The sequence below is a fragment of the Miscanthus floridulus genome, chromosome 3 (genome assembly GCF_019320115.1).
Source record: "Miscanthus floridulus cultivar M001 chromosome 3, ASM1932011v1, whole genome shotgun sequence".
Classification (NCBI taxonomy): Eukaryota; Viridiplantae; Streptophyta; class Magnoliopsida; order Poales; family Poaceae; genus Miscanthus; species Miscanthus floridulus.
In genome coordinates, this window is record NC_089582.1 from 4,040,204 (window position 1) to 4,111,674 (window position 71,471).

The following is a 71,471-nucleotide window of genomic DNA, read 5'->3' on the forward strand; positions in this document are numbered from 1 at the left end:
GCATAAACCAAATTTCAACATAAGCGATGTAAACCTTTCGGTTCCACAGTATACACAGGCACAGCAGGACTTGGGCACCACTGAAGACACGGGTACTAGCTGTACATATTGCCTGCCCAGCTGAAACATCTCAGTAAATTCCTACCGCTGTTGCACACTGCAGGGTCATGCATGCACGCAAATACTAGGCCTCGTTTAGATGCTGAGAAAATTTCAACCCGATGAATAGTACCACTTTCATCTTATTTGACAAATATTGTCTAATCGTGGACCAACTAGGCTCAAAAGATTTATCTCGTGATTTCCAACTAAACTGTGTAATTAGTTATTTTTTTACCTACATTTAATACTCCATGCAAGCGGCTAAAAATTGATGTGATGGAGAGAGTGAAAAAACTTGGAATTTTGGTGGCATCTAAACACGGCCCTAGTCTGTTGCTCTTGCTCCACATGTGTTCCCAACTCATCTCAAATTTCGAACACACTCTGCTAGCCTAGACACCGAGACACAACAGGTGCAGCCAAGAGCCATGCACGGGTTGCTTCCTTGAGGCAGGCGGCCTGCATTGCAGACTGCACTGCCCCAATGGAGTCGTGCAGAAGATACCAATGGAGTGGAGTCACCCCTGCATCTGCATGCCTGCCAGTGCCGGCCGATTCATTCATGGCGTCTTCACCAAACCTGTAGTAGGGCCTTGTTTAATTTCCTTCAAAATTCCAAGTTTTTTCACTCTCTCTCCATCACATCAATTTTTAGCCGCTTGCATGGAGTATTAAATGTAGGTAAAAAAAATAACTAATTACACAGTTTAGTTGGAAATCATGAGATGAATCTTTTGAGCCTAGTTGGTCCACGATTGGACAATATTTATCAAATAAAACGAAAATGGTACTATTCATCAGGTTGAAAAAACTTTCAATCTAAACGTGGCCTAGCTCCTGGACGCAACGGAGTGAATGCGCGTGTGCAGTGCAGACAGAGTCGGCGACAGACTTTTTGAATGCCATCGAATTCTGGACGCCAGGGAAGGGAGCGAGGGAGCCTCTGCATCGCTTGCACTGCACAGTTGCATTGCACCACAGGAGATTCATCAGAACGGCCAGCGCATTTCAAAGTGGCTGCCTGGCTGAACGACACGGTATTGGTAATAGCAGCAGCAGCACTATGTACAGTGCATGCATAGTATGCATACGTACGGATGCAGAGTATTTGCGCCCTTCCAATCTGCTGAGGCCGGCGCGCCAAGCATGGTGACACACCGACGTGATTCACAGGCCATTGACTAATGAGAGCTTGATAAGCTGCCTTCGCTCTAAGAATAACTTGAGCGAACTCCTTGAAGATTGCCCTTCATCTCTGCACAGAGGGCTGAATATCTCTGAAGATCTAGATCATTGCGAACAGATCATTGTGATTAAGATTTCCATGAAGAAAGGCAAATGAAGCTGGGCTTTGAAATCTTGAAGAGTGGCGAAGGGATCATCCGACTGAGTAATGCAAAAGGGCAAGCTAGAAACAAATGTAGCACTGATTCTTCAGGTGGGGATTTGCATAGCACGCAACTGTAATCAGTATTATAGGACAACAGTGTGCAAACTTTGCCACCATAGCTGCATGCACCTGCTGGCTGCTGGTGCTTGCAACGGTGGGCAGATCGTCTATGGCCATGAGCCACTCATTGTTAACGCTACTGAAGACCCAACGCCTGAAGGTGAACCTGAATCGGGAATGACTGTAGCTGGTCCGGCACGGAAGGAGTCTGGTGCGCCAGGGATGAAATGGAGCGTCCGCGTCAGGCGTCCGAGTGCTCTGATCAGTGGGCGTGATTCGTAGGCTTAGACAAGCTACGCCTGTGCGAATCGCGCATCGGCAACGCCGATGTATTAAAGAGAGTAAGGGGAGAAAGAGGGTAACAAGAATTTACCAAAACAGAACCCGAACTAATCAGACCTCTGTTCTCTCCCACCTTGCGCGCTCGTTCATCCTGCTTCTTACTGCTTCCCCAAGCCTATTCCTACCTCTGCCGATCTGTGTCGCTAAAACTCACACATTTCAATTCAAGCCTGTTCATCAACATTAATGTTTTCCTCTCACAACGAATCAGCGAACGATACTTTTCAACCTGGCTTGAAGACATTCATATATATACATATATACTACGTAGGAGTACCTCAGAAAAAACCGCAACTAGTGATGGCGCACAAGTTACATCTGTTGGGAGTTTTTACAGCTGAGCTGAGTTCACATCACTCACACAAACTCACTAGCCCAGCAGTAGAAATCACAGGAGGTTGATTCCTGTACCAAGAAATCAAGACAGGTTTTTTCACATCGACCCCAAAGCATTACAACAACAGAAGCACAACCAACAAAACTAACCTCAGTTACAAATTGCCACTAGTGAACCTACACTCTGCTGCTCTCTCTTCCCCAGCATCTCCTAACTGAAACTGAAGTCTCCTACTACTGAAACTTGCAAGAAATTGTTGCAGCATTGTGAGCTGCAAGCCGCAACCACCATCATGCATGGACTGTTATTCTAAGCAATCGCTGGACGATCATCAGTGGCGCCCCGACCGCGACGACGAGCTCCCGGGCTGCAGCTCAGCGTACGGCCTGACGAAGGTCCGCCTCCACCAGACCTCGAACGCCCTCTGCAGGTTGGGGCACCCATCTCCGGCCTTGAGGAACCGACCGAGCCACGCGAGCAGCACGGCCTGCTGGTCCTCCAGCGGCAGCGTCAGGATGGCCTGCCCGATGCCGTCCTCCACCACGGCGCGGTCGAACCACCGGCACCCGTGCTGCAGCCACCTGTAGTCGTCCATCAGCGGCTGCAGCCACACGTCAAGCAGCCTCCGTCGCGTCTCCTTGGACGGCAGCGCCTCGCCTTTCCCGATCGCCACCAGCAGCCTCGCCGTCACGCAGCTCACGAGGTGGCGGTGCATCACCGGTATCTTGGGGTGCAGCTCGGCCAGCTCCGCCTGGCTGGCCCAGATGACCGTCAGTTCATCTGCTGCGTTCCTGTCTGATAGGATCTCGGCTAGCCAGAGGAGGTTATCACCTTCCAGAGCGATCTTTCTGAACGTCTGTTCCTTGCTGCCTGAAGATTCTTCACCCACGAGCTCTTCTGGATCAGAAGCTTGGCGAGACAATGCCAGCAGGGAATCCAGGCAGTTCTGGAAATAGCTGTACAAGGTCATGATACAGGAGGAGTCTGCTGAAGAACCATTGGTGCAGACGTTGCTGTTCTCCTTGAAAAGCTTCAGGACCAGAGATTTCATCTCGCGGCGGCCTCTGTCCTCGCTGCTCTTCAGCACCAGGTCAATGATATGCGCAAGAGTGTCGTTTGGCGGATTTGTTAGGACGTCAGATGTCACTCTCCTTAGCAAGGGGTTAGCTCTGTGATCCTCATCGTGCAGCTGTCGGATGGACGACACAACGTTTTCTTCCTCATCGCCGACCCAAGGAACCGCTTCCAGGTAATCTAAGCATGACATGATGCATGCACGGAAGCCTAGTGATTCTGCGACCTACAGACAGAACAAAATGTTAAAATGCATACACACTAAAATAGAAAAGGATATGCATGTTAAGAAGTAAAATTTACCTTACAAAATCCAGTTGATCATTCCTAACTCATTCGAAAAAAATCTTAAATAGCCATTTTCAGACAATCATGCTCTAGCCTGAACCTTAATTGCTTCTGCTGGGTTTCAACTCTAGCGTACCCCAACTTGTTTGGGACTTAAAGGCTTTGTTGTTGTTGTTGTTGTAGACAATCATGCTCTAGATCAGATTCAGAGAACTTGTTTCACACCTATTAATTCAATATAGAAAATGCATGGAACACTACCTAAATCGAGACTGATCAGCCTACCTAAATTGTGACTGACCAACTGTCCATTGACAGAATTTCAAGATGATTTATGATAAGTTGTAGATTACAAATTGTTTGTCACGCTCTATTGCGATGATGTATCATAAGAATATGAATAAATATAATCAGTGGTCCTAAAATGCGATAGCATGAAATAGACATAGAAACTGCATTAAAAAAGATATAGAAACATATTCATCTGGATCTAATCAGAATCACAATTTTTCAAGGCTATAGTTCCACTAAACAATGTGTGAATCAGTAAAGTTTCAGTTAGCATACAAGGAATTAAAATTTGTGGTTTGGAATCACTAAAAGTCCCTAAAGTTTGAAATTTTTAAGCAAGAACATCTCGGGGAATAGACACCTTTTAGCTTATGCACCTAGATGCTATATAATATCAATAAAATGTTCAATGTACCTAGGGTTAAAAATAAGATGATGTATGACCATATGACCAAGTGGCAAACCAAACCATCGGAGTAGTGTCTAATTTACCAAAGCATTGACTGGCGGTAAACATTTTTTAAGCAAAAGAAAGCAATGATAGTTTTTTTCTTATAAAATGGCAATATTTTTTTCCAGTGTCAGGGCTCTGGTGGTGGTGTTTTTAAAAAAAAAAAAAAGAAATAGAATCTGCCGTACAAATTAAGCTGCAGTTTAAACATCCCTAGTTAGATCTTAGAGGAGTTGGTAATACATCAGTTTAATCTTAGTAATTGTTTTGAACCACCACAGTTCATGCATGCTCAATTGTTCAACATTGTGAATAATATAGATTATGCATAAGGACAAATTTATTGTCGGGGACCAATACTAGGGTACCCGAAGAGGAGGAGCTAATGGTCATCAACATTGATTCATCCGAGCAGTCAAGAGCGCGACTATAGCTCCAACCGACCCCAGGCGCGCAGGCTCCGCCTCGCCCGACCTCTGAGGAAGGGCTACGCCTCACCCGACCTCTGTGGGAGGGCTCCGCCTCGCCCGACCCCGAGGCCGTGGGCTCTGCCTCGCCCGACCAATAGGGCGGGCTCCGCCTCGTCCGATCTCGAGGCCGCGATCTCCGCCTTGTCCGACCTCGAGGCCGCGATCTCCGCCTCGCCCGACCCCGAGGCCACGATCTCCGCCTCGCCCGACCCTCTGGGGGCAGGCTCCGCCTCGCCCGATGCCGTGGGTGCGGGCTCCGTCTTGCCCGACCCCTTGGGTTCGCACTCCGTCTCGCTCAACAGAGACCCATACCACCGCCAACGACTCCAGGTCTAGGCGTATGGGCGTGGGTCAAGACTCTGACATCAGGGAAGAGACTGGCACCCCTCGATGTAACTCGTGGCCATGACGGGCCATACCAGAGGGTTCACATCAAGAACAGCGTCGGACGTGCCGGTGCTGTTCCGCCTAACCCTCGTACGATCGATGACAGGCGCGTCAGTTCACCACGACGTCCGCCGGGACGGGATGGAACGCCATGACCGGCAGACGACGCCTGCGCGTGGCGCCAGTGATGGACAGGGCCACGACGTGGAGCTGTCCCTGTTGACATCTACAGGGGTCGGCGTGACCCGCATGAAGGAGAAGAAGGATCCGGCGATCCTAGAAGCTTTCCTCTTTCTCGTTCTTCTTCTCTTCCGTTGTAACCCGTGCTTTCCCTTGGCCTATAAAAGGGAAAGCAGGGCGTCTCATGAACGGGGCCCGATCCGATTAAAATCGATCAATCGAGATCGACACAAGAAGCACGACACAAGCACTCGGCTAAGAAGCAATCGAGCTCTCAACACCCGTTCACTCCTTTCACCAGAGACTTGAGATCATTTCCCTCTCTCGCCCGTTTGTACCCCCTACTACAAACTTTCAGTGCTAGTAACACGAGCAGCAGCGACGAACTGGACGTATGGACTTTCTGTCCGAACCAGTATAAACCCCATGTCCTCTAAGCACACCATCCGAGCCAGACGCGTAATATTAGAAATTTACTCGTCGGTGGTAACTCGAAACACCGATATTTATATAGCATACGAAGTAATGAAGACATTGGCAAAAAGAAAAAATCAAACACAAAATTGGCAAATTAGGAAACTGTGGCAGGAGAAACCTTCAAGATTCGCAGAACTCGTGGAACAGTTTGCTTGATAAGCCTCTGCTTGACATCCTTGCAGTACATCAACCCAACAGTCTCGACATAAATCTCCACATCCTCACAATCTGACACCTCAATGCATGCCACCAGAGACTGCCTCGAGATTCTATCGGCAAAAAAGGTACTATTTTCAGCAAGGATGTTCTTGTGAACAATCATCTTCACAGCTACCCCTTCCTTGCCATGCAGCACAACCTTCAGATCACTCGTGCCAAGCTGCCCAAATCCGACCAACATCTTATGTTGCTTTGGTCGTTTCTCGGGTGCCGGTGCAGGTACTACCTTCGGTGGATCAGGGGCAGCAACAGCATCTGCTGGAGGGCATACTTGCTCATCTGAATTGGTTCTAGACCTAGTAGGAGTGGACTGTGCTCTCTTCTCTGAAGAAATGGTTGGTGCCCTCTGAACCGAGGACGCCTTTGATGGTGCAGGGGATGCTCCCCCTCTAGGTCTGCCCTGCTGGTTTGGGCTCTTTGCTGTCTTCTGAAGCGCGGCCTGTGATGGACAGCACCAGAATCCTTCCGGGGTGACGGCAATGGGCACATTTCTGATCCTTGGTGGCTGGCCATCCAGCCTACCAATCTTGAACTCTGCCATGACTATCTTATGAACAAGCCTGTATCTTCCTTCAGAGATTGCTAACTGAAACGGTTATTTGGTCTTCAGAGGTTTAGTTGTGATTTGTGAGTGGTGCTAATGTGCACACCTGAAGCAAAAGAATGAATTAGGAATTTAGGATGTACTGTATATAGCCAAGAATGCGAATTAAGGAACAAGAAAGCATTGCAGCGTTCAGGTTGTCTAGATTTCCTAGCGTTCAATAATTGGAGCCTGCAACCTTTGACCAAACAAAAATAGTTCGGATCTCTATCCTATCCATAGCAAGTTAGCAAATTCGAATCAGAAGCACTGAAAACAGTATAAAACAATTAGTAGAACCACAAGAGCAGGAACCAATAACATACTGAAACCTCACTATTGAATGGACAAAAATGTCCAATATTCAATCAAATTTGCACAAAACCGAACCAAAAGCTACTCTAAATTACAATCCCACATTCCCCACCCCCTCTCTTTCAAATAAAGGCACCAAATCAAAATCAAGAACTACTAGAACATCACAAAATTATACCACATAAAAACAAGAATGCCCATTAAGAAACAAGAAAGCAGCATTGCAGTTGCAGCATTCAGGTCCTCTAGATTTCCTACTGCTCAACAATTGGAGCCTGCAACCTTTGAACAAACAAGACTAGTCTGGATCTCTATTTAAACCCTAGCAAGCTAGCAAATTCGAAGCAGGGGGCACTGAAAACAGTAGGAGTATAAAACAATCAGTACAGCCACGGGAGCATGAACCAACTGAACCTCACTCTTGAACGGACACAAATGCCCAATATCATGCCACCAAATTGGGTACATTCCCCACCCCCTCTCTTCCAAATTAAGACACTAAAGTAAAAAATTCCGGCTCCGCTCACCAATATCAGCAGACAATTAGCAAATTCGAACATCACTAGCACATAGGTAAAGGCAAAGAGAACAGGCGGACAAGAAGCATTCTTTTTTCGGACGAAGATGACCAAGAATTACCTCTCTCGCATCACATTCCGGCTCGGCTCGTCAATCAATCAAGGAAAAGGAGAGGCCGAGGGGAGGAGGCTTCACTCACAATCAAAGCCGCACCACTCCTTCGTCTCTCCCTCCTTGGAGAGCTGGCGGGGGCAAGCGAGGAGGAGGAGCGGTGAAGAGAAAGCAGAGAGCGCAGCAGACTAGCAGAGGCGAGGGCAGGTAAGCAGTGAAGCTAGGCGCGGCGGGCATGAACGCATCCATCCCATCTCCACCACCACCTGCACCTCCTTTTCCCCATCAGCAATCAGTGGTGCTCCCCCTTTAGCCCGGTAGCACACCGCGGCCGCCATCATGCCGCCTCCTGCCCTGCTCTTCGTCCTCCTCAAGATCTCATCTTCTTTTGAGCTTCTTTTTTTTTCCTTCTACCCTCCTCCCCCTTTCGCACTCGCACACAGACCCACAAAGAGTGAGCGAGTGACTAGCTAGCTTCCACACACACCCCCGTTTCCCGTTGCGTGCTGCGGCAGCCGGCAGGGGCAGGGGCAGGCAGCGGCTACTGGTGGCCGTGTTGCATCGCCATCGTAGCAGCACTGCAGCAGAAGCAGGGGCCAGAGGACTGTAGAAGCAAGCAGCAGAGTACCGGGGCGTGTCGCTTCCGGCGTCTTTGCTCCGCGCTTGTTCGGCTGGGGAGCCCACTATTTACATGAATCAGCCAGTAATTTCTCCTACATAAACAAATCAGTAATCATACGAACCACCAATGGAGATGCCTTTATCTCGGATTCGCCTGCGACAAGCTCTCGTCCGGGCACGCCGCTGCGACTCCGATTCACTCGAGTCGAGTGTCAGTCAGTCCTCGCATGGAGAACCAAAGATTTTTACTGCAGCTTTCTCCACCCGAGGGCCCTAGTTTACCGTGCCGAAGCGCCGGGCCCACACGTCAGAGTCCATGTTTTCCGTGGTGTGCGTGCAGCGTGGCAGCCTGGCAGGGTTTTGGTTTCTCGAATCTGGGGGCGCTGCGCTTGCTTTGACTGCTGCCTGCCGGAACCTACAAATTTTAATCCGTAATGCTTTTTTATTTCAAAAGACAAGTAGTAGTATTTCGTGACGATTCTCGTATTAGATTTTTGTACCTTTCTAATGCTTCCTCGATATATAACTAAATCACACCTTTTTTAAAAAAGGGTAAAGTTTAATTTACACCCTCCAACTTTCACCAAAGTCCAGATTTCAACCTCGAACTTTAAAACCGGATATCTTTGACCTTCCAACTCTTAGAAACCGTTCAACTTTCGACCTTTTGAGCGTTTTGCGGGTGAACAGTAACTTTTGGTATTTTTGGGAGGCGTCGAAATTTTATATTATTTTTTCAAGCATCTTAACGTCCTCAAATGAAAAAACTAAAAACCATAAAGTTGTAGATCTCATCGAAGTCTACAATTTACATATAAAAATTATCTTCATCCGACATCGTTCACGCGACAAAATATGGTGCCGAAATTTTATATTGTTTTTTCGAGCATCTTAACGTCCTCAAATGAAAAAACTCAAAACTACAAAGTTGTAGATCTCATCGATGTCTACAATTTACATATAAAAATTATCTTCATCCAATATCGTATTGAAGGGTTTTCTATTTTTTAAAATTTGAGTCTTATCACGCGACAAAACATTTTTGTTGTTAAAATTTCTTGGGATTCGAAGCAAGTGAAGGATGTGAAAAAGCGTGCACTGGACTCGTTTGCCGTCTTTCCGTGCCACCGCTCCGTTTCGAGGTGGTGTCTAGTTTTTTGCCACGTCACACGACCAGGGCAACGTGTGCTATTTAGGGCCTATTTGAATAATAGCTGGCAGTTAAAATCAGTGCTACTGAGTTCAAATAGAATCACTAGTAGATCAACTAGAGGTGCTAACTAATTAGTTCTACTAAGGCTCTATTTAGATTGAAGCCGCTAAAATTTAGGTAGCTAAACTAGTTGTTAAACTTTAGCCACTCCTGTTTAGTTGGGTGGACTAAAAGAGTCCTTTAATCCCTTTTAGTCAGGGTGTTTAGATTCAAAGTGACTAAAAGGTGAGGCAGTCTGGGCTTTAGTCACATTTAGCAACCCCTTGATGACTAATTGACTAATGACCTTGTAGTCTCATTTAGTCATAATATTTAGGTAAAAATTGACCAAATGGGACTAAAATTAGTCATCTAAACTTTAGCAGGCCAATCTAAACATCCCCTAACAAGTTTAAAGTTACTAATAGACGCTAATTACGTACCAATCACTTATCAGCAACATATAAGTAGCGGATTTAAACGGCCTCAGCTAATAGTTAGTAGGCTAGCACTAGTGGATCCAACGGGCCCTTACTACTCCTGAGTGAATGTGTTTGGTTGGTTAGATGAACATGGATAGGAGATGGCGGTCCATATATGTTTTTGACGCGTTTGGCTTAGGGACATGTTGGACAGGGATAACCATGTTGGAAGAATATTCCTTAATACGCTCGTTGAGCTAAGTTGAGCAAAAACTGACGGATGAGCTCCTCCAAATTTGTTTACTGGTGCTTTTTTTTTTTTTGCACAAGTTTACCGGTGCTTACTGACATGGATAGAAGCATTAATTGCTTTTTCTTTCTTTTAACAAACATTGAAATGATTTATCTTGCAAGCAGTTTATTTATTGTGATACGTTTGTATCTTATCCCAAAAACTATGGACCGTTATTTCCCATCTAAACTTATCCTCAAACCAAATGCACTCTAAGAGCAGATTTATCCTTAAAATTGAGTTCTTTGGTTTCAAACTTGAATCCCTAGAATTGAGCTCTTTTGGTTCCAAAATCGAGGTGAAATGGTAAGCTTAACCTAGTATGCTAACATTTTAGTCCGTAGCTTCGTTCCACAAAGAAAGATATACTAACATTGTTTTACCACTATATTGTCTCTTTGAGAGATATTTAAGGCTTGTTGAATCTATTAATATTTAATACTAATAGTTAACAACTAAAACTAGTATACATACTAGTGGATTCAAACAAACATGCTAACAGACCAACTAACTATTAGCTAGAAAACTGCCTATTAGTTTCATTAGCATGTTTTAAGGCTGCTAATAGATACCAATAGGTGCCAACTATGTATTAGTAGACGGATCATATACGGTCCCTGCTAATAATTAACTAGCCAACTATTAGTGTTAGCGGATCAAATATGCCCTTAGATTATTTCGCTTCATCACTGATGTGTCTTAAAAAATACTTCCTCTATCCACGAGAGAATGCGATTCCTACTTTTTAATCAGTCAAACGATTTGAAGTTTGACCATAGTTATATAAAAAAAATACTAGTACACCAAAGTTGACGTGTTTATATCGTATATGATATCGTTTTGTTAGATTCTACCATATGGTATCGTTTTTGACATTACGTTTCAATGATAGCATATCATTTTCGTTTTTATTAACAGAGAAATGTGCAATTGACAGTGAAGGAGCTTTCTTCAGATCGTTTCTACTTCTACCCCTACTTTTTGTGGAAAGAGGGAGCTCCTCCAATGGGCCTAGTTCATTTGAACTACTTTTCAGTCTAGTCAGGATATTTCAACTTATTCTTTCTCACAGAACACTATTAAATCAGTCACGCCTATATATCAGCCGAACACGACACTTCCTCTACCGACGGACGGAGCACTTTTTCAGTCTCGGCCGGGCCGAAGGACGCACAAATAAAGTTGATGGATTTTATTCTCCCATCTTGCATTTCTTTCTCTTTTTGAATGAAAAGTTGGTCGTTGAAATGGAATAATGGATGGACTTGGTGACGATGCCACGCCACCTTTTGTTTGATTATTTGACCGAGAGGGCCATCCCTGCTCCGGCGAGTAGGTGACGAATGCTGCTGGTGTCTGGTGTGTTGAGACTGAGAGATGCTCGAGCTGGAGCACATGGTAAAGCTGCTGGCAGGCACGACCCAACAACAGTGTTAATAAAGATAATAAGTTATTATGTGGTTCTCTATGCATCAAATCCATTGTCGTCTAGTCCGGTTAGGATACCTGGCTTTCACCCAGGCGACCCGGGTTCAAATCCCGGCAATGGAAGTAGTCGTCTCTTTTTTTTTTCCCCTTTTTTGTTCCGTGTGCTGCTTGTTTTTCTTTTTCCTTTTTGTTCGGTGTCCTGCTTTTTTTTTTCTTTTTTCCTTTTTGTTATGTGTGCGTCATTTCTTGCCCTTTAGTTGACACGTTTACAATTGAACTGTTCTGCAGAGGGCACAACGATTTGCATCTCTCCGCGAGAGCAACTGCCTTCAGTCCCGTTCAGGCGAGTCGAGCATTAGCCAAACAGTGACTGAAATAGGCATCACTTATTAAACTGTACGTCAGAAAGAGCACGAGAACCCAACAGCAGTAGATTCAAGATGCAACTTAATTGTTCATTTCTGTTTGACACTACCCTACCACTCCACTCATTGGTTTTTGTTTGCAATTTGAAAACATAAATGAGGCAATGCGCTTCAGTGTCAACTCGAGAAGAAAAATGTAGCTCAAGCAGTGTTTCAGCATATTGAGTAGAACTTGATCAAACTTCTGCATTCTGATTAAAACTTCATTAAATCTAGCTATCGGAGTCTCGGGCTGCAATTTGCCAAGGCCCAGTTTAGATCCGAAAAATTTGGCAAAATGAGCACGATAGCGTTTTCGTTGTTATTTGGCAATTAGTGTCCAATCATAGTCTAATTAGGCTTAAAAGATTCGTCTCGTGAATTTCGTCTAAACTGTGTAATTAGTTTTATTTTTTATTTATATTTAATACTTCATGTATGCGTCCAAAGATTTGATGTGACGAAAAATCTTAAAAAAATTAGCATTTTGGGTGGTAACTAAACAGGCCCCAACTCTTGAGGCCAACATGAACTATTTAGCAGAGATCCTTGGGGAATTCAACGCTGTATTTTGAAGGGCACACGTCAGCCACAACAAACACATTCGAGTCGTAGTCATACCATGCACCTCAAAGGACTTTGGGACACTGCTGCTTGTCAGCTGTCAACATCTTCTTCTTCTTTTTTTTTTTTTTTGGAACAAAGTGACGTCTGCTGTCAACATCACAAAGCCTGAATCAGTTTTCTTCGTATATTTCCAAAGAAGACTTTTTTTAAAAAACTATTTCCAAAGAAGACTTGAGGCTGCGTGCCCCTTCAGTTCCTAACTTGACAATGCCACGACACAAAGCTTGTATGTATTTACAAACCGCATGATCGGAAAGTCTGAAAACTGCTACCCTACTTGACAATACTCTAGCTTTAAGACACCATAGACTCAACATAAGCCCCTTGCGTACTTTTTCCAAAATGATGGGTAAAACAGGCAAATATACGAAGACAGGAGCTTTATGATTTTCCAAAAGATGGCCATGAACATTCCAAGTAGTTACTGTATCAGTCGCACTACAGTGGCGCCACGCCATGTACCAACGGAAAAAGCTCGAGCGTACACTGCACTACTAGCAATTAGAGTCCCGAGAGCTCAAACAACACAATGACAAGAAACACAGCAGATGCACAGCACAACTAGACCGGTAGAGCCCAGATAAAAACAGGCTCTTCATCATTCTTCAAGGAGCCGGGTGATATGAATTTTGTGACAAGAATGCAACTATTAAAGTAAAAGTATAGAGCATGCCTATTGGGCTGTCACCGTCCAGGTACACATTCGCTCAAGGCTTCTGTCGAGGCCAACTAGCCCACCTATTCAATTTACAAAATCTAAGCACTAGCACCCAAACAGTAATCATAACCCAATGTGGTTTTTTGGAAGGAAAAAACGTGGTAGGTCCAGGAGGGCGTCTGAATTGGCCTGCCACGCGAACCCCAGCCCCACGGTTTCAAGTCATGCACAGTGGCGCCTCAAGTGAAGGAGCAATGTCCCAAATGACCCAGCTGCACGCAAACCTCTTATCATCTTGTTAGCGATTCGATATCACCTCCAACTTCTGCAACCTTCGTGTCCATAGAAGACTTCGCGCTGCTCGCGACGCTCTTAACATCGAGGTCAAGAGCAAGGGACTTCACGAGGCCCTTGAGCATCTAGAGTAAATTAGGTTAAGGGCAACACATGCCAAAGCATGAAAAATTAGAAGAAATGATGGAAGCAAGAAAATTGACACGCATGAAATGCTGCAATAATGGAATGTTGAAAAAGGATACAAGAGAACCAATTGCAACAAGTGCCCGGTATTTTGAGTCAAAATCTTGAGTGTCATCTTCAACGATCTGTAAGTTCAAGAAATGTAAGAGATGGGATTTCTCTGGAAATTGCAATGGCTGGATACAGTAGGCTGGAAAACTCACTTCAAGGGTGGCAGAAAGAATTTGTGCCTGACTTTGTTCATCCTTTGATTCAATTGAAAGAACAGCATAGCTGCACAGCAAATGTAAGGGACTTCAGCAATCTCGAACGCTCTTTTCATTTTCTAACGCTGTAGAAGCAAAATTGCAATGCATAAATAGGTAGAATTCAACTTGAGACTCACTTCAACAGAAGCGTGGCATATGCCAAGTGTGCATTCTTGCTAAACGAAGACTTGCAGTTAGACAAGGAATCAATGATCTGAAATTAGGAAATAAAATTGTCACTCCAGAAAAGCAAGACTAGAGAACATGCTAATATTTTTATGCACAACAGAAAAGGAACTCAAAAGAAAATGAATTATTTAACTTGACAACTGACCTCAGCGCAGTGGATCCTCAACCACTGGTGCAAGCATGAGTTGTCAAACAAGTTTGTCACAGCTTTAAGAACTGTAAGCAAATTTGCTGGCTGTGCAGGCGGCGCAACAGCTTTACGAAAGGTTTCCAAAAGTATATCTGACAAACATGAGGAACAAAGCTTTGTTCAGTACCAACAGATATTGTTTGATTTTCAGTAAGAGCTAATTCGAGTGATTAAGAGAGTGTGTAGACAAATAAACAATTTATGCTTGAAGAGTTGCAGATAATTCAGATGTGAAAGGCTGGGGATTAGCAAAGGGTATCCAAAATCCTACCATTTCCAGTTTCGATGGTCTTGAGAAGTAAAGCAGCTCCATCAGGATGCAACACAAACATTCTCAGAAAATCAATAACTGCAAGGTCGAAAGACACCTTTCAGATCGACTGAAAACCATGGCTGTACAAAATGAAGCTTATAAATGGCAGCCAAGAAATTTAACAAATATAGCTTTTCTTTATGTGGTTTATTTGACCAAGAGCTTAAGGAGTTACAAGTTCTTTCCCCGACTAGTGGGTATTACTTGTTCAAAATAACATGATGAAAATTACAAAATGAGAGAGATCCAAATTTCAGCATTTAATTCCACTTAGCCACTTACCACTGAAAAAGAAGGTAGCATAAGCATATGATAATCGAAATGACACAGTTGCAACTATAATCAAGGACTTTCGCTGTAAACTACCCAACAAGATTGAACCACAGGTTCTAACACTCACCAGCCAAGAGTTTCTAACAAATTAATGGACAGTCCTTTTCTTCTTTTTACAAAGACAATTCAACAGGCTAATCGAACTATCATGCTTACTATTCTTATGGTCCAAAGAGGATATATACCTGGAAACATCATTTGTGGAGGCCAAGCCTTCAATATCTTTACCAACAATGCCATATCAGCATCTGCAAGCTTACTTGTGTGATAAAATGATGTCTCTTTCAACACTTTCACTATGGCAGGTAATCTTGACATCTCCGCCTCACACAGAGATAATTGTTTCTGTTCCTGAATATAGATAAGTTAAAATTAAACCATGTGGAGGTATCTCTGATGAATTTCTTTTCTTTTGGAAAGGATTATGATTCTAGACTGTCAGTTAACATTAGTCGAGGTATCGCCTACTAGACTGTCAGTTAGCATTAGTCGAGGTCCACCAAAGTCCAACAACAGCCATATTTAAACGCTTTGATCTAGATCTTAGATGAACTATTGTAAATAATGTGTAACTAAAGGTGTTCGAAACACACAAGCTTAGTTTAGTCCACAACATACCAAAAGCACAAGGAACAAGTCAGTAAGTAATTTAGAAGGTTACTTCAGGTTAATAGATACTCCCTCCGTCCATTAGTCTCCTTCGTTTAAGCAAAAAAAAAAAACTTCATCTGAGGTGGTCCTGGTTATACGGTTGCCTCACAAGCGCGCGCGACTCCTCGGATGGATTGCGTGAAATTACTACGTCGCCTTCCCGTTTCCTTCTCCGTCTCGCATGCGCGGGATCACGGTACGGTGTTAAACGGAGATTTAGCGGAGCATGCGAGATCACAGTACGGTGTTAAACGGAGATTTAGCGGAGGACGTGGGCCATCGGTGCTCCTTGGTTGCATGCGGCCATGCACATTAATTGGAGTAAATCGCTGTGATCCAAAGGACGTGGGCCGTTGGTGCTCCTTGGTCTCTAGGCCCAAGGCTTAGACGAGGGAGACTAATGGACGGAGGGAGTATATGCTATTCATGCTTCACACTAGCATTCTATGTTAATCAGCTTGACCCTACTTAATGCATGTTTGAGACTTCTAACAAACTTTAATCCATTCCCTTCACTTGAATAATTTACTCATGTGCCATCCCCATCGCCTCCACATCTCCAGTGGAAGACCATGTCCTCTCTCTTTAAACATACTTCTACACATTATATTTTTCAGTGCACGTCACATGTGCAGCTCTAAAGACAAATCAATTAGTGTGCAAGGAACAAAGGTTACTCATCCCACTACTGAAAACTCATTAACATAAGACCTCATGATGTAAACAAAGCTACTTTTTCTAGGTTTCCAGAAGAAATATTGATATGTTAATTTTTGGACGAAACAAAAAGCGCCAGGAAATAAGCTTTCAGATTACCGAGTCAGATGAAAGTCTTGCATTAAACTCTGTAACTTTCTTTAGGATTCCATCGAACTGAGCTGTCTCAAATGACAGCATTCCACTCTGCAAATCAAATAAGCAGACTCCAGGTTAAGTTGTAAAAAGTTTGTAAGACAAATCACATTATTTTAATGGCAACTTGCTTTTGGTTTAAAAAAATAAAAAATGCGTTAATCATCAGCTACTGCAACAAAAGATCGGGCAGATGATTGGATCACAATTTTGACCTATACTGCCTTTATTATTTTGTACAAGGCTTTGTTTGACTTGGCAAGAAAATTTGACCATTAGTTCTTGCATACATATATTATACTACCATATCAATATTGTTAAAAGTTTTATGAATCTACCAGAATACCTTCTTGTAACTAAAAAACACGTACGGTGTCAGTAGTTAGCCTAGTGTTCTTGTTTTTCATGTTACCTGCTATAAGATATTTACTATTCTCTGTAATGTGTTTCCTTGGCAACCAAGTTGATCATGGTGCCTTGGCAACCAAGTAGGAATCATAGCATCTGCTTTATGCAGTTAGAATATGCTAAGAAGTAGGTACACCACTTGCCTATATATGCAGTGGTTAGCATCTTTGTATCCCTAAGTCATTTTTGCAATACAATCCAAGCGGCCTGTTGGCCAAGCTGCCCTCTGGCAGCCAACAATTGGTATCTAGAGCCGGTTGAGAGATAGGGAAGAGCATGGCCACCTCCGCAGAGAGAGCAGCAGCAGCAGCCGCCGCCGCCGAGCACCGGGCGCAGCGTCTGGCCGCGGCAGAGGCCGCAGCCGCGCAGGCGCAGCAGGCCGCGGAGGCCGCAGCAGCAGCAGCTCGGAACGCAGCCGCCACGGCCGCGGCTCTGCGTCGAGAGTTGGTGGAGGAGGATCCGCCGCGTGATCGCCGCCCGTTTCCGCGGAGGAGTCCGGAGCGCGAGCGCAGGCAGACGCGGTCGCCCGATCGGGATCAGGATCGCCGCCGCGGACGGGCCAGGGGCCGCTCGCCGGTGATCCAGACCGTGTACAAGGACTCTGGCGCAAGTTCCACCTGGCCGATGCTCAACAAGACAAATTACCATGAGTGGGCCTCGATCATGAAGCTGAAGCTCCAGGCGCGGCAACTCTGGGATGCGATCGAGTACCAGGACCTGCCATACCATGAGGACAGGCGCACGGTGGAGGCGATCATCGCCGCCGTGCCACAGGAGATGCAGATGCCGCTGTCCGAGAAGGGATCGGCCAAGGAGGCCTGGGACTCCATCGCCGCCGCGCGAATCGGAGTCGATCGAGTGCGCCGCGCCACGCTCCAGCGACTCCGCAGCGACTGGGAGAAGCTCGCCTTTCGTCCAGGAGAGCAGATCGAGGACTTCACCCTTCGCTTGATGGCCCTGAAGCAGCAGCTTCTTCTCCACGGCGACAACGACATCGATGAAGAGCGCGCGGTGGAGAGACTCCTGCGCGCCGTGCCGCCAAAGTACGCTCAGCTCCGGATCGCCATCGAGACGCTTCTGGACTTCCAGGACCTCACCATCGAGGAGGTGTCTGGACGCTTGAAGACGGTGGACGACATGGAGGCGTTGGACGCGGAACCGGCCGCCATCGGTGGACTGCTGCTGACAAGGGAGCAGTGGCGTGCCAAGGAGAAGGAGGAGGCTGCCGTTTCCGCGTCGGGCAAGGAACCACGACGTCGTCCACGCGGCGGCAAGAAGCAGCGCGGGAAGGGAAATCGCGGTGGCGACGATCGCGGGGTAAACGACGACACCTGCCTCAACTGTGGTGATCGCGGCCACTGGGCGCGCGACTGCCGCCAGCCGCGCCGTGGTGGTGGTGACCGCGGTGGTGGCGGTGGCAACCAACGCGGAGGAGGCTACCGTGTTGGAGGTGATCGAGGAGGAAGGCGCGGTGGAGGGCGTGGCGGAGCTGCTCACGTCGCAGAAGCAGAGGACGATGATGGTGCTCTGTTTTTCGCCCACGGCTTCCTCAAGCTTGACGAGAAGGACGAAGCCGTCTGCTCCAAGGCCACGGTCTCCCTCGACATCAACGAGCCGCGCGCGCGAGTCTTCCTCAACACCAGCGCCAACGAGGAGGCGCTCGACGGATGGTACCTCGACAGCGGGGCCACGCATCACATGACCGGCCGCCGGGAGCTCTTCGCCGAGCTCGACACCACGGCGCGCGGCACGGTGCGGTTCGGCGACTCGTCTCGAGTGGAAATCAAGGGGACCGGCTCCATCGTCTTCCAGGCCAAAAACGGAGATCAGCGCGTCCTCCACGGCGTCTTCTACATCCCAGCGCTCCGGAACTCGATCATGAGTTTGGGGCAGCTCGACGAAGGAGGCTCCAGGGTGGAGATTGATCATGGAGTGCTCCGCATCTGGGACCGGCGTAGTCGTCTTCTCGCCAAGGTACATCGCGGGCCCAGCCGGTTGTACGTCCTGCACTTGGAGGCCGCGCGGCCGGTATGTCTTGCCGCCACGAAAGAGGACGAGTCATGGAGGTGGCATGAGCGCTACGGGCATCTCAGCTTCAAGGCACTGCACCAGCTCGGCAAGAAGGAGATGGTGAGGGGGATGCCGGTGATCAAGCATGCGGAGCAAGTCTGCGACACCTGCGTCACTACCAAGCTCCGCCGCAAGCCATTTCCGCAGCAGGCGCAGTACCGCGCGCAGGCGCCCTTGGACCTCGTCCACGGCGACCTATGTGGGCCGGTGACGCCGGCGACGCCAGGAGGGCGCCGCTACTTCTTGCTGATGGTGGACGACGCCACCCGCTTCATGTGGGCGGTGCTTCTGCCGACCAAGGATGCTGCTGCGGATGCCGTGAAGCGGGTGAAGGCCGAAGCAGAGAAGGAGACCGGCCGTGAGCTCAAGGTACTGCGGACCGACAATGGAGGAGAGTTCACCGTCGGCGAGCTAGCGCAGTACTTCGCCGCCGAAGGAGTCAAGCGGCACTACTCTGCACCACACTCACCGCAGCAAAACGGTGTTGTGGAACGGCGCAATCAGACGGTCGTGGCGACCGCGCGCGCGCTTCTGAAGCAGAGGTCCATGCCGGCCAAATTCTGGGGGGAGGCGGTAATGACGGCGGTGCATCTGCTCAACCGCGCGCCAACAAGAAGCTTGCAAGGCAAGACCCCCCATGAAGCCTGGCATGGACGAGCGCCGGCGGTGAGCTACCTGCGTACATTCGGCTGCGTCGCCTACACAAGGGAGCTCGGACACCTGCGCAAGCTCGACGACCGCGGCAAGGCTGGGGTCTTCATCGGCTACGCCGAGGGCGCCAAGGCCTATCGGGTCCTCGATCCGGTGACGGGACGCGTGAAGGTGAGCCGCGACGTGGTGTTTGATGAAGGGCGCGGCTGGGATTGGTCCAATTCGGCCGCCGGGACGTCTGCTTCCGCCTCCAGTGACTTCGACATCGAGTTCTGGGGAGTCGACACAGACGGAGCCCCGCCGCACACGCCGTCACCAGCTCCAGGGGAGCATGATCCACAAGCTTCCTCTACTTCACCAGCTTCCTCTGCTTCACCAGCAGCAGAAACAGAGCAGGCGGACCCAGTTGAGTTCGCGTCACCGCTCGAGGACGACGACGATCGCCTTGATGCCTCCTACGGTGGCGAGCAGCTGCGGTACCGTACCATGCCCAACATCATCGGGGACGCACCCACACCGCTGCCGGCTTCACGTCTCTTCGCCGAGCTTCATCTCACGCACGCCGGCGAGCCAGCCAACTTCACGGAGGCTGAAGGCGATCCTGCCTGGCAGGCCGCCATGGAGCAGGAGATCAAGGCAGTTGAGCAGAACTGCACTTGGGAACTTGTGGAGCTTCCTCCCGGTCATCGGCCCATCACTCTGAAGTGGGTCTACAAGCTCAAGAAGGACGAGCGGGGCGCGGTGACCAAGTACAAGGCGCGTTTGGTGGCGCGGGGCTTCGTCCAGCAGGAAGGGATCGACTTCGACGACGCGTTTGCTCCCGTGGCGCGCATGGAATCCGTCCGAGTTCTCCTCGCGCTGGCAGCCCAAGAAGGATGGCGCGTCCACCACATGGACGTCAAATCTGCTTTCCTCAACGGCGACCTCAAGGAGGAGGTGTATGTGAAGCAGCCGTCTGGCTTCACCGTCGCCGGGAAGGAGAAGATGGTGTACCGTCTGCGCAAGGCTCTGTATGGCCTGCGGCAGGCTCCTCGAGCTTGGAACGCCAAGCTGGATGCCACCCTCAAGGAGATGGGTTTCCAGCAAAGCGACCATGAAGCTGCGATGTACAGGCGAGGAACAGGGGAGGAGCTGCTGCTGATCGGTGTCTATGTTGATGATTTGATCATCACCGGTGCCAGCACTCAAGCCATAGAAGGTTTCAAGGCTCAGATGAAGAAGGTCTTCGACATGAGCGACCTCGGCCTTCTGTCTTTCTACCTGGGAGTCGAAGTACATCAAGATTCAGCTGGGATCACTCTGAGGCAGACCCATTATGCCAAGAGGATCCTTGAGCTAGGAGGCATGGATGCCTGCAACCCTGCCCATACACCAATGGAGGAACGGCTGAGGTTGAGCAGGCAGAGCACGGCTGAAGAAGTTGATCCTACCCAATACAGAAGATTGGTGGGCAGCCTGCGATACTTGGTCCACACAAGACCTGACTTAGCCTTCTCAGTTGGCTTTGTCAGTCGGTTCATGGAAAGACCAACAGCAGAGCACCAAGCTGCCATCAAGCGCATCCTGAGATATGTGGCTGGTACTCTGGAATTCGGACTTCACTACACTAAAGCTCCAGGGAGAGCAAGGTTTGTTGGATACTGCGACAGTGACTTGGCTGGGGACATTGACACCAGCAAAAGCACTAGTGGCACTCTGTTCTTCCTGGGAAGCAATCTTGTATGCTGGCAGTCTGTGAAGCAGAAGGTGGTAGCTCTATCTAGTTGTGAAGCTGAGTACATTGCCACTACCACAGCTGCAAAACAAGCTATTTGGCTATCCAGGTTGCTAGCAGACCTCCTTGGAAGGAATGTGGAAGTGGTTGAACTGAAGGTTGACAGTAAGTCTGCACTTGCTCTAGCCAAGAATCCAGTCTTTCATGAGCGCAGTAAACACATCAGAATCAAGTACCATTTCATTAGAAACTGCTTGGAAGATGGAAGTATCAAGGCTGATCACATATCCACCACTAATCAGCTGGCTGACATTCTAACCAAGTCTCTTGGAAGATCAAAATTTGAAGAGATGAGGGGAAGAATTGGGCTCAAGCATATCACTTCCAAGGACCACAAGGCTAAAGGGGAGAATTGTCAGTAGTTAGCCTAGTGTTCTTGTTTTTCATGTTACCTGCTATAAGATATTTACTATTCTCTGTAATGTGTTTCCTTGGCAACCAAGTTGATCATGGTGCCTTGGCAACCAAGTAGGAATCATAGCATCTGCTTTATGCAGTTAGAATATGCTAAGAAGTAGGTACACCACTTGCCTATATATGCAGTGGTTAGCATCTTTGTATCCCTAAGTCATTTTTGCAATACAATCCAAGCGGCCTGTTGGCCAAGCTGCCCTCTGGCAGCCAACATACGGTTACTGCAACACATGTTATTAACTTTTGAAGTGTGCGGACACCTTATTAACAACAACAAAAGGCAAGGGAGGAAATAAGTGTCCACCACTATCAAGGGATGCAAAGCGGACATTGTCACTAAACTCTTACACTTGCAAGTAAGCTTCACCAATACGACTCAGTTTCCCAGATCAAGTGAAATTTAACTGAGTTTCAAGTCCAAGTATCAGTGTTATTTACAAAATAAATATATGTAACAATCATGAAGATCAGTAGTACCTTTGGTATGTGCTTGAAAGTTGGTTTCGGAGCATTACCTGCAAAATAAGTATGTATTACGTCATGATTCAGGATATACCCCAAAAAAGGATTCCAATTTAATATACAAAGAAAATGGGGGGGGGGGGGGGGGGGGACCAGCTTGATTTCCAAAATTTAGGCATGGATAGTGAATACAAACCATTCGATGAAGATGGTTGCCCAGGTACATATGCGTTGGCTGATATACAGAATAAGTTTGGTTGTCAGCAGTAGCAACCGACAGGCAAATATGTAACAGTAGCAAAAAAAAATCAACATGCTTACCCCCAGTATAGGGATCCCGAAAAGATGGATCTGGAACAAAGTTGTTCTGGCCAGAATTCTGCAGTATAAATTCTACGACCTGTTGGCGATATGTCAAAGGCAGATTTTCTTTCAGGAGCCACTTGTCCGCGACTGTGTAGGGGTCATCTACAATGAAAACAAACACGGATGTAACAGGTGCATAAGATAACCTTGACAATAAAAACTCTCACGTCCATGAATATAAAAGACAAAGAATCATGACGTATGGACACTTAAATGTATCACATAAAACCAAAGCATATGAACCATTCTACTAGTTGGTTTACTCTAGTCTAGAACCAAAAGCAGAGAAAATCACAGAAAATAGAAATACAAGTGATATACCTGAACGGTTATAGGGTAGTTTTCGTATAGGTTCTCCATCTCCAATATCAACATTAAAAACTGCAGAAATTTTAGAATATCGTAAGAAAACAAAAGGTTAGCGCAAAACACATACAATTAAACTCAACTTACCAAAATCGTACCGAACACCATCATGAACCTGGCCTTGAGAAGCATCACCAGGTCCGTCCACAACTTCACCAATCTAGCAATTTGGCCGGGCAAAAAATGGGATTAGATTTACTCGAAATTAAAGGGTATAAACAAATAAATGCAGTACCATGTCAAGGACAGATGGCTACCAGAGTGCATAACTATATCTTAATGCGATAAAATAGCCCAAATAATTATGTCAAGAACTTAAACCTTTACAGCTAGAGATTAAATTATGCTTCTATGAACTCTGTAATTTTGTTACAAGCATAATGAAATTCGGTTGTGACCGGTGCGGAAAAAAAAAAGAGATTAAATTATGCCGTGGGAATGATCATCAGACAACTAGTGGCCTGCTAGTTAAACAACTCTATAAAAACAAAATAGTAAATGTAAAACCACCAAGATATTGCACTAATCCTCAACTCTGCAGATTCTCTTATGTGATCGGGACATAGACTTGGGTAAATATGATGCGAAACTGAAAAAGGTCTAAAGCAGAAAGGGGCTTACTTTGTCCCATTTTAACTCTGCTGAATTCCATGAATATGCAACACCATTGTCCCCTTCTCGAACAATTAATGTTTGTCCATCAGAGTTTCCTGCTCGAACAAAACGTTAGAAAAGGTAAAATTACTAAGGAAAGATATATCGAAACACACTAAAGACAGAATTTGAGCTACTTAAGCTTAAACACCACATCATTCAAGCTTCCACTGAACATTAGCTTTCACACTACTACTCCCTATTCTTACATGCTAAACAATAATCAAGGCAACAGACTATAAGAAGGCTCTGAATATTTATAGAAGATAGATATGTTGAAATAAAATACAAAATTTTCACATTATATTTTGAAATATAAATGTAGATTGGGCCCATTTGAGAACCATTGAACCAGACTATAATTTAGCCCTGGGTGTCATCTACATGTCAATAATATAAGGATAAAAAAAAGTGATATATAACCTGGAACTTGCAGCGCCTCCACCCCTGGTAGATCCATCAACTTGAGTCCACCAACAGTCTTTCTGTAAAAGCAAGAAATAAGCAATATATAATGTGTGAATGATTCCACGGCTCCAATTTTCAGAGAATAGCAACAGTAGACAGACCACAGTCACTATCTATATAAGGTGATGACTGAATAATCCTAGTGATCCAGTTTTCAGAAATAACATGACGATTCTCATGATTGTATCATGAGTAAATGTACATAAACCATGGTCAACTGGTATCAAAATAAGCAAATACTCTATTCTATAAGAAATGACAAAACCTTGCAGAAGAGAAAGAAATAAATTATGAAACAGGAGATGCCAACCTGCTAAGTGTGTATTGAGAAATAAGATCTGTATAAGCTGCAAGTTCCTCATCACTGCAGAACCTGTTAGAATCTGCTGTCCATATCCTTGTAGTGCCATCAGAACAAGCAGTAACAATATCTCCATTTCCCAAGAATTTAGCATCCCATATACATCCCGGGTGTTCAATGCTTTGAATGCAGACACCATCTGCATTGTTTTACTCAAAAAATCAGAGAATGCAAGTACATCAAGAACTTTCCGTACTACACATATGTTTGGTTTTTACTGATAGAATTTTCCTTCTCTACTGCACAAGTTCAGCAGGTAAGTATATAAGTTTCAGTTTCAGCATACTGGACAGAAGCAGAGAGAGGGGAAGTGTTTAACATTCAGTTAGTCACAACTTTTCATTTCTTTAGACAAGAAAGTTTGTAGAACGGGTCATACCCTAACTTAGTAAGATTTCATGAATTGCTCAGAGAATATGTGTACAAGTTCAACATGAGAAATGCTGATGCATTTATAGAATGCAAAATATATCACCTTTCCATATCTTCAAAGAGCGATCCTCACTGCCACTAACAATTAGACCTGAAGAATGTGCATCCACAGAATATACAAGAGAAGAATGCCCGATCATGTCCAGCAGGGGCTGACCTGTCAATGCCCATAACTTGATAGTGCTGCAACAAACAAAAATATAATGTGTAATTGTGTGAACAAATAATGACCAGTGAAGAAGCAGAGCAACTGCAGTGACGATGCCTAAAACTGAAAGATGGGGAGCAAAGGATTGAGGGTTGGGTCAAAAACATTTTCAGCAAACCCAAGGAAACATTCTGCTGCAGACGGTGAGCATAAGTGAATGAGGAGTCTATATGGGTATTCAGTATTCTTTTTCACTTACCTGTCATGTGAGGCAGAAAGAATTCCTAGACCTGGCATTGAGGCTAAACATCTAACAGTATCTGCATGTGACATAAAATTAGGTCAGGTTTGTATATAATGCAAGCTCTATACACCACCATGTGAGATACTCCCTCCGTTCCAAATTATAAGTCGCTTTGACTTTTTTGGTACATCCATTTTGCTATGCACCTAGATATAATAATATGTCTAGATACATAGCAAAATGGATGAACCAAAAAAGTCAAAGCGACATAATTTGGAACGGAGGGAGTACCATTTAACACGCAACCTTGTTAAACAATGTTTTCTGCGGTAGAAATAAAGCAAAAAGGATCAGAACTAAACCTGCATGTCCTGAGAACGTCTGTAAGCAAGTCCTTCCTTTCCATAGCTTAATAGTGGAATCACTTGAACCTATGAAAAAGTGTGAATATGTAAATTGTTAATCAATCACTAGAAAATTTAGTTCATAAATTTATGATAAAAAACATCCAAGCAAAATACCGTGTTATGGAATCTAGATGAGCCAATAACTCTTAGAAAAGGATTATGTCATCACTAAAACAGAGGTCATACATAGTGCATCCAGAATTTTTCTTTAAAAAAATGTGCTTTTGAAAAGCAAGTGCAAGTATTACCTCCATCCCTAAATAAAAGAGCTTCTAGACTTGTTCTAAGTCAAACTTTTGTGACTTTGACCCAATTTATAGAAAAAAAAGAACACCAATATTTATGACACAAAATTTGAATCATTACATACACCACGAAATATATGTTCGTAATGTACTTATTTGGTATTATAGATGTTCATATTCTTTCCTATAAACTTGGTCGAACTTACAAAATTTTAACTTAGGACAACTCTAGAAGTTGATTTAATTGGGGACGGAGAGAGTACAAACTAAGCAACTCCACTTCCACCACAGCATGATTTTGGTCCCAAAATTACAGTGTTGAACTGTTTATTATAACAACCATGTAGTGCTAGTATCAGTTGCCAAAATGCCAGATAACAAAAGAAATGATAAATCACATGAACAAGTTACAGGATAGCACTGCACCAATACAGAATACATGCATAGGAACCAATAAATCATCAATGTCAAAATATATTAGAAGCTTTACCAGTAAAGAGTTCCCCTGTGGGCAGCTTTAGAACAGTTTGCACTGCAACCTTGTGCGCTTCCCAAACCTCTATAGCATTGCCATTTCTCCAGCGTCTTACAGTACTGCATGCAGAATGTGTATGTCAGTGAAGTAGAACAGTGGCACTATAGTAAGAAAAACTGGATATCAATTATGACATCTCATTAGAAGAAACACTTCAAGCACAAAGTAATCAGTAAAAGTGCTTGGATAATGAAGCAACATAGAATGCTGCTTTTTTATATTTTGTATACGCCATACACAGCTTCAAGCTTAGCACTTTTTAAGTTAACAGCACACGAGCAGGGGATGAACTCAGAATAAGCAAGCAAGCCAAGGAAAGATGCCACAAGGACAAGTAGCATTAGGAATTTAGCATTATGCTTGTCTAAGAGAGTTTACCAATCCATGGATGAAGAGATGATGTCACCGTTAGTGTCTACAGCGAGTCCAGTGACTTGCGAATTGTGCCCCTTCATTGTCTCAACAACTTCTCCTTTTTGCAGATCCCAGAGGAAAACAAATGTATCCATACCACCAGAGACGATTCCACCTTCAGGAAAGCGGTCTGAAGGAGGGATCCAAGCCAATGGGCCGACAAAACTCGAATGTCCTGCAAGTGTCTTGGAGAGAAAATATTCACTCTCCTTTTCTGGGTTCCGGGTCCAGAACTTCACGGTATGGTCCCTCGACGATGTTGCGATCCCAGCATCACCACAAACGCAGATGCCACGAACCTGTAGAAGAATAAACATGATAAGGCACCCATGAAATTACATAATATAGAATGATAAAAGGTAGTTTTGACAATAATAAGGATGATCACAAAGAAACGATTGAACTATAAATTGTTGAATAATCTAATGTGGTGATTCAAGGATGGACCCTAAATCAGTACAACGACAAGCATATGGTGGAATTGGACTTCGAGCAGAACAACAGAAGTCTATGTTCTCTGTCCTGATTACATATATACTATTAAGCACAATTGCACAGAAACAGTGAAACAAATTAATAACTGGCAATCACTGAATCACCAATCTGCTTATAATGACCTAGTAAAAACAGCCCAAACTACAGTGATCACCTAGACCGGCAAACCCCTCGACGTTACACCTGCACTAAACCCACAGAATCCACTGCCACAAGGTGAACTCACACTAAGCATCCGGAGGTAAACTACATCCCTCCAATGCACGGGCAACTCCCGCGAACGCACCAAGCGGACCGAGGCAAAACCCAGGAAGGCAGGAACGCAACGAAGCTAGATCGAATCACTGGACGAATCCGCCACAAGCTAACGGATCAAAAGCCCCAGCGGTCCCGCCGCGTGCGGAAACCGAAACCCCTACAGGGCCGAGGGCTGGGGCCTCGGAGCGGGGCGCCGGGCGGATCGAGACCGAGGGTATCGCCACAAGCTTGGAGCGGAAGCAAACGGAGACGGGCAGTCGGTGGCAAGAGTGTAGCGGGGAGGGGAAGGGGGAGAGGGGAGCGGCGGCTTACGTCGTCGGCGTGGCCGTGCAGCTGCAGTCCGAGGCGGTACTCGGCCATGTCGCCGCCGTCGGTACGGGGCGCGCGGCGGAGCGGGCGAGGGCGACGGAGGATTGGTGGTGGTGTTGCAGGGAGACGAGTAGACGAGGAGTTGGGACTTGGGTTGGGTCCTTCTCCTCTTTTTATACCAAGATGGGCCGTTGAAAGCGAGCATGCGCAGTTTGGCATCAGGACTCCATCTGTCGTGGGCAGAAGATGGTGTGGTGAGTGAGTGGGCTAAATGTCGAGGCCCAGGTCGTGGGGATCGGAAGTGGCCCAAAGTGAGTTGGGCTCTTAATAAGCAAGTTTGGTAGCTTTGGTGCACGGAAGTCAGCCATGAACGGCGAAAATGTGCCGGTCCACCACATGTCACTACTTTTTTTGCGTTTTGGTCTTTGGCACATGCCGTGCTGCAAGCCTGCGACTGCAACTCGTAAACTTGCCTGACTGTTGCACGTGACAGGCTTTGATTAATTGTTTTCGAGTTTCAGTACCCAAGTTTTGAAAATTTTACAATCGCTGCTAAAAAACACATTCCTTGAAACTATACATTTATTTTCTAAATACATATATCTATTTTTAAAATCAAAACTACTTGTAATTTAGAAACCGAGAGCGACATTCCTGGGGCCATTCAATTCCCATGGCCATCCCGGCTTTCCTAGGACGCCCTGCTGCGACGGCGTGCGCCGGCCTTCCATTGCCTGAGCTGCGGGCTCCGTCGAGTTTAGTCCGGCACGGTGGCACCGACAAGTACATACAAGATGTACACTTGAAGAAGTACATACAAGATATGTGCCGTGCTCTAGAGAATCATGCACTTTGCAAAAGAATGCTGCTCTGTTTATCTTAAAACCAACCAAACTGAAAAAGAAAATTTCTTTCTATACCATGTTTGTATTTCTCACAACTAAATAATATAAATATATAAATATATAATATAAATAAATAAAATAAATAATTCTATACCTAATACTAAAGAGACAAGATTTCTGACACTAATAATTTTTGTCTAACTTAGCCTAAAGTGACTCAGCTCTGCAAAAAAAAAAAAAAAGAACCACCACCAGTAGACAGGACGACCCAGCTCAACTCGCGGACGACGGCAATACAAAATAGAATCAAACTAGGACACAAGTTCTATCAAACAAAGGCTACCCTCTATATAAAAGGTAAAGGTAAAGAATAAGATAATACTAAGAAATAAGTTCTAATAGGTTACCGATTCCTTCAGAATACAACTACGTTCAATCTTCTATATCAATAACGCGCGATATAGGATTTAAAAAAAAAGAAAAACACATTGTGTCACCTGGGGCACTACATTTGATCACAGAAAACCATCGACTCTAAAACCCAAATAATTAGACCGTAAGACATGTAGTCTAGGTAAATTAGCTTTGGTATTATTTTCCTTTTTCTCTAGCGAGGAAATAGAATAGAAGTAAAAAGGTTATGGTGAGGAATCGAACTAAAAAATAGTAGGAAAAGGCGTAACCATTTCCACTGCACTACGTAGTTGGGTAGCGTTGGGTTGGGAGTTAAGCTTGGGTGGGACGATCCCGTTTCTGATTTCTAGAACGGGACAGCTCCATTTTTTGTTTGGTTGACAAGGGACGGGATCGATCCCATTTGTGTTTTGAAGGGATAAATAAGAATGGGATGGAGGGTGGATTCAACGTCTTTAGCTACTGTTTAGTGGGACCCACATGTCAATCACTTTTTTATCCACTCCCCCGAAAGCCGAGCAGCATCGTTCCCCATCTCTTCTCACGTTTTTTCTTTCTTTTCGTCGCGCTCATCTTCTTCTTATCCCCACGCCAACGTGCACCCGTGGACCCTCGGCCTTTGCCGACCACGCCCTCTGCCCAGCGCCGGCCGCCAGAGATGGCCTGCGCACGCCTGAGGCCGCCCACTCGCCACACTATGACGTCCGCCACTGCTGCTCCTCCGCTCGTCGCGTCACTTCTGCTTCTCCCGCCGCACCGCTTCCGCTCCATCCGACGCTGCCGCTGCCCCATCCTCCACCGTTGCTGCTCCACCGACACGAGCAAAATGGTCGGATCTCGCTACTAGATGGAGCCCGACCTCGCTCGTTGCTTGGCTTTGCTTAATCGGTCACACGCCCCTAGGCCTGCCAGCCCGCCTGCCATTAGGAGAGAAGAAAGTCAGCTAAATAAGAGGAAGAAGAATAGCCCATTGGCCTCCCCTACCAGTCTATGTGCCCGATCTCCAAAAAATTAGCACCTTACCTATAGCCTTGTCTGATCGACAATGGCGGCCATTAAGCCCCTGACCCTAGCCTTGGCAGGTGAGGGGCTCTTCAACTCTAGTACACCCATGTTGCATCCACAAAATGATGACCCGTCCTCATGCAGTTTACCTTGGTCGCACCTTCAATGTGCCTTCACTTCCACCTAATAAAGTCAACTGTCGTTGCCGCTGTCCGTGCCTGTCGTACAATGAGCTCGAGGCCACCACCACCGAATGTAGACAATGAGAGGAATAAAAGTTAGAAATCGATAACGACCCCGTTGCAACGCACGGGCACTTTTGCTAGTAATATTAATTATTATAAAATAAAAAGAGTAAAACGTGGACGTTGGTTTCGTGCGACAATCCATCGTTCCGTCGGTCCGCCTTCCCCCCTACGATCCCCTACCGCTCGCCCCGCGACTGTGACTTCCCCTGCGATCCCTGTCGCTCGCCCCGCAATCACCGCAATCTCTGTCGGTCTACCTTCCCCCTTGCACTCCTCACGCGGTGGCTCAAATCGCGCATGCTCAAATCACGCATGCGATCCGTGGACGGGGAGGGAAGAGAGGCAGCCGCACCGTGAAGGCGTTCACCTCCATCCACGGCAGCAGGAGCTCCTCATTGCGGCGATAGTACAGGAACGACGGTAGGCCCACCGTGCTGTAGCCATCGGCGTCGATGTGGTTGAGCGGGAAGGAGGACGGCACCGCATCCACGTCCTCCTCGCCGCGCGAGCCCCATCCACGTCCTCCCACCAGCAATAGGGAGGATGGCACCGCCCGGATCTGTCGAAACCCGAGAGTGACCGACGCAACCCGGTTCTTCCCTCTCCCCGGCTGCTTCCCCTCCCAGGCGGCACCTAGATCTGCTCGCGATGGGCGCCATCCTCTGTCATCGCGCTCGGCAACAGCAGCTTCTCTGCTCGCAGAGTTCGGAAGCGCCCGGCGCTGCATCTCTGCTCGTGATGAGGAAAATGTTCCCATCGTAGATGATGATGACGGTGCCTCCACTGACCACTGTTCGGCCCCGATGCACCTCCTCTGCGCTCCAATGATCTCGATCTACCTCGATACCTCGACCGGCAAGGTCAGCACCTCGTGATTCCTGATTTCTCTTCCATGATGTCATCCCTAATCCCCTTCACAGAGGGATGGAATACTGAAGGATGCCAGGGCAGGAACGTCCGATTTGGTGTGTGTTTTGCCCTTGCCACTTTTGCTTGCTCACCGGCTTGTCATGTTCTGTCGCGAAGGGTATCAGGGATTCAGGGCTTGTGAACTTCATACCCAGATTGTATTTGTGAAGTATGGCATAAAGGTTGACAGGGATGATGCCCACCATGTATTCACTGAAATGACCTCAAGGTAATATATGGTACAAGTTTTAATTTCTCGTTGATTTTGTTTTGTGAATTTGATATGAATTTCACTGTTTCTTTTCATTTGGGCCCAAATTAGAGTGGCAACTTTGAAAATGCTCTAAATGTTTTTTTCATGAGTAATTAATCTTGTACTATTGTCATTTAATTGAAAATGCAGTTCTATTGTTTACAGAGCTCTAGCGGATAAGCTTTGTTCTACTGTCCTTGATGAACATCCATGCAGCAGCACTCCTGCATGAGTGTTTTAACAAATCCATGTGATTTCAACTAATGCATGGTGCAGACAGGGTAAGTGATTTTTTTAAAAAAAATGTTGTTTCTTGAATAATGAAAGATTTTGTAGCTGTTATCTTTAACCCTTGAGTTAATCTAAACATATTCTTGCATTATAACTTACAAGTTCAATATACCGCTCAAGCTGTAGTTTTAAAAAGGAAATAATTCGCTAATTGGGATAAACCGTTATTATGTAGGGTCCTAATCAGTAGTGCTCTTTTCTTTGTTGCGCTGCGTGCTTAAACAGTCTTTATCTATTTCCTCGTGCTAACAGAGCTCTAGGTAGACAGCTGCGCTTGTTGGATGTCAGACTTACTAAAATTGAGGCTCATGCATTTGGTTGGAAGCAAGAGAGCAGCAAGTTCCAGTCAGCTCTAGCTAACCAATCATGGTCTCCAGATGGCTGGTACATGTCGTCTGACTCGGCAGATCCAGTGATCCACGTCTTTGAAACACTGCAAGTTTGTTTCCTAATCCATGAAACATTGTCATGTCTCATATAGTATGCTTATCAAAATATAATAAATGAAAAGCGATTAAAAATGGATCTGAATTGCTATGCCTTGCAGCAAAACAAAGCCGCCTTCATTCCTAGCATTAGTGCAAAAGTGCAGCAAATTCCATTATGCCACACAGCTTGTTCTATTCTCATTCTTTGTTTAAATTTGGTCCAACATGTTGAAACATTTCAAAGTGGAAAGTGATAACATGATAGAATTAATAGTTGGATTGCTGAGGACTACATCCTCCTTCCACTCTAGGACTTACAAGAACCATGAATCTAATGCGGTTATAAACTGTTCAATGAATTCTACAACATAATGAATAAAAACAAGCTTATATTAGTGAGCTCAGGAATAGGACAAATACCTGATAGTTGCATCTAACAAACAACCACATAATTGTTTCTTTACAGATGAAATTTATAGATTTTTTACTGCAGATTGATCACTTTGTTAAGAACATCTTCTCTTAGTGGTGATCAGGCGGACCACATCCACTACTTTTGCTTCGGTTATCAAGCCTCTGTTTCAGGTATATATTTCATAGCTCATCTCATATCTGAATCTCAAAGGATATGATGTTTTTTTCATTGTTGAAACACTGTCTTTTCAATCCGAGACTTCTTTGAACCTATATAAGCATTTAGTGGACCTTGCTTAGCTTCATGAGCAATTTAGATGTTTGAGAATGCAGATGGTACTTGTTCTCAAGCAAAACTGAAAACAAATGCTACTGCTATCTCTATTTTTTCTATAGTACAATTGAAAATAGATGCTACCGCTACACTTTCTTTGATCCCTAGCCAATATAGTTTTGAGTTACTAGGGTCAGAGCAACAGGTTATCATGTGCCTTTGTGCCGTGAGAGTTAGTTGCTTGTTTTCTTAATCTGGATTAGTTCTCTGACAAAAATAATGCTTAGAAGTCTAATATTGACATGCTAGACCCCTGCTTAGGAGTCTGATATTGACATGCTAGAACCATCCTGGTTTCAACAGTAGTAGAGAGTTTTAGAATACTCAATCGCTTTGAGTTTTATATTGCATTGGCCGTCAACTCAGTTCATTTCTTTTTTTCCCTGCGCTTCTTGTAGATTTACTTATTTTGTGAAGCACCAACTTATGCTTACCTGTTTCTGAATCCACTATACAGTAGTAGATAAGTTCGATCAGGTTCAGGTGCTTAGGAACATACAGTAATTAGACTTCAGCCATGCATTGCTTGTGGACTTGAAATCATATTTTTTAATAGAAAAAAACCGGAACTAATATTTACATATATATACTTGAACCTGTATACTGGATGGTACGGAGATGGGGCGAAACTTATTCATAGATTTTTTGGCGCACGAAAGAAATGGATATTGAAGATTTCTTCCCGCCGATATAAAACATTATCTTAGCCGCGTCACTGAAAGGTCTATACAGTAGAGTTTGAGCCTGCGACGTCATGCTTTCTATGACTGTGTTAATTTCACGAACTTTGTTTTTGGATTAAATGTCACTTTAACGTCGGTATTTAATTTTACAGTATTGTTATCTTATCGTACGATCCGTGTGTTTTTAGTACAAAAATTTAATAGTCCCGTAGCAACGCATGGGCACGAACCTATTCTCATTTCTATGACTGGTTTGTTTGTACAGGCAGACCTATTCTCATTTCCAGGACTGGTCTGTTTGTACAGGCAGACATAAGTTTAGTCGCATTCAATATTTCATGAACACATAGATTTGTGTCGATTTCGTGTACAGCTCTGTTTGGGAACTGGAAAGCAGATTCTTCTGCTACTTGCATAGTTAGTAAATACCAATTGTTTAATTTGCATTTTGGTCTTCTGTGGCAGCTGGCTCAAGCAATTCTTCGGGATCTCCTCTCTCAAGAGAGAGCAGCTCATCTGCTTCTTTATGGGAAAGCCAGATTTATCCAGGCTCTATGGGTCAGCCGTTGGTCGTGAGGAGCAAGGGCTGTGTGGCAGCAATACTATTTCCCTCTCCAATTCTAATAATATGTATATTTCTACAATTTGTTTAATTTTTCTTTACTTTAGTACTGCAGTTTCAGGGCATGTTTTTATTTTTGAACCTTGTCATTCTAGATAGTAAATTGCTTCTAGGTGGATTATTTATTGGTGAGCGCTAGGGGTACATTTTAGATCGGATTATTTGTCATTCAATAGTTTAGCTTAAGCGTGGTGCCAATTCTCAATTAAGTTGTCTTAAAATGTAGGATTCAGCTGGCATGCACACGACAACATATTTAGTGCTGGAGGACACCATCTTCCCCCACACTTGACAAGGCCATCCTACAAGGGTCTGTGCCCTTTGTGCCCTTTGACGGCTATCTCAGGAGCCGAGGAGCATGTGTGGACCAGTACCTGAGCAAATTTTCCACTATATAGGCTATCTGTTGCTATCACGGCTGCACAAGCACCACAGTACACATCATATAAATGATGGTCTAGTGATGCATGGACGTTGTTGGACTTGCTTTGTCTATAATTGATCTGAATTTGTCTGTCTTCAGTATGTGTCTGCAAAGTTTCTGTTTCATGTTCGTTTTTCTGCTTACCAGGGAAGGGGAAGATACAATGTTCGCTTCCTTATGATTGTTGCCCAAATTTCTCTACTGTAAACACTACCCAGCAGAAGGTGATCCATAGTTTCCGGCGCCTGGTCAAAGATGATGCACTCATCAGAGCTCTGCAACCCATAACAATGTCTCCTAGCAGCAGTCCAACAATGTCCATGCATCACCAGCCAAAAGAAAATTTTGACTCATGGGAGGGCATCGCTTTTCCAGATTTGCTTGGCCCCAGGCGGTTTTGATGAACCATAGAACATTGCGACATAGGTTGAGGCTGCATAATACTGCTGGTCACCGAACAAGCACCAGGAGGTCAAGACACTGGTAATGTCACGCACACATGCCCGTTGTGGAATTGCTTCGGCCGCTCCCTAGCCACTGCCGCGAACAGCGCCATAGGAATTTCTGAGTTTGGAGTATTTGATATTTTGTATATTTCTCCCAACAGGCTTCACTTGAGCAAATCAGGATAGAAGGCATATGTGTTACTAAGTTCGGGATATCAGATGTCACAAATGCACTAGCTTAGAGCAACATAAGAGTCGTGATGTCTGATTTGAATTTTTTTGGTGGGAGAAAATATGGTCCAACAGTGTTGCTATCTCCAATTCCAAAATGTCATTTTTTGTCATGGTAAAATACACGTACAACAATTGTCTTGACTTTATTTTTTTCTCTTGCAATACACGAGCATTAACGTACTAAAAACATACGGATCACACGATAAGATAACAATACTGTGAAATTAAATATCGACGTTAAAATGACATTTAATCCGAAAGGCAAAGTTCATAAAATTAACACAGTCACGGTGAGTGCGGCGTTGTAGGCTCACAAACTTTACTGTATAGATCTTTCTATGATGCGACTAAGATAATGTTTTATATCGGTAGGAAGAAATCTACGATATCTATTTTTTTCGTGCGTCAATAAATCCATTCAGCTGCATCTCCATACCATCATGTACTATGAAATTAAATATATGAGAGATTTCTTACTACCGATATAAAACATTATCTTAGGCTCTCCGTGACCGTATTAATTTCACGAATTTTGCTTTTTGATTAAATGTTAATTTCATAGTATTATTATCTTATCGTGTGATCAGTGTGATTTTAGTATAAAGTTTAGCTTGTCCCGTAGCAACGCACGAACTTTGCTTTTTGATTAAATACTAATTTCACCAAATTATTATCTTATCGTGCGATCAATAAGTTTTTAGTATAAAGTTTAGTTTGTCCCATAGCACCCCACCGGCACGCTACCAGAGTAACGAGTCTGGGAGGAAAAAGATCGGAGATGACCGCCAGAAACAATTGAATGAAAAATTACAGCAGCGGCCTGGAAAAAAAAAGGAGAGAAAAAGGGAAATTTTGTTCATCAATCAATCACAGGGACACGAGGAGGAAGAGGCAGAAGCATCAGGCGGCGAGTGCGGCGACCCTGCCCCTGCGTCCAGCGACCCGTCCAGTCCCGGGGGCGCAGCTCCGGCTCCTGGGGAACAACACGACGGCGGCGGCGGCGGAGGCGAAGTCACAGGGCCCGTCCTCGTCGATCCGCGCCATGGCGCCAGCGACGCTGTGGCTCCTCGGCACGGCGGCCGGGTGGCGCTGCCGCTCCAGCTCGGCCGCGCGGCGCTGCGACGCGGCGCGGATGAGCTCCCGCAGGTCCTCGTCGGCGTCGGAGGCGGAGGAGTAGCGGCGCGAGGAGGAGGCGGAGGTGAAGCCGCTCAAGGACGGCCCGGCGGCGAAGGTCGGGTAGCCGAACGCGGCGTCCCTTGGGAGGTGGCCCGCGCAGCCGGTCAGGCTGCGCACGTACAGGTCCCGCGCCGCGCACAGCGCCCGCCGTGGCCCGCGCCACAGCCAGCTCACGTGCTGGGCCAGCTTCCGGCCGCCGGCCGCCCCTCGGCTCATGCTGCTGGATGCTGCGGGCCTGCGGCTTCGATTAATTCCGCCGCCGCCGGCGTACAGGTAGGAGACGGACGGAGGAAACCACTCGATCGCTTGGATTAAGCAGGCGATCGGTGATCCGACCGGCGAGCAGGGCAGCTTCTGCACGTGTGGCCAAGAAGATTGGTTAGCAGCAGTAGCGATGGATTAGCCTGATGAGATGTGTTTATTATAGACGGGCGATCTGCGAGGAGGAGGGTTTTTTTTTTTTAATACCCCCTTGTCACCGTTTGGTCTTATCTGCGAGTCATGGCATGGCATTGCCCGCCACGTTCACATCGCACCTGCTGAAACCGCTGTCATCGGTCGTCCAATTCAGTCGTAGCCGGTAGGTGGCCGCCGCAGCGCATGCATCTTCTAGCAGAAGCTAACAGCAGGCCCTGTGATATGCACTGTGGATAGAAAGTGCTCCCTCTGCCCAACAAAAAAAAAAAACAATTCTAACATTGCACCGAGCCATTGGATCATAATTGAATTTAATCAGATTTATATTAAAAAATTATTGAAATTTATGATGTAAAATAAGTGTTATTAGATTTCTCATTGAATACATTTTTGTAATACACATGTTTTTGCTGTATATGGTTCAACTTTAGATAGATCGACTAGGGATGAAATGAAACTATACCCCTATTATTTTCACCACGGAAGTAGCAGTGTATGACCGTAATACTCTACCATATATATTTTTTTGCTTATATTAATGAATAGCTAAGGTTCTGGGCATATATTATTTTTTGCTACATCGATATCACATCCATTGACCTTACTTGGATCGGCACGGCACCTGCAGCTGACGACGCACGGTTGCTCTCCCGACGCAGCAACCAGAGCTGACTTTGAGGCCGGACAACCACGCGGCACGCAGCGCAGCGGGGGACGCGACTTGCGACTGCGGCCCTTATCAACCGGAATATGCACAATAAATATCAGCAACTTATGTAAGCCTGCGACTGCATGGAACTGTGCACGGAGCAAATTAGAAGTGCCCACCAGCCTCAGCTCGATGCCCTGATGACAACAGGGCCGACTATCCCGGTCGGCGCCACGTAAGTATGGGCCGTGTGACATCTCGGATCCAACGTGCGTGGACTTTTTTCCCTTTTTATTTAGGACCTGTTGGTAAAGTACAACTCAGCTTCTCAGAAAACATATATATCTGAGAAAAAGCTAGTAGAAGCTGGTATTTTCAGATTCACTTCGATTCCTATACTTTGAGAGGAGCTCTCTAAGGAGAAGTTATTTTCAAATGACATGTTTAATAGAAGCTGAAAAGCAGCTTTGTGAAACAGGGATAAAATTCGTACCAAACAAGCCAGTACTACTAAGCGCGGCCAATCACGTGGAAAGTGAGCTTCTTTTATAGAAGATAGAAGGGAAAAAAACAGGGAGGCAAGCTTTTTTTTCTAAAACTGGTGTCTCTTCCACACATAAATAATAGGGGAAATTCCTTGTATGTCATTAAAAAAGATCGCAATGCCCTGTGTGTCTCTGAAAAAGTTCAGCGGTCTTCAGCGCCACTGCTCCAACTTTTTTGTGCCCTCCATGTCACTGCCGTCAGTTTAGGCTCTAACGCCGTCAAACTAAAGGTGTGAAAAGACAAAAATACCCTTAAGTCTAAATATGTCATTAATTTTTTGAGCATCTTAACAACTTCAAATGAAAAACTCAAAATTACAAAGTTGTAGATCTCGTCGAGATCTATAATTTTCATATAAAAATTATCTTCATTTAATTTCGCAAAAAAAGATATGATTTTTCTAAGATATATTAATCATATCAAATCATATTTTTGTTAACTGGCCTATCACATGAGTCGCAACTGGTCTACCACCAGAGTTGTAATTTGTGTACGACTGAAGTTGCAATCGGCTGACGGGCTGAGTTGGAACTGGTATACAAACGAAGCTGCAACCAGCTGTCCAGAGCAGTTGCAACTGGGTTACCCAACCGGAATGCAACTGGCATATCACCAAGGTTGCAATTTGTATAGGACGAAAGTTGCAATCGGTTCAAGGGATGAGTTGCAACTGATATACAAACGATGCTGCAACTAGCCGTCTAGAGCAGTCGCAACTAGCCTACCCAACAAGAATGCAACGAGCCTGAGCATTTTTTCATTTCGAATAAAGAAAATATTCCCTGCATGTATGCTTCCTTGTTGGTGGGTTAACCTATGATGTGGCATCGTATGGTTGGTTGCCTCCATCTATTTTTTGCATGCACCAACGTGGAGTTTGTTAACGTGAGGACCAACTGTTGTGCGGTACACGTGGAGTTTGGTCCGGGCCGGTACGTCTCTCGCTCACCACGCTCCGCGCGTCTCGCCGTTCGCTCTCGCGGTCGGATGCATTTGCTGCACAGAATGCACCCAGGTGCATTTTAGCCTCATCTTATATATATATATATATCGACTTTTTCTTTTTTATTAGAGATATGTGTTGGGAATATGGAATATGATTAGACGTAGATTATGGGAACATACACGTTCACAGTAGAGTGAGGTATACTGAATTAGTACCGTGCAAGAGATATCTAGAGAATTTGCATGGGTGTATCTATATCTATACCTATAATAATAATATTAAAGTGCCAAAATTTCTGCCACCAGTGAACAAACAAATCCTTGATACGTCGACTACTAACTTCTTATCGATTTTAATCAGATAATAGAATTACATATTTTATGAGTTCTCAAAGAAAGCCACATTGCTCAATATTTAACTATAGCAACACCGCATATTATGAAAATTAAAGTTGTTCTATAGATAAGTTTAAGTACTTTTGTGGTTTGCGATAGAAAAAGTTGTAAAGTTGGTATTTTAAATTGACACAGGCTTAATAGAACATTATCATATTATTGTTAATATTAACTTATATTATATATGTCGGTCATTATAAAATAAATTATAGACTTGAAATTTTATAAAAATGATAAAACATAAATAGATATATATTATTTTGGTCATTGTTTTTCACTGACAACTAATAGGTTTTTCTGCCGTCGTAACGCACGGATAAATTTGCTAGTATATCTTATATACTGCCCGTGGATGTGTGGAGAGACTGATGGAGACAGCAGAGTGGTCGATGGGCGAGACGTGGACGGACATGTGCATTCATGCGTGGCGAGAGATTAGTCGCGCGCCGCCGTCGACCATTCCGATCCATGCATGGTCATCGACTAGGTAGCAGACAGAGCCCAGAGGGTCATCCACTATTAACGCCACCTTGACCAAATGCAGCAGTGCATGCTCTGCTGCACTGCAAGCATGCCCGTGGATTTGGATTTCGACGGGTTAACCGGCCGACTTCGAGGTAACGGCAGATTAGAGACCACTGACTGACTCATACCATGCACACATAGTCAAAACACATGGCCTGAAGACGCCGGCCTTTGTTTTCAGACGCAAAAGAAGAAGAAGAAGAAAAGCATGCACAACGTGCAGGTCGTTATTGTTAATTATATTATTATTACTAATTAACCACTGCTGATTTTTCGGTAACCATGAGCTGCTACCTAATATTCGCGCATGCTGATCGGCACGGAGCACACGCGACGCGACCGCGATAAACAATACCATCACGGGTACGGCATAAATTAAATTAGAAGCAAGTCGTGTTTTAGTAACACCCAGAATAATCTGAGACCAAATTAAAATGAGGAGGTTGCGTACGCCTGACGCGTGGTTGGATCGAGGGCCCTATATTATATTAATAACCAATATTGTTTTTTTCTTTTATCTAAATTATAACCAGCGACCGAGCAACTAACGGTGAAGCAAGCAGCAGCAGCCTACACTTATAAATGTTCATGTTGCCCGAGGCACGACGGCCAGACACGAAGCCTGCAATTTTGGCCCGGCCCAAGCACGACACGACACGATGGTCAGCGGGCCCAGGCTGGCCCGGCCCAAGGGAGCAGGTCGTGCTTGGGCCGCTGCTCAGGCCTGTGGGTGCGCACGGCACGGCCCGACCTTCAACGTTCGGCCCGGCAACGGCCCGGCCCCCAGTCCTCCAGTCCCCCTCCTTCCCAAGGCCCAGCACAAAGCGGTCCAGCTCCAACGGCTCCCCGCCTCCCCCCTCATATATAAGCGGCACACCGCGGCGCCCTCTCCCTCACCCTGAACCCTAGTTCATTTCACCCGCCGCGCCGCTCTCGTCTCGCCTCGTGGCTCGCGCCCTCGTCCTCGCCGTCTCGGCTCCGTCCTCCCCGACTCCGATGAGGTGACCTCGATGATCCGCCTACCGTCGGCGAGCAGCTCCCTACTCCTCCTACCTGATCCCCTCCCTCTCCGCCTCTCCCTTCTTCCTGTCCCTATCTCCCCTCTAAATCTCGGTGATTATGTGAGTTCGTGTCCCCGTCTGGCCCTCCTCCGTCGCTCGCCATCCTACTAACCGGTGTGTCGTCTTCTTTGGGTGGCCCTCGTCTTCTCCGGCACCGGGCTCCAGTTGCGCAGGTACAACCTTAACCCTATGTGGAAGAACCGCCTAAAATAACACACTTTCGAAGGCGCTCGTCTTCCACTAGACACTAAGCACCCCGAAAGTTAGCTACATCGGACAGTTCCGTCGAGCACACCCCACGAAAGAACTTGAATCAATCCACGTTTTACCACTAGAATCCAATAATAAGTATGAGCTTACAATACTTAGTCCATTTCATACAACAAGAGTTCTTGGAAATTATTTATAACAACACCAGGGTTTAGAGTGCGATAATTAAACAGCGGAATGAAAATAAACATATAGCGGAAACGATACAAGGATTCATCTGTGCCCACCAGAAGAATCCTCCACACAAGAGCTACTCCTCAAGCTACACCTACAACAGGGTAAAATAAACCCTGAGTACACAATGTACTCGCAAGACTTACCCAAGGGGTATGATATGCAATATGGATTTGCTTTTTTCTTTTTGTTTGCGAAAAGTATTACTAGAAGTACGTCCTTATGATCAAGTTTAATTAGCAGTCATGATTACTTCATTAGCTAACCTTTCTAGGTAAGCACCCGTTCTACTTTCAAGCAAGGGTTGAGCAATCAGAACCAATTTACCATCTTTCATATTCTAGTTCTTACTACGGTGCTAGTCCATAGCCAAGTCGTACCGTCTCATAGAAACGGCGATTCGCAAACCAATGTATCCTAGCTAGGTACCCCGAAACACAAGCCACGTTTGTACCCCAGACACAAACAAGTCCAACCCATTTCACTCCTGGTGGCTCGGAGACCTCCGCCTATACGAGAATCTCCTCCTCATATTCCTCGACGATCTCCTTGAACTCATGATCGTCTGTGGTCACTATCTCCACCAACTCGTTCTCTATATGTATGCGATGATGATGATGCAACGATTTAGTATTTAGGCAACAACAACTTTTAAAATACGAACACATATGCCATACTAACAAATTAGCTCTAATGACTAAGATACTAAGCTAACCATCATCTCTATCAAATCAAGTGTCAAGCTCACCCTAACAAGTGCTTAATTTCCTAAATCAATGTTATGCTCTTATTCATATTAAAGATTTAATGGGTATGTAGCTACCCTAATAAACAAGCTATATTAGGGCTACAAAAATTAAGGTAAGCACATAATTATACAATGAAGCTACCATAAAAAATTCAGGACTAAAGCTATCACCAATTTACCACAAAAAATTCTACAATAATTAACTTAATATTATTAAGCATTCTCCAACAATTTAATAACACATAATATCAACACATATAAGTATGAACTAAATACACCAACAGATAGATCACAATTTTAGGAACCTAACAAAATTTGTTTTGTAATTTTTGGACACCTACATGAATTTATATATATTATACAAATCTAGTTCAGAAATTGAAATGGAAAAACTATTACTAATTCCTAAGAAAAAGGAAAAATGGATTCAACCACGTGGCCCACCTATGCGCAGCCCGCGCGGACGCGGCCCACGCACGAGACGGCCCACGGTGGATGAGCCCGCGCGCGCTGGCGCTTTTGCAAAAGAGCCATCGACCTTCTCCTGAACTACACCTAAGTCCTAACACTATTTCTTCCTCTCTCTCTCTCTAACGAATTCGTTTAACCCCCTAAGTTTTTCTTCATTTCCCCGCACACATCCCCGGGCAACTCTATGCATGGTGGCACGGTGAGCAGCGGCACAGGATGGCTATGCCGGCCACCTAGGACCTACGCGGACCCATCAAATGGGTCGATCGCCATCCCCGACCTAAACTACTGTGCTGGGTGGCGGTGAGGGGTGGCAGGGCTCACTAGTGAGGGTTGCAGCGATGCGCGACCATCCACGATTTTTTTCAAAATTAATTCACCAATATAGCCTTGTCACACTATTTTCAAACTTTAGGATTTTTCTAAGTCTTGAGCTAGATTTGATTTCAAGTTCCATTTCTAAGCTATTAGAAATACTAGCTAGCAATATTATTTTCCTAAGACAAAAGTTGCATTGTCATCTACAAAGTTTGTACTTCAAACCTTATTTAGGTGTCACACACATGTTCTATAATACTTTTGCTTAATAAAAATTGGTTTTCAACCCTATTTGATATACATGAGCTATTGAATCAACTTTCATTTAACATTTTTATTAGTCATTTTAGGTTACAAGAAATTGATCTACACACTTTATCACATGCTTTATCACATAAACATGATGCTCATGACATGGTTTAGTGGTTTAAACCTTCTGGATTAAGCCTTGGTTGCACTAGGTTACTCTTAACCATGTATCTTTAAATCCCTGTGTGGTTTAGCGTCTGACATCGTGTAATATTTCGTGTAATTTTAGATCTACGAAATGTAATCATATTTCTCCCCTCTGATTTGTCTTTTAAATCTTGAGATGAGATTTTGTTTAGGGGGTAGAGCTATAACACCCTCGGTGTTACCGCTTAACAACTTGCTAAGAAATGTCATGAGCCTCATGTTTATGTGTCTATGCTTGTGATAAAGTATGTAGATTAATTTCTATAACTCAAAACGATCAACAGAAATGCTAAATGAAAGTTAATTCAATAGTCATGTTATATCACTTAGGGTTTAAAACTAATTTTTATTAAGCAAAAATACTATAGAACATGTTTGTGACACTTAAATAAAGTTGGAAACAAACTTAGTAGATGACAATGCAACTTTAACTTTTGGAAAATAGATGTTGTTAACTAAGGTTTTGGGAGCTCTAAAATCAAACTTAACGTTTAGATAAGCTCTTTTCGTTAAGTCAGCAAGCACTTGAACGATCGTTAAAATACCATTTTTGATGAATTATATTGAGCAAATTAGTTAAATGGTGCTTAAAATTTTTGCTCCCATGGGTTAGTGTAAGGCATGGACTATGGCATGAAGTATTTGTTGGTTGAGGTTAGCAAGGTTTAGATCTATTAAAAATTGCGACAAAAGAGTTAATGGTTAATTAGTCTTAACTAAAAACCTTAACGTTTTCTAAGTATGAAGGGTGGTAGACAATGCTATTTTGGCATTTAATTTCTAACAAAAATGTTTAAATACTAGTTGCATGTTTTGATATTGTTGATTGCTTCAAAGTGAGTGCTTGAGCATGGCATCGATCGACATTATGTTGGATGTCACGTTGTCCGCTCTAAAATTGCCCTAACTTCGTTAGAACGCGTTGCGGTCAGGTTTTGGCGCTCTATTAGTGAATCAGTGTCTGGCTTGACGAACCTATTTTGGCATGTCTCTATTTCTCTCGATAGTTCATCTAAGTTTGAGTTTGATGCTCCTTGGGATAGCCTTTAGGACCCTCTTGAGCCTTGGCAAATTGGTTTGGTCTCAACCGAGCTGGTTGATTTTGGTCGAAGCTTTAAAATTCATGCACAACATTAGTTTGGTCGTTTGGCCGTGTGACCGCGGTCACCGTGCCCTTTACCTTGGTGTCACTGCGTTCGGCCATGCTGTGTGTCGGTTGTGCCGTGCAGGGGCCGGCTGTAGCTATTCCGTGCGCCAGCGTTGGCCGGCCCTGGCTGGCTCCGGCCTGGCCGATGTCGTCGCTGCTGTCATGTCGCCCCAGCACTATCCCTCCCTGTCCATGCTATTGCAACCGCCATCATGCTGCTGCGCCGCACGTAGGGCTGGGCTAGTGCCTTGGTGGTCGCCATTGGTCAATGTGGCGCTCACCCCGCCCCTTGTTCTACATACCTCGGGCAGGAGCTGCTACCACTGTGGTAGGACCGTCAAGCCCTCGGGCTTTGCGGTGATGGAGATGTTTCCCTATCATGCCTTGCTTTGACTCGCTAGCCGCCATGGGTGAGCCTTGCTTGTGTTCGGTCACTTTGGTTCAAATGTGTCGCGCCGATCTTATAGGTCCGGTCTCCTATGCGCGTATGTGCGTGCTGCTGCTAACTAAGCCATGTCGCTCCGTTTTAACCACTCATGTGCCTTGTCCATGGCATTGCCTGGCCAGAACACCGTGCCGCCGCCCACCGATCCACCTAGCTCTAGGTGTTTACAGCCCGAGTCTTCACGCATGAGACTGGCTTAGGAAGTCAATTAGGTGCTCCATCTTCCTCATCCCCGGCCAAGCATTATCAACGGCCAATTTGGTGTTTTCTTGCCGCCAGCCTTGAAAGCCTCCGCAATAGATGGGCTGGGGTTAAGTCCCAATACGTGGGGAGAGAGCTCCAATTGGTGTTGTCCCTGAATTCGCCTTGATAGCCTCCACATGGTGCTCATGTTGTTTTGTCCAGGGAGTCTGCCATCAAAGCGGTGGTGCACCAGTGTCACGCTCGGCACACCGTCATGAGGTGTGGGCGCACGTGGTCGGGCCACCTCGTCGCTCCTCTGCCTCAACCACCGCTGCAGCACGAACCCTTGTGAGCTACTGGTGCTCATCCATCACTGCCACCACCTCGGTAGAGTCTTAGGTCGCTGAAACAAGCACGCCATGGCACGGCTCCACCTGTCGTCGGGGCTAGCCCTTGGTAGTGCGCCATCAAGCTCCCCACCGCTACCTAGGAGTGCACGCTTATCGGTAGGCAAAGACCGGCTCCTTACCCTTATGGTAGCGAGCTCGGGGTGCCCAGCACAGCCGCCCATGCCACTGGTCACCATGCCGGTGAGCGCGGGGTAGAGCAAGGACCTCCCCGTTGTGGGGGTAGAAACATTTGGGGTCCTTAGTGCAAAGCTTGTCTCTAGTGTAATAGTGCTCAGTGACGCCGCGTGATAATCTGTTACGCTGAGGGTTTTCTAAAAAAGGTGCGGGGGCACGCGTAGGCTCCCCATCGCGGGTTGCTTGTTGGGCTGGCCTGCTACACGTGCGGGCTCCCCATCGTGGGCCATTTAGGTTGCTGGGCCAAAATCGTGGCCACCGTCTTTTCCTTTTTCTAAAGTGTTTCCAAATTAGTGTCTAGGGTAAACTTGTAAATTCAATATCAATTTGTGTAACTGACCAAAAATTGTGAAACCAATTTTATTAAGTTTCTAAAATCATGGTCTACTTGTTAGTGTATTTTGTTCATATAGTTTTGTATTATTTGTAGGGTTGCCATAATTATTTTGAAATGCATAGTTTAATAAGACATGAACTTGTAGGAATTTTTGTGATAAAATGATGATAGTGCTAGCTTTGGAAATTTTACAATAGTTTCATAGTTTTGTTATGTGCTCTCCATAATTTTCGTAGCTCCAAAATAATTAGTTTGCTAAGGTAGCTAATGAGCCATAGTTCGATTATATATTAAATCAATGAAATGGATAAAGAAAAACCTTGGGTTTGTATGACTAAAATACTTGTGGGAAAATGGCAACTTGTTCCACAACATGGATACGTAGCCTTGTATGTTAGTCGCTAGAGCCAGCTCATTAGTTTAGCAGCATAATCGTATGTTAGAGTTGCGATTGTCATGATCATTTACATCTTTGCGTTGCATCTGCGAATATCATAATAGGGACAATGATGGATCGAGGAGATGCTTGAAGTAATGGAAAAGATGGTGCCTGATGATTGTGTCACCCTGATGGAATGCTAACTTTTGGTTATATCTTACCCAGGCAAGCCCCGATGCATAACCCCTATTATTCTGCACTTTATCTTATGCTTGTGCATTAAGTTTAAGGAATTGAATGATATATATATATATATATATATCCTATGAGTCTTACTAGTATGATAGGATCATGTAGATTGCTATGCTACAGTGCTATCACTCGCGAGAGATAGAAAATATATTATTGTTGTTATTATATCACATGGAATATATATATATATATATATGAATGATAATTGAAGATTGGGCAGGGATATGGTATGGGTATTGGTGGGTGTAAGAGGTTGTGTCCTGCGGCCAACGGGGCATAGCTTGGTTACACTGTTTTCCCTGTCCGTGTCGGTTAAGGACCGGCCGTTGCATTGGATTCTAGTCAGGTCATAGACTTATTATCCTGAGCACATACTTGTTTATGGGAGTAGGAAAGGATCGTTGCTCTCTTGTAGTGGGCTCTAGCTCTTTTCGGACCGACTGATTCGAGGCGGGGATGGTGGAGGTCTAAGCACCACACTGAGTCCAAAACTCCTGTGTGGGGGCTTAGAGTCTAAATTTGGACGGGGACCTAGACCCCTTGATAGGAGAGTGGTGGGTTGGTCCTGCTTATGCCTGGGGTACAAGCGGGGCATGTGTTTCGAGGTACCTAGCTAGGCTACATTGATTCATGAATCACCGGGTAATCCGATACGACTTGTCTACAATCTAGCACCGTAGTAAGAACTAAAATATGAAAGATGGTAAAATAGTTCTGATTGCTTACCACCTGCTTGAAAGTAGCACATGTTCTTACTTACATAGAATGGTTAGTTAATGAACTAATGATGACTACTAATGAAATTGAATATAAGGATGCACGCTTAGTAATGCTTCCTGCTGATGCAATAAAACCACAAGCCAGATAGCCTTGCATATCCTTAGAGTGTTTTCTTTCCCCCTAACGGGTAAGTCTTGTAGAGTACAATTGAGTACTTAAGGTTTGTTATACCCTATTGCAGGTGATAGGAATATGTGGAGCTAACACTTGTGTGTGAAAACCTTCTGGTGGGCTTAGCGAGGTTTTCCTTAATGTTGCGGGCAATAGAGTTTATTTGAAACTTCCACCCAAAATGTTTTATAATGGAAAAACTTATAATCTGTTATGATGTATATAATGGATCATCATGTTAATGTTTAACTTGTCATTTAATGATTTTATTTGCGCTAAAACTCTGATAACATGATTATATTCCGTTGTTATAAACAATAAATATTATACTCTGATGTGCATGGAAAGTGATGTAAGAATTGGCTAAAATGTTGTAAGCTTTATTCTCCCATTTATGATCCTATTGAACAATGTAGATTTTTGGGTTCTCCCATGGGGTGTGCTCGATGGAACTGCATAGTTTAGTGTCCTCCGTCGAGTACTTAGTGTCTAATGGAAGACAAGTACTACGGGAAGACATTAAATTAGGCGGTTCTGCCACATGTAACACTGAGGGTGTTACACCCTAACCCTAACCCTCATCTTCTTCCATTAATGATTGAGCTATTCTGATCTATTCTTTTCCTCCTCCTCCATCTCTTTGCGCAGGTCGGTAGCCAATGCGTCGTCCTCTAGCTATGGCATAGAGCAACCAAGGCGGCCCCATGCACCATTGAGGAACAGTGCTGGAGAGCCCTCCATGGTCGAGGGCACTATGGCTGGTGCTGATGACGAGATCATCTAGCCGCTCACTAGCAATGATGATCTGATGCGGGGCCTGGCCCCTAAGGATGACGACGACACCCCTGAGGACGCTACTGCCTTGTTTGGTATCGATGTCAGTAGCAGCTTTACTGCTCTGATCGATCTGGATGGCAGTGGTGGTAAAGGGGCAACGATGACTGGGACCCCGGTCTGATCCAACGGCTCAACTCCATGTGTTGCTGGTACTCGTACCTCTTTTGGACCCGGTGTTGGTAAGCGTAAATCTGCTGTGTGGGCTGATTTTGATGAGATCTACGAGACTATGAATGGTAGACAAATCTTCACTAAAGCTACCTATAAAATTTGTAAGCATACTTTGTCTGCTCGATCTAATGCTGGCACTAGGCACTTGAAGAGGCACCAAAAATCTTGTAGGTAGAAAACTGATCATGCTGCTAGGGTTTAGTCTAGGCTTGCTTACAATTCTGATGGTTCTGTGCATAACTGGGACTATAAATTTAATGTTGCTAGATCTGAATTGTGTCGCTTGATTACTAGGCTTGATTTGTCATTAGATATTGGTGAGACCGAGGCCTTGGAGGATTACATTATTCATGCTCATAACCCTAGGTTTGTTAAAGTATCTAGACAGACCACCACTAGAGATCTGAGTAAACTGTTTACTGAACGTTGTAATATGCTTAAGAATTCTGTGTTGTCTACTCCTTCCTCTGTTGCTCTAATATCAGACATTTGGTCTGGTAATGCTAAGGAGGATTACATTAGTGTTGTTGCTCATTTTGTGAGTGCTGATTGGGAGTTATAGAAAAATGTTATTGGGCTTAGGTTGATTGAGGTGAAACATACTGGTGAAAATATTGCAGAAAGAGTTGCTTGTGTGGTTGATGAGTTTGGTCTGATTGATAAGGTTTTCTCTATAACTCTAGACAATGCTTCTTCTAATGCTAAGGCATGAAAACTTTGACACCTATGTTTGCTGGTTATTTGGATCCTGATCCTACACCTAAGCCTGTTGATCCTTCTAAGTGTAAGTACAGTCTTGTGCATCAATGTTGTGCTTGTCATATCATTAATCTGATTATAAAATCTGATTTATAGAGGTTCAAATCTTACACAGAAGATTTTAAAACTGCTATTAACTTCTTAAATTCCTCTAATCAAGGAATTGCTATGTTTAAGAACTACTGTACTGCTAAGGGTGTTAAACCTAAAAAGTTTGACTTAGATATGGATGTTAGATGGAATGCTACATATCTTATGCTTAAACACTTGGTTCCATATAAGCATGTTTTTTTGTGTTCATTAATTCCAATTATGGCTCTAAATTGTTGTCTGTAAGGCATTGGTATATAGCTAAAAATATAATGGAGTTTTTGAAACTATTTTATGACTCCACTGTTATTCTTTCTGGTGTTAACTATCTAACTAGTCTACTTATCATGCACCATCTGTTAGAAATTGCTTCTCATTTACATGTAAGTGAAAAAGATCAAAATCTAATCATCGTTGTATATCCTATAAAGCTTAAATTCCTTAAATAATGGTAGCATATACCTCTATTATATTCATTTGTATTCATTCTTGATCCTAGAGCTAAGATGAGAGGTTTATTTAGAGTTCTGAAATTACTTAAAGAGAGCACTAGTTGTGATTATACTTCATATTATGTTGATGTGAAAACTGAAATTTATAAGTTATTTAACAAATATGAGAGAAAGTTTGGTGCAGCTAGGACTCAAAGGGTTGCACAGCCTGCAAGCCATACAGGTAAGAAAAAACAGGCATAGGGAAGAATCTTTGGAGGCCCTAGATCTGTTGCTGGTCCTTTCCCTACCTGTGCCCCCACTTTATCTTCATCTGTGTAACACCCCGGTGTTACATTGTAATGTTTTGCTAAAACATTTCATGAGCATCATACTTATGTGCATATGTGTATAACATGAATTGTAAATTGATGTTCGGCCATGAAATGTTTATATGAAACATGAGTCCATAGTTACGTTTCATATAATACTGTGTAATCGAATTGTTCTGGAAACAAAAAGGCTAAAGAACGTTTGGCTAACGGCGATAAAATAGGTGTGGTCAAACAAGGATAGCTGGTTAGTACCTCGAGTAGGCTGGGTTTGGATTCTGACGCAGAATCATTTGTTTTGACGTTGTTCACGTAAGTTTCGGAAGTGGTCGATGATGCCACTTTTAGAAAGCTCTGTGGAGCAATCAGCTTAAGCAGTAGCGCGATGTCATGACTATGATAGATAGCTTAATGTACCCTCTCACGCATCGAGCAAATAGTTTGGAGTTTGGAGCATCGTGTACGACTTTTTCAGCTGCTTTAAAAATCATGCACGACACCTAGCTAGGCTCTAGGCATGGTCACCACCCCTGCTTGCTTGCCAGCGCCCCTGTCGTGTAGGCCGCATCCACTGCCATGCCGGCTGTGTTCCTCCACCAGGTCTACGCACGGGCATGGCTCTAGCATTGCACGCTAGGTCTGTCTGCTCCGCTGCCGGCCTCGGCCCCGCCACCGGCCAAGGTCTCCGTTGCTGCTCATGCTACCATGTTGCGACATGAGCGGGCCCTATGCTATGGCCTTGGATGCTTGTTGTCCTCGCGAGCACAAGGGTCACCTCATCGGCTAACGTGCTGCGCCAGGATCCCGACCGAGCACCGCCGTGCCATGCCTTGCTCTGCACTGCCTTGGCTAGGAGCGTGTCGGGTCCACGCTACACACCACCATCACCACACTGCTACTGCTCCCTTTGACCTACCTTGGGTGCATGCGCACGGATAGATCACCTGTCCCATTGTCTTCTCGGTGTCACAATCCTGCTGTGTCCCTTGTCGGGCGCTGCCCGCTTCGTCGCCGTGCCATTGCCTCGTCGGCTTGCTACCGCACCGTGCTGACTAGTGCATGGAGCCATGACCTGCTGCTCCCCCTTAGACGTACACGCTAGTAATTGCGTTGACATCCATAGTAGGTCCGAGCCAAGCCGCTCTAAGGCCCCCTGTCTCCGCTGTTGCCATGACCGGTGGGGTTGTCCTTTAAATTCATCGTGGTAACTATACCGTGCTTCAATTGGTCTTGCCCGTAGCTCTGCTAGGTAGCCAGCCCTCCAACCTACCCCACCGCGCTGTAGTTATCACCCCACTATACCTTAATTTCAAATCTCCGTGCCACCGGCTCCATAAGACCGGGCGGACGCCCTCCGATGGCAAGCCAGTCACTCTAAGCACCTTGTAGCAATTCAGTGTATCCCTAGCTCTGCCTTACCCTCCTGAGCATCCCGCGCACCACAGCCGTGACTTTGTAGTAGGCCAGCCACCACCGCCGTGGCCGTGCCATCACCGAGCGCCGTCGCTAGGTCGGTGTGCACGCGGCTAGCTTTGCCCGTGCCACCTCCAGCCGTATCGTCAACGTAAAGGTAATCATGGGTAGTCACTAGAGCTCGTTAGCTTCGTTGTTTGCTCTATTTTTGTTGCCACTCACGGGAGCACGCCTGCCACTGTAGGAGGGGAGCCATCGTCGGGGAGGGAGCTCGGGACTGCGCCTCCGCTCGCCGTATCACCCCAGTCGCCATGTGTTGTCTTCGAGGTACTCGTCGGCTCCTTAGCTAGGCCTAGTAGGGTCGGGTGGCACTGGCGTGGCCGCTCGATGCTGGCGGCGTCACGCCAGAGAGCACACGGCTGCCAGGGGCTTCGCCGCGAGGAAGATTGAGAAAGGGGATGGTGCTGCTGAAAAATGGTAGACTAGTGAAATATTGTCGTAGTGTTTGCTATAATTACCAAACCAACCAGGGGTGTCCGTGCATATTTGTCGCCGCACGTGGGTCTCTCCCGTCGCAGGCCGTTGCCCATGGGCCATGCCTCCGCGTGGGCCATGTCGTGGCCTGCTGGCGTGCGTAGGGAGGGAAGGCGGCTGGGCCACGCGCGTGCGCGCGTGGGCCGCGCTGCGCTGACACGCGTTGCGTAGGTGCGGGCCAGGCCGCGTGTAGTGGGCCACGAAGCCAGGTTTCATTTTTGTATTTTTTACAGAGAATAGAAATGCTTATTTAGTTTTAGTTATGACTCCAACTTTGATAAATCGTAGTAAATTGCGTGGTCGTCCAAAAATAGTGAGACTAATTTTGTTAGGTTCACAAAAATACCATCTATCTGTTAGTGTAGTTGGTTCTCAGCTGGCTATTATGATGATAGGCTCGTAAATTCTAATTAGAAAACTTAGCATTATGTAGATTAATGTTGGTAGGAATTCTTGTGGCAAATCGGTAATAGCTTTAGCTTTGAAATTGTTACAGTAGGTTCCTTAGGCCTTTATATACTTGCTGTAAAAATTGGTAGCCATAGAACGAGTTGTTTAATAGCGTAGTTATTATCCTTGCTTTATTGTATGTATCGAAAATCGGCATTAGGAGTAGGAATATCCGTAGTCGCCGTAAGAATGTATGTCACGATCATACTTGATTAGTGGTGCTGGTACGTAGCTTAGCCTTAGTGGGTAGACCTCACTTAGTAGTTTAATAGATGTACTTTTAGGCGAAGAGTTGTTGTTGTCATCCTATTAAGCATTGCATCATCATTTCATGTAGATCACGAACAGTTAGACTTCGTACCCGTCGGCGAGCCGGAGTATGACGAGGTGATCGAGGAGTACGAGGAGGAGCTCTTCGCACAGGAGGGAGCCTAGGGGCCTATTGGTACTGACCTTGCTGACCTGGCACCTACCCAAGGCAAGCCCCGGTGCATCACCCCTATTTTTAAATGTTCACTAAATATATTTATATGATATGCATTTACGTTATAGGCATTTTATGAAAACTACATGCATAAGTATATCTACCCATGAGTCCTACTAGTATAGGTCGAGTAGCTGCTATGCTCAGTATGTCGGTAGCGTGAGTAACCTGCCGTTACTCGCAAATAGGTGATTAAACTATAATATCATGATGAAATAATGGAAAGGTAAATGGTGACCGGACAGGGATATGGATTTGGTACTAGTGGGTGTGAGGGGTTGTGTCCTATGGCCAACAGAGCATAGCCTGGTTACACTTTTTCCCTGTCTGTGTCGATTAAGGACCGGTCGTTGCATATGACTCTAGGCAAGTCATAGATTATTGTCCCGAGCACATACTTGGGTATGGGCATAGGGAAGGCTTGCTGCTCTCTTATCGTGGATCCGGCTCTTTCTGGACCGACTAATGGGAAGAGGAGGTGGTGGAGGTCCTTGCACCACACTGAGTCCGGGACTCAGGGGCGAGGGCTTGGAGTCCAAGTTTGGATGGGGACCTGGACACCCGGGACAGGAGAGTGGTGGGTTAGTCCTGCTTGTGCCTAGGGTACAAGCGGAGCATGTGTCTTCGGGGCACCCAGCTAGGCACATTGATTCGCGAATTGTCGAGCTATCTGGTACGGCTTGTCTACGGTTTAGCACTGTAGTAAGAACTAGAAGTGGAAAAGGAGAAGGAACAACATCGATTGCTCAACTCTTGCTTGAAAGTAGAACATGTGCTTATATAGATTGACTAGATGAAAACTTAATATGGCCTAATAAAGCATCAATAAGGACTCACTATTAGTATTGCTTTCTGCTAAAGAAAACCAGCAACCATAAAGCCTAGCATATTCCTTGCAGTCGGGAAAGTATTCCCACTGGTCGGATAAGTCTTGCGAGTACATTGTGTACTCAGGGTTTATTTACCCCTATTGCAGGTGATGCTTGAGGAGTACCTTGTGTGGAGGATCCTTCTGGTGGGCTCAGACAGAATCCTTGTTATCTTATTGCTAGATGTTATCTTTTAATATTCCGCTGTTTATCATTCCACACTCTATATTTGGTATTGTAATAATGTACTTTTTAAGAAACTCTAATATATGAAATGGACTTGTGTTGTAACTCGTTCTCATTATTGGATCCTTGGGAAAAATGTGGATCTTTCGGGTTCTCCCTCGGGGTGTGCCCGATGGACACCGCTCGCTGTAGTTGCTTTTGGGGTGCTTAGTGTCTGGTGAAAGACGAGCGCCTCCGTAAGTATGCTATTTTGGGCGGTTCTGCCACAGTTGGTACCAGAGCCAATAATGGTCACGAGTTATATAAGTATAAGCCCTAGCTATATGGTCTATCTAGGATAGCGGCACTAGTTTTATCTAATTAGTTTTCTATAGGTACACTGACTTACGTTGCATAAGAAATCATTTAGAACATGGAAAGTGAGCGTACGGTGTGCCAAAAAATTTTGCGAATGCCGCTATATTTCGGCTTGAGTGAACGTATAGGTCGAAGCATGCATCATGATAATAGCATTTTACTGAACTATAAATCCCCCTTCACGTATAAGAATTAGTAAAAATTTGTAGGACTAACTAAATGAATGCTTTAATAAATATGTTGTCATCTCTTTAATCCCTAGATTCTGATCAGGAAGGTGTCCTAATGGATGGTTTGTCTCTCTTATAGATGAATTTGAGGTCCGGACGTGGGAGCACCAGTTCAGGAGCGGCCAACGAGGGCCAAGGTGACAGTACTCAGGCCTTTGAGCGTGGCAACGGGGGAGCTTAGGAGGTTCCACCTCTAGTTCCTCATCCTTTCCTATCGCCACCACTGCCTTCGCCGATGTCCCCCATGGAGATCATGGTGGAGTTGTGTAACGTCCAGTCCCGACATACATGGCCCAGGCCCACTCTTCCTAGGAGTGGTCCCACCCGCGTAGCAACCCGCTTGAACTTTCGTCCTCGCTTCGTTCAAAACGGTTAACCGAAGGTTACTACGCGTCCCTGGCCCTGGTATTTAAGTCGATCCGGCGATTTTAGGATTTCCAGTATGGTACTAAACTTTGGTTGCGCAGTGTTTTCGCGGTGCTACAGTACCGCGTGAACTTCGGGTGAACAGTGGTTTGGTGAACAGTAACCTGGAGTCCGGCTGCTACAGTGCCCGACACCCTCTGCTACATTAGCACCGGCCCATACTAAAATTTAATTGGGCCCTACTTTGGCCCATTAGGATGTTACAATCATCCCCCTAAAGATTCGACGTCCCCGTCGAATGCCAGATCAGCTTACCCTTTCGGGACATTTAATCCAGGATCCTCCTCTCTTCAACACGTTTGTGTGGCCCCGTGCCGTGCATGTGTATGCCATGCCGTGTCTACGACGGGCCCACGCACACACACACAACATGCCCGCGCAGTCGTCCCCACGTGCCCGTGAAACCTCGAGAGTCGGCTCTGATACCAAATGTAACGTCCAGTCCCGACATACATGGCCCAGGCCCACTCTTCCTAGGAGTGGTCCCACCCGCGTAGCAACCCGCTTGAACTTTCGTCCTCGCTTCGTTCAAAACGGTTAACCGAAGGTTACTACGCGTCCCTGGCCCTGGTATTTAAGTCGATCCGGCGATTTTAGGATTTCTAGTATGGTACTAAACTTTGGTTGCGCAGTGTTTTCGCGGTGCTACAGTACCGCGTGAACAGTACTCCGAATTTGGCCGGCCCATTTTCGGGTGAACAGTGGTTCGGTGAAAATTTGCTACAGTACCCGACACCCTCTGCTACGGTAGCACCGGCCCATACTGAAATTTAATTGGGCCCTACTTTGGCCCATTAGGATGTTACAAGTTGTTGGCTGCTCGTTGGGAGTCAGTCGCTGCTCGCCAGGAGATAGCTCATGCCATGGAGATTATGGCATAGGCCGTCGCAGGTCTTGCCCGTGGAGGCCCCGGGGGCAACGATGGGAATGGGGGTGGTGCTCACCATCCTGAGGGACAGTCCTCTTACCAGGACTTCCTCAAGACCCACCCACCCACATTCATGCCATCGGACGAGCCTTTGGAGGCGGAGCACTGGCTTCGCACGCTGGAGCAGAAGTTTCGGCTACTCGAAGTGGCCAACGAGCAGAAGGTGCACTTTGAGTCCCAGTAGCTTTTGGGGTCGGCAGGTGCCTGGTGGGAAGCTTTCCAGGTCGTGGAGCTGCTGGATCATCCGGCAACATGGCAGGAGTTCTCCACCGCCTTTAGAGAGTTCTTCATCCCTGCTGGTGTTATCAACCAGAAGATGACCGAGTTCATGGAGCTGCGCCAGGGGAGCAGGACGGTAATGGAGTATGTGACCTAGTTTAACCACTTGGCTCAATATGATGGTAGTCAGGTGGATATGGATGACAAGAAGAGGGACCGCTTCTTTCATGGTCTCACTCCTTCCCTTCAGGAGAAACTGTACCTGGGGAACTATCAGACCTTTGGGGCTCTGATGAACGCCGCTATTGCTCTTGAGGGTTTTCAGCGGGCATCGTAGGTGGATTGGAAGAGGAAGCGGGTGGCAGCTAGATCCTCTAGCCACCCTCATACACAGAAGGTACAAGTTGTTAGGCGGGGGCCCTATCAACCATCCGGTGGGCCTCCGTTCCGGTCACCCTAGCAGACGTCGTAGACTTCCGCTACTCAGTACAAGGCACCTCCACAGCAGGTGCAGCCCTAGCAGACTCAGGACAACAGGTCCCACCTCATCAGGGATTTGGGAACAAGCCTAGTGCTTGTTTCAAGTGTGGCAAGGATGGCCACTATGCTAGGGAGTGTCCTCAGCAGCAGGCAACTCAGTCGTCTGCAAATTCTAGGCTTATTAAGAGGACTATCATCAAGGGGAAGGTGCCCAGTAGATCTAGTCAGGTGCACTTCATGGATGCTCAGCAGGTTGTGCAGTAGGAGACAGTTATGGCTGGTATGTTTACCATCGACTCCCATCTAGCTTTGGTGTTGTTTGATTCTGGTGCATCGCATTCCTTTATGAGCATGGGGTTTGTAGAGCGGCAGAACTTATCACTATTGACTATACTGTATGCCTATAAGATCCATACTGTAGGTTCTCAGATGTTCATCAATACCCGCACGGATACAGTAAGTTTGGTATTAGCCACCCACATTTACCACCTATAGTTCATGGTAATGCCTGGGTAGGGCATTGATGCTATTCTTGGAATAAACTGGTTGCGGGTGTATGGGATAGTATTGGATATGAAGAGAAGAAGTGTGGAGTTACGACTTCCTTCTTCTAAGGATAGAATGTCTCTTATCATACCCCCAGAACCAGTCTTACCTATTACTGCCCATGCTGAAGCCATTCCTAATCTTACCTCCATTCCAGTAGTATGTGAGTTCCTAGATGTTTTCCCTGAAGATCTTCCTGGATTGTCACCAGACCATGAGGTAGAATTCTCCATTAAGCTTGAGCCTGGTACTGCTCCTATCTCCAAACGCTCGTACCGCATGGCTCTAAGAGAACTAGCAGAAATGAAGAAGCAACTGGAAGAGTTGATGGACAAAGGTTTCATCCACCCAAGTTCTTCACCATGGGGTTGCCCAGCTATTTTCATGAAGAAGAAGGATGGTACTCTGTGGATGTGTGTGGATTACCAACCCCTCAATGCGGTAACAGTTAAGAACAAGTATCCTTTGCCCCGCATAGATACTTTGTTTGATCAGTTAGTTGGTGCCAAGGTGTTCTCGAAGATAGATCTTCGATCGGGCTATCATCACATCAAGATCAGGCCACAAGATATACCACGGACAACTTTCTCTACTAGGTATGGGTTGTATGAGTACCTAGTGATGTCTTTCGGTCTCACCAATGCCCCAGCCTTCTTCATGTACCTGATGAATTCAGTTTTCATGCTGGAGCTGGATAAGTTTGTGGTGGTTTTCATTAATGACATCTTGATCTATTCTAAGAATGATGAAGAGCATGCCTATCACCTCCAGATAGTACTGACTCGACTAAGGGAGCACCAGCTGTATGCTAAATTTAGCAAGTGCGAGTTTTGGTTAGATTGAGTGTAGTTTTTGGGACATGTGTTGACACCTGAAGGCATTTCTGTAGATCCCAACAAGGTGCAAGATGTATTGGATTGGAAGTCCCCTAAGTCTGTTCATCAGATCCATCAGTTCCTTGGTCTAGCTGGATACTATCGGCGTTTCATCCCTAATTTCTCCAAGATAGCCCAGCCCATGACCAAGCTGCTCCAGAAAGAAGCCAAGTTTGACTGGAGTCCAGCATGTGAAGAAGCTTTTCAGTCTCTGAAGACTTTTCTGACCACTGCTCCCGTGTTGGCCCAACCAGATATTGAGAGGCCCTTTGATGTGTATTGTGATGCCTCGAAGACGGGGTTGGGGTGTGTGCTGATGCAAGATGGGCGTGTGATAGCATATGCTTTGCGCCAACTAAAGAAGCACAAGGTGAACTATCCCACTCATGACTTAGAGCTGGCTGCTGTTGTCCACACTCTGAAGATTTGGAGGCATTATTTGTTGGGCAACAAAGTGCACATCTTCATAGACCACAAGAGCCTCAAGTATATTTTCACTCAGTCTGAGCTGAACATAAGGCAAAGAAGGTGGTTAGAGTTGATAAAGGATTATAATTTGGAAGTTCATTATCATCTAGGAAAAGCTAATGTGGTAGCTAATGCTTTGAGTCGTAAGTCATATCTGGTTGAGGAGGTACCTTTGTCTCTCCACCACATAGAGGTGTTAGCTCATATTGCATTGACCTCAAAGTTGCTGGGGCAGATTATTCAGGAGCAGAGGGAAGACCCCGAAGAGATTCCTCACATTAGGAAGTTGATGGCTGAAGGGCGTGGCCCTCATTTTAGCATTGATGAGCAGGGCATCATGAGATACAAGAATAGACTGGTGGTTTCGTCTAATGAGGAGTTGAGAAGAAAGATTTTGCAAGAAGCCCATCATTCCAAGCTATCTATCCATCCCGGCAGCAACAAGATGTACCATGATCTGAGCCAACTGTACTGGTGGTCCTACATGAAGCAAGATATCACCCAGTTCGTTGTAGAGTGTGACACTTGCGGTAGAGTCAAGGCAGATCATATGCGTGCTCCTGGATATCTACAGCCTTTGCCCATTCCTATTTGGAAATGGGAGGATATTTCCCTGGATTTCATTGTGGGTTTACCCCGCACCTCCACGGGCTTTGATTCTATTTGGGTCATTGTGGACCATCTAACCAAGTCTGCCCACTTCCTTCTGGTGGATACTAGATACACTGCCAAGAAGTATGCAGAAATATACTTTGATCGAATTGTGACCCTACATGGAGTTCCTCTCACCATCATCTCTGATTGAGGGTCAGTTTTTGTCTCTTGTTTCTGGGAGAAACTCCAGGAATGTCTGGGTACTCGTCTTCTCAGAAGCTCAGCATACCACCCACAAACTAATGGTCAAACTGAAAGGGTGAACTAGATGCTTGAGGATATGCTACGGGCTTACACCATCTCTTTTCTTGAGAAGTGGGATCAGTGTTTGAAGCTGGCAGAATTTTCATATAATAACAGCTACCAAGAGAGTATCCGCATGGCACCATTTGAAGCTTTATATGGGCAGAAGTGTAGGATGCCACTAAACTAGGTTGAAGTAGGAGACCGTGGGTACTTTAGGCCCAACTTCATAAAGGAGGCTCGAGAGAAAGTAAATATAATTCGTGAACACTTGAAGGCAGCTCAGAGTAGACAAAAGGCTTACGCAGACAAGCGAAGAAGGCCTTTAGAGTTTGCGGTTGGGGATTATGTGTATCTCAAGGTATCTCCTATGAGAGGGGTACATCGGTTTGGTGTCCATGGCAAGTTAGCCCCTTGGTATGTGGGTCCATACAAGGTGTTGCAACAGTGTGGCCCCGTTGCTTATCGTCTTCAACTCCCTAAAATTCTCTCAGCGGTTCACAATGTATTTCACGTCTCGCAATTGAAGAAATGCCTACGAGTTCCTGAAGAATCTGTGGAAATAGAAGGACTTACGCTCCAACCTGATCTGTCTTATGTGGAGCATCCTATAAAAATCTTGGATGAGAAGAAGAGTGACCAGGAACAGTGTGATAAAATTTTACAAGGTGCAATGGCAAAATCATTCAGAAGACGAAGCCACCTGGGAGCAAGAGAGCTACATATCAAAGCATTACCCCCATCTCCTCTCTAGGTCGGATAGTTAGTTATTGCGCCAAATGTACTCCCTACCTCTTTCTCACACCAGGCACACAAAATCTCGGGTCGAGATTTTGTTTTAGGGGGGTAGATTTGTAACACCCCGGTGTTACATTGTAACGTTTTGCTAAAACATTTCATGAGCATCATACTTATGTGCATATGTGTATAACATGAATTGTAAATTGATGTTCGGGCGTGAAACATTCATACGAAACATGAGTCTATGGTTACGTTTCATATAATACTGTGTAATTGAATTGTTCTGGGAACAAAAAGGCTAAAGAATGTTTGGCTAATGGTGATAAAATAGGTGTGGTCGGACAAGGATAGCTGGTTAGTACCTCGAGTAGGCTGGGTTTGGATTCTGACGCGGAATCATTTGTTTCGACGTCGTTCGCGTAAGTTTCAGAAGTGGTCGATGATGCCACTTTTGGAAGGAATTCTTGTGGCAAATCGGTAATAGCTTTAGCTTTGAAATTGTTATAGTAGGTTCCTTAGGCCTTTATATACTTGCTGTAAAAATTGGTAGCCGTAGAACGAGTTGCTTAATAGCGTAGTTATTATCCTTGCTTTATTGTATGTATCGAAAATCGGCATTAGGAGTAGGAATATCCGTAGTCGCCGTAAGAATGTATGTCATGTTCATACTTGATTAGTGGTGCTGGTACGTAGCTTAGCCTTAGAGGGTAGACCTCACTTAGTAGTTTCATAGACGTACTTTTAGGCAAAGAGTTGTTGTCATCCTATTAAGCATTGCATCATCATTTCATGTAGATCACGAACAGGTAGACTTCGTACCCGTCGGTGAGCCGGAGTACGACGAGGTGATCAAGGAGTACGAGGAGGAGCTCTTCGCATAGGAGCAAGCCAGGAGCCTGTTGGTACTGACCTTGCTGACCCGGCACCTGCCCAAGGCAAGCCCCGGTGCATCACCCCTATTTTTAAATGATCACTGAATATATTTATATGATATGCATTTACGTTACAGGCATTTTATGGCAACTACATGCATAAGTATATCTACTCATGAGTCCTACTAGTACAGGTTGATAATAATAAAGCATTAATAAGGACTCACTATTAGTATTGCTTTCTGCTAAAGAAAACGAGCAACCATAAAGCCTAGCATATTTCTTGGAGCCGGGAAAGTATTCCCGCTGGTCGGATAAGTCTTGTGAGTACATTGTGTACTCAGGGTTTATTTACCCCTATTGCAGGTGATGCTTGAGGAGTACCTTGTGTGGAGGATCCTTCTAGTGGGCTCAGACGGAATCCTCATTATCTTATCGCTAGATGTTATCTTTTAATATTCCGCTGTTTATCATTCCGCACTCTGTATTTGGTATTATAATAATGTACTTTTTAAGAAACTCTAATGTATGAAATGGACTTGTGTTGTAACTCGTTCTCATTATTGGATCCTTGGGAAAAATGTGGATCTTTCGGGTTCTCCCTCGGGGTGTGCCCGACGGACACCGCTCGCTGTAGTTGCTTTCGGGGTGCTTAGTGTCTGGTGGAAAACGAGTGCCTCTGTAAGTACGCTATTTCGGGCGGTTCTGCCACAATCTGGTTCTACTGCTAGTGAGCTCTCAGTTTATCTGGACAGTAACAATGTCACTGTATATGATGATGATTTTGATTTACTTCTATGGTGGCGTGACCACAAACTAACATATCCAATCCTATATATAATGGCTAGAGATATTATGTTTATTTCTGTTTCTACTGTCTCTTCGGAATCGTGTTTTAGCTTGACAGGAAGGATAATTGAAGAGCGGCGACGCTGCCTGTTGCCTAAAACTGTGGAGATACTGACCTGCATAAAGGATTGGGAGTTAGGAGAAACAAGATTACAACATACTGTTGACAACCAAGAGCTAGATGACTCCTTCAAAAATCTGTACCTTGATGAAGATGCAGATGGGGCTGCTGGTTCATCTGGGGCTGGGGTTAGATCATCTGGGGCTAGTTCATCTAGGGTTGCTGGTAATTAGTGTTGAGAGAGGAGAGGGTGCTATGTTAATATGTTATCTCCATTTTGTATCTGTCATATGTGACTGTGACTTGAGACCTTTGAACAATGATGGAAGACTTATTAAGAGTTGTGCTGCACTCTTTTTTTCTTTCTAGGGTTTCTCACAAGGGTAAATTTTATCTAGAAAGGTTTTTAATGAGGCAGTATTGCACAAATAGCTCATTTATCTTTAAAATTCTCCTATGTGGCTCTATTTCTTGTTTTGTTGGATTTGAGATTGCCTGAGTTTTGACTTAGAAGTTAGAACGGTTGAGTGTTTTGACAGATTATGCCTTTGTTTGAGTTGTGACTTGTGAAATTTGATAAGTGTTTGATGAGCTAATCTTTTTAAGGGGTTTTGAGGTCACCGGGCCGTGGGTTGGCACGACACGTAATTTTGGCCGTGCTCAACGGACCGACACGGCATGAATTGTGGCCCGTAGTGCCGTGCTTGGACCAAAGGCCAGGCACGAGGCCCGGAGAGGCACGGCGTGCCGTGCCTGGCCCGTGGCCATGCCGTGCCGAGCCGGGCCAGCCTGTTGGCCAACTATACCTACACTACACCTAAGTGGATTCATTTATTATTTTATTTAGATTAGATACACACATCACGAATATGTAAGTGGATTCTTTATTCATTTAGTATTTATTATAAAACTATATATAGATAATATAGAGAGATAGGATAGAGAGAGAGTTGTACTGTGTTCAATTTGATTCTGCCTTTAATTTCGGTCAAAAAAAGGCAATGGAATCTTTACCAATGTTTGTTTACACAAACGAGGGTTCAACTTGCATTGGCTGGCTCCCCACTTATGACCATAGTTTTAAATAGCAGGCTAAGGTGTTTAATGGTATATCTCTAAATCAGTTACTAGCGAAGCTAAATCAGACTATAGAAAGATATAACGGCTAAGTTGTACATAAACACAAATAGCAGCACCATACCTTAAAAGGCTATAGCAGACTCTAGCGGCAGCTATAGCGGGGGAGTACCTGTTCCAGCGTGCATGCACATTATGATGACCGGAGAGTCCGCAAAAAGTAATATATTGTATACTACTCGACGTCGTGGCTATTGGAAATTTGGAACCGAAGACTTTTACCCAGGAGTTAAATTTTCTAAAGCACGTTCTCTTTGGTGAGTTTGGTGAGATTGCTATACGCGACCAAACGACCAAGCAGGCGCTCACGTACACACGCGGAACATGCTGATCAATCGAGGTCAACAGTAAATCTAAAGCTGTTTTAGAAAAACATTTGCTAGAACAGCTTCTTAAACAAGATAACAGAGAAAAAGTTACGAGGACTTAGTATTTTCAGCTTCACCTTTAGTATTCTTGTGCGATGAGAGGGGCTGAAAAATAGCTTCCAGGGAGAAGCTATTTTTAATAAAAAAAAAAAGCTGAAATAGAACCCTTACCAAACAAGCCCCAAGTATCATGATAGCGTCGCTGAGGAACAACACCGGTGTCACTGAAGCATATTTAATTAATCGTATACGAGGAAATTCAAGCTCCAGGGTAGTTCTAAGTACATGGGAGAATTCTCATTCTCCTCTCCTTCGTCTTTCTCATTGTCCTCTATGTCTCCGTGTATACACCCTGTTTTTTTAGAAAGGAAATGTTTTATTTTGACCTCAGCGAGAGGTTTGCACACAATCAATCCTTATGACAGTTTTACCCATCAGTTATTGTTTCTATAAAGCTCACAAAAGCAAAAGCAAACGAAGAGCGTCTAACTAAGCACTAACCCTTTTATTAAAAGACGATCATCCATGCCTGACGAAGATCTCTATACCTGTTACAAGAGGTCGAAGCCACTCATTAGATACTCCTACATCCCTACCAGAGTGGATAGGGTTCTATCAGAATAATGTAATTGCTTGAGCCACATTTTCAGTTTATTCGGAAGGTGAGATTAGATTTTTTTTTTGAGGAAAAGAAGGTGAGATATAGAAAAAAATAGCGGGCTATAGCGGCCAGAGAGGCTTGACGCTACACTATTGCTCTTTGTGCCGCTATGCCAACTTTGACCGCTGTTGCGAGCTATAGCGCCTCTAAGTTGCATAGTTTTAGCGTTAAAATAGTGACACTATTTCATATTTGCCTACTTATCATTTGCTTACTAATTTAATTAGTTATTTCCTACTTATAATTTGCTACTAATTTGGTATTTTAAACAATTAAACACTGGAGTTTCACGGACCACGTTGTAATGTCATATTGGTAATGTTATCTAGACTTGTAGAGCCTTAGAAACATATTTGTGTTCATCGAATTTCATATTTGACATTTTTTTGCATCAATTACTGGTGTTTTTCATGCTTATTTTATAAAAATGCTATCTAGCATAGCGTTATTATAGCGCTGCTATAGCTTCATAGCTGCTGAAAAAAGGTTGCCACTATTTTAAACTATAAGGTGAGATTAGATAGTTACTAGAAACCACGCGCGGCGTTGCCGCGCGCCTGCCTAGGTTAATAGGCTAGGTCGCATGGCTATGTTAGGCCAGGCCGCGATGCGCGATCATGTGAGAATATCAGCGTGGATAGCAGCTGCTTCCACACGTTGTTGTTTCTATTTAGTGATGCAAAATATAAAAGACTGGAGCAGCTTGCAAGACTGATATTTTCTAACACATATCTCTGTTTTTTATAACCGGGAAGTTGGGAAGACCATTTAGTTATCATTGTCATTGCAAACAAAATACAAGTTTCTGATATTCTAGAAACCATATGGCATTTTAAAGGAGATAAAGAGATATATTTGGTAACATGAAACCTTAAAAATCGCATGAAGAAAAATCAGTACGTTTCTGAACTCCATATTGAGTTTATGTTCAAATCATGGTCACCACTCGCTTATGAGCTGCGTGACGATGCTGCCCCCTCTGCTGGATCATTGGAGATTTGCCTTTGATGACTTCACCGCTGGCATGGAGCACATAACTGATAAATAGACCAATCAACACCGCCTGCTAGAAGCAATTAGGACATGGAAATTTCATCAAACAGAAGCAGAAATATCAGATGCCTAAATTAGGATATGGGGGATGAAATCCATGTGGCAAAAACTAAAAAAGAATCAGCAAACTGAAATGACTAAATGGCAGATGTACGGCACTTTTAACTGCAAAACATAAAACACCTAAGCAAACATGTCAGGAGATCTGTAGAATTACCGAGGATGCATTTGTATCCGAGCTACTTTCAAGCAATCTCGAAGAACACAATCATCTCGTTTACTAACTGCTTCCTAAGAAGTAAGAACACCTTCAAGGCGATGACAATGAAATTGTCAGCAACAGAACTATTGGATATATTGCAGAGTTTTATGTTGTGAGTTCCATCATCGAAATTATCTGATATTTGTATAGGTATTGATAAAATGTGCACGTTTAAGCACTGGAAAACCGGACTATCAGAGCTTCAGACGACAGCAAAAATGTTCTTTTTTAAGGTGGTATATCTGGCTGCTTTCTATTTTTTTCCCTTTATCTTATGCTCTTGCTTTGTAGAACTTTGACAACGAAAGTAAATTTGTGTCCAACTATGCTATGTAATTCTTGGTTTCAGATATCCTTGTCTTCTAGTTATCTTCACCAGTGGAAGCAATGTACTATAAGGTCAAACTTGTAAGATGATGATTGCAAGTAAAGGGAGATAAAGCATGTTCTGAGGTTGCTCCAAACAAAGCTAGTCCTAAAATCTATCTTATCTTTTTTTTCAACACTAAGCTTAGCTAAAAGCTATATGTTATTTTTCAACACTAAGCTGTTTTTGCTGAAGTCCTAAAATCATGCTGCTTTATGCAGTTGACAAGGGCAGATAACCTCTCATCAATCAATACACTGAACCACCATTTCATCAGGCAAGCAGTTCCTTGGATGTTGAAACTCTACAAGAGTTTGAAAGCACATGGAGGATACAAGTCATCACTATTTAAAGCATGCCATTAAACACAATCTCAAGTGATCAACACAAATGATTTTAGAAGTGCATCACTTAGTATCTGTACCTTCTAGTTAACATGGTGCTGCCCAGGCACATCTTCAGTGTTTTTTTTTTCATTCTGCAAAATTCAACGACCAACGTTTTTTAGTCAAGAAAAAAGGCATGTCCGAGAGCAAGATCTCAGTGATGCCAGATAAACTTTCAAGTTAAGCATGAGAGGTGTTTCAACATAGAAATGGACTGAAACTTTAGTGTGTTTTAGTATATTCTAATAAATCAAAGAGTATGTTTTCTATCAGATAAAGAAGCCTTTCATATGCAAAGTATAATTGTCTGCTAAAGAGAGCTAAACCTTGTAGTGATTTGATCGAGCATATGGTGGGTGTCGTCTATGGCGATGTGCCGATGTCGCTAGCAGCTGCTGGGGCGTTAGATGCACGCTCTACGGCGTGGGAGGGAGTAGAGAGGCACGGGGAAGCTGCACAGCGCCGAACCTTGTAGTCATTTGATCGAGCATATGGTGGGTGTCGTCTATGGCGATGTCGCTAGCAGCTGCTGGGGCGTTAGATGCGCGCTCTACGGCGTGGGAGGGAGTAGAGAGGCACAGGGAAGCTGCACAGCGCCGGTGCTACTTGCCTTCTTCCTCATGGCAGCCATGCTCACCTTCTTCTCCACATCAATGACACAATGACAGTGTGGCGTGTAAGGTGCACATTTGGAGGAGGCATGCCTGGAATGCGTGGAGCAGGCGCCCGAGCACTGCGGCGTGCAGTAGTACGCGCGAACCAGAGCATGACGGGATTTTTAACCTTTTGCCATCCTTACGGATGGCACTCCTTCGTTTGCCAGCTTTATGCGCGTTCTTACACATTTGCCATCGTAAACAGTAACTCTCCTACGTTTTTGTCATTTTCGCTAAGGTGGCACGCCAGCGTGGCAGGAAGCCTGGGAACCCTAATTTAGCATGCGAAATGACCACGCTGCCCTCGCCTCCTTCTTCTGTCTCCAGTCGGCCTAGCCCTGAGTCAAACCCAGTCCACTCCCCCTTCTTTCCCACTAGAGCAGCCGCATCCATTGTTCCCCCTCTCACCCATTCTCTTCCCCGGTGACGACGACGGCTGATCCTCATCCCCGTGCACCCCATGGCTCGGAGGACGGAGCCGTCTTCATCAAGGAGCATGGCGTCGTGGGCTATCGAGGAGGAAGACACCAGAAAGGAGATTGGGCTCCCGCTGATCGTGTGTCCCACATGCAAGAGAGAGAGGGTAATCGAGCTGATAGTGAGGACAATGGAGAACGGCAACCAGGGACGCGTGTTCTTCAAGTGTCCCAGAAATGTGCCCGGGGTAAGAGTTTTTCTTGATCCATTTTGAATTTTTCTTGGTTTTAGTTTTGGGTTTGGGTTTGGTTGAAGAACCCTAATCGTTGGGCATTTTGCAGATGGCTGGTAGATGTAGGTTCTATGAATTCCAGAAAGCGTACTTGAAGAAGCTGGTGGAGTTGAAGTTTGTTGTCATTGATCTTGAAGCTGGCCTGTGTGTAGAAGAAGTAGAAGAAGCTTAGGGATTTGGTGAAGAAGCACAATCAAAGTGTGCTGAAAAGAACAACATGGAAGCCAAGATGGATGCCCTGATTTCTTTGCTTAAGATGTTGATTTTAGTGTTATTTATTGTATGCATTGTTGCCATAATGTATGTGTTCAAGTGAATGGTTGTTCTCAGTAGTAGGAAAATGTATGCTGAACATGTTAATACAATGAAAATGCTATCTTATTGTGTTGCCTATTGTATGTTGCATCAAATGGTTCTTTTGTCATGACAACAGCCAAAAATTCCATGACAGCCAACAAGATGATGAAATTGATAGAAATTTGCATACCAAACTAATCCATTATTAGGTTCAACAGTTGCCATACACAACTGGTCCATACATAACATGTCCATAGTGGCAATGACAGCCATAAATTATAGGTTCATACTGACACATGAGAGCCATACATAACAGGTCCATACTGGCAATGACAGCCATACATAACTGGTCCATCCCATACATAACATGTCCATGACAGCCATACATAATTGGTCATAGGAGTTTTTGTCTCCAAAATACATACAAAAGAACAGCCATTCAAACAGTGGTTATGCCTTAGTTGCCAGCCTTTGTTGGTGTTTTCTTCTTCACCTTAGTAGTTAGCTGTTTCTTCCTTAGGGTCATTTTTTGGCTGGTTGCACTGCTGCAGCTTCATCTACTGGTACTATCTGTAGTGGCACTGGTTCATCCAAGTTCAGCCTCATGCAAGTAAATAACTAGTTAGTTGCTTATGCATCTCACAGTATATTAGTGGATGGATGATGTAAATAGAAGCAACAAACCTTTTGCTCCTTGGTGCTTGATCCACCTGCACTGCTGATCCTTGCACAGCTTGGCCTGTAGCTCCTTCATGTGCTTGCTTAGCTGCTGCCTCCCTTGCTATTGTTGTTCTGGTCCTTAGTGTCCTTGCAAGTTCCTTTGTTGCTACCTCTCCCTCCTTAGTTGTTTCTTTGTCAGTTGTTTTCTTCTTCTTCCTTGTAGTCTTTGTTGTTGCTACCTTAGTGGTGGGAGCTGATGTTTCCTCTCCCTCCTTTGCTGGTTCATCCTCACTAGGTTTCTGCTTCTTCCTTCCATACTTAGTGGTTGTCTTCTTGGCCCTCTTCCTATACATGATGTGTTAGTAACTTAGATAGATTAGTGTAACAATAACTGATGAAATTGCAAAAGAAACATACCCTTTTTTTGTGCCTGTTAGTGGACACCTCTAGCTAGTGGCTCTATGGCCAAGCTCACCACAACTCTTACATGTCACTTGCCTTGTTGCTTTTGTAGGATCTACAATAAGATAAAGGAGGCCTAGAGGGGGTGAATAGGCCTGTAAAAATTCAACTCAAAACTCTGTTAGAACAGAGAGCGGCATTGCCGGCTTTTCAGGGCGGCACTGCCGATCTACGAATATAAATCTAATACAGTTGGGATTTTACAGAGATGAACCTGACCCCACTAGCTGCTCAATCCTGCAATAGAAAGACAAGATCCAGTTCGAAGACTGAATACTACAAAAACTCCACACAAGAATGGATCGAGCAACTAAACCCTAACAATAGCTAGCAATGAGCTAAACCAGCAAGTAAACAATATGGAGCACGCGAGACACAAGATTTATCCTGTAGTTCAGCTCACCACAAAGATTTGCCTAAGTCCACATTATTGAGGAAGCCACAAAAGGCTTGGGCTTACCACAAAGGCTTGCCTTACCCTCGTTCTCAAATTAAGAGAGTGAACTCTTAAGATGAGAGGTGATTTCTTAGCTTTTGAATGAGGTTGCAAACCTCCCAAGGCTGCCACACGAGTTAGCAAGCACAAGGGCGACGCCTAGCCGGCTAGGAGCAAGCTCCAAGAGTAACAAACCCTAGAACCGCCGGCCAAACATAAACCAAATGCTCTAAGACTTTGGGAATCAGTGGATCTGCTCTCCAATCGAGTTTTGCTACCTTTTCTCTCAAGTTTTGATGGTTGGAATCAAGGATTTGCTTGAGGGATGGTGGAGCAACAATGGAGGAGAGAAGTGAGCTTTGGTTATGTCTTGTTTCGAGCAGAATGACTGAGTGAAGAAGATGACCGTTGTGGGCCAGGCCTAAAGGGTATAAATACCCCTCGAGCCTAACGGTCAGTTAAGGGCGGCACTGCCGCTCTTAACAGGGCGGCACTACCGCCTTAGCCAAAACAGGTAAGATGATATAAAATTTGGCTGGCTATTTTGACTAGGTGGGAGGATGTAAAACTATAAATTTGAGCATCTGGTTCAACAGTTGACCAACTGTTCTAAAATCCCTCTTAATAGTACGACTTTTCCTAAACTCAATTTCAAAACATAAAAGAATTTAAACTTCCTTTGAGCTAGGTCTAGCCACCTTTTGTAATTAGGACACCTGCAACATGTATATCATCCTCATTTTTTGATTCCCTGCTTGTCATCTCGATAAATCTCATTAGTCCTCTAATTTGGTGGTCATCAATGCCAAAACCCATAATAGAGCTTGATTGCACTTATAATCTCCCCCTTTTTGGTAATTGATGACAACCCAATTAGAGCTTACAAATGATATGAATCTAAACTGAGATTTTTGAACCATGAGTGTAGGAGCCTCCCCCTAAATATGTGAATAGAGATTTGAATTCTCAATTTGGCATGAAAGACCATGATTCATATTTTAGGTGTGATGGAAACCTCCCCCTACATCCATACCTACTGTGGGGTGCTGAACAAAGTGTCACAGGAATAAGAGTGATGCATATGATAGGTCATATCAGTTCAAGCACACAAGACTCTGGCTGTTATAGCACAGGGCGGCACTACCGTCCTGACTATATCAATCAGGTAGCAAACAGATTCCTACAGCAGATCATATGAATATAAAACAATCTAAACTTAGAATATGACAGGCTAAAACAGTAACCATAAATACATGTCCATATCCAAAGCAAATAAAGTCATAAAGTAGCATAAATCATAAAATAGAGTTTTGAGCGACTCTCAAACTCACAACCTAACAACTACTCTCATCGGATCTGAACATAAGGCACAGTAGCAGATAACACATGGCGTCAAAAATCTATTGACCCCTCTAATTTTTCTCCCCCTTTGGCATCAAGTACCAAAAAGAGAAGAAAAAGAAGAAAAGTCACTCGTCACTATCGGAGTCAACACGGGCACGTCCGGTGACGTGAGTGTGTGAAGTGAAGCATGCTGATCATCGTGGAGGTGCTGCCCCAGCTAAAGTAGAAGGCCCTAGTTGATCCATCGAAGGACGCGGTCTCCTAGAATTTG

At 44.9% G+C, this 71,471-nt stretch overlaps 3 protein-coding genes, 1 long non-coding RNA gene and 1 other non-coding gene across 7 annotated transcripts; 1 reads left to right on the forward strand and 4 right to left on the reverse strand.

The window, feature by feature from the left end:
• Positions 1-2,135: 2,135 nt before the first annotated feature.
• LOC136544802 (BTB/POZ domain-containing protein At3g50780-like) lies at positions 2,136-8,249 on the reverse strand. 2 transcript variants are annotated; one of them, XM_066536871.1, is made up of 3 exons: positions 7,685-8,249; positions 5,968-6,718; positions 2,136-3,531 (listed from the first exon to the last, which is right to left on the reverse strand). In XM_066536871.1, exons 2-3 carry the CDS (start codon positions 6,607-6,609, stop codon positions 2,563-2,565), a joined length of 1,611 nt encoding a protein of 536 aa, XP_066392968.1. In that variant the 5' UTR covers positions 6,610-6,718; positions 7,685-8,249; the 3' UTR covers positions 2,136-2,562. The 2 variants fall into 2 exon arrangements, with proteins under 2 accessions (XP_066392968.1, XP_066392967.1); XM_066536870.1 differs by having other exon boundaries at positions 7,606-8,249.
• Positions 8,250-11,600: 3,351 nt separating this feature from the next.
• On the forward strand, positions 11,601-11,674 carry TRNAE-UUC (transfer RNA glutamic acid (anticodon UUC)). Its single transcript has one exon. It is a non-coding gene; the product is annotated as a tRNA-Glu (tRNA).
• A 1,470-nt stretch (positions 11,675-13,144) lies between these two features.
• Positions 13,145-28,111, reverse strand: LOC136541272 (uncharacterized). 2 transcript variants are annotated; one of them, XM_066533087.1, is made up of 22 exons: positions 27,981-28,111; positions 26,880-27,214; positions 26,457-26,560; positions 25,677-25,745; positions 25,330-25,390; positions 24,966-25,105; positions 24,440-24,629; positions 24,085-24,146; positions 23,629-23,717; positions 23,095-23,167; positions 22,963-23,022; positions 22,597-22,743; positions 22,472-22,510; positions 22,291-22,328; positions 16,461-16,547; positions 15,179-15,338; positions 14,619-14,696; positions 14,303-14,439; positions 14,106-14,182; positions 13,924-13,993; positions 13,780-13,845; positions 13,145-13,659 (listed from the first exon to the last, which is right to left on the reverse strand). In XM_066533087.1, the coding sequence occupies exons 1-22, from the start codon at positions 28,026-28,028 to the stop codon at positions 13,531-13,533; spliced, it is 2,259 nt and encodes a 752-aa protein (XP_066389184.1). In that variant the 5' UTR covers positions 28,029-28,111; the 3' UTR covers positions 13,145-13,530. The 2 variants fall into 2 exon arrangements, with proteins under 2 accessions (XP_066389184.1, XP_066389183.1); XM_066533086.1 differs by having other exon boundaries at positions 15,179-15,344.
• Positions 28,112-36,255: 8,144 nt separating this feature from the next.
• On the reverse strand, positions 36,256-37,140 carry LOC136544803 (uncharacterized). Its single transcript, XM_066536872.1, has one exon. The coding sequence runs from the start codon at positions 36,917-36,919 to the stop codon at positions 36,428-36,430; it is 492 nt and encodes a 163-aa protein (XP_066392969.1). The 5' UTR covers positions 36,920-37,140; the 3' UTR covers positions 36,256-36,427.
• A 28,332-nt stretch (positions 37,141-65,472) lies between these two features.
• LOC136544804 (uncharacterized) lies at positions 65,473-67,272 on the reverse strand. Its single transcript, XR_010780836.1, has 3 exons — positions 67,105-67,272; positions 66,675-66,728; positions 65,473-65,631 (listed from the first exon to the last, which is right to left on the reverse strand). It is a non-coding gene; the product is annotated as an uncharacterized lncRNA (long non-coding RNA).
• Positions 67,273-71,471: the final 4,199 nt, after the last annotated feature.

Bases quoted from the DNA above. Each gene is read 5' to 3' on its own strand.
- LOC136544802 (XM_066536871.1), bottom strand. From the start codon at position 6,609: ATGGCAGAGTTCAAGATTGGTAGGCTGGATGGCCAGCCACCAAGGATC. The intron at 3,532-5,967 runs GTTTCTCCTGCC...TTCTGTCTGTAG, and splicing joins GAGTTCTGCGAATCTTGAAG to GTCGCAGAATCACTAGGCTT.
- LOC136541272 (XM_066533086.1), bottom strand. From the start codon at position 28,028: ATGGCCGAGTACCGCCTCGGACTGCAGCTGCACGGCCACGCCGACGAC. The intron at 24,630-24,965 runs GTGATATATTTT...AAAACAATGCAG, and splicing joins CTCTTTGAAGATATGGAAAG to ATGGTGTCTGCATTCAAAGC. The intron at 23,168-23,628 runs GTAAGCCCCTTT...CCAAATTGCTAG, and splicing joins CAGAGTTAAAATGGGACAAA to ATTGGTGAAGTTGTGGACGG.
- LOC136544803 (XM_066536872.1), bottom strand. From the start codon at position 36,919: ATGAGCCGAGGGGCGGCCGGCGGCCGGAAGCTGGCCCAGCACGTGAGC.